The 71,687-nt window shown below is 42.5% G+C and overlaps 5 protein-coding genes across 9 annotated transcripts in view; all 5 read left to right on the plus strand.

Moving 5' to 3' along the window:
- Positions 1-672: 672 nt before the first annotated feature.
- Positions 673-5,069, plus strand: LOC145862391 (uncharacterized). Of its 2 annotated transcripts, none has more exons than XM_082966234.1 (5): positions 673-784; positions 3,218-3,374; positions 3,500-3,593; positions 3,722-3,820; positions 4,194-5,069. In XM_082966234.1, the coding sequence occupies exons 1-4, from the start codon at positions 740-742 to the stop codon at positions 3,804-3,806; spliced, it is 381 nt and encodes a 126-aa protein (XP_082822360.1). In that variant the 5' UTR covers positions 673-739; the 3' UTR covers positions 3,807-3,820; positions 4,194-5,069. The 2 variants fall into 2 exon arrangements, 1 of the variants encoding a protein (XP_082822360.1); XR_014381811.1 differs by having other exon boundaries at positions 695-928.
- Positions 5,070-5,611: 542 nt separating this feature from the next.
- Positions 5,612-29,968, plus strand: shoc1 (shortage in chiasmata 1). Of its 3 annotated transcripts, none has more exons than XM_045703006.2 (29): positions 5,612-5,756; positions 12,217-12,292; positions 13,819-13,948; positions 14,171-14,261; positions 14,595-14,797; positions 15,055-15,217; positions 15,429-15,534; positions 16,415-16,556; positions 16,729-16,845; positions 17,400-17,529; positions 18,008-18,102; positions 18,312-18,575; positions 18,702-18,731; positions 18,893-19,435; positions 19,590-19,745; positions 20,245-20,421; positions 20,701-20,793; positions 20,922-21,103; positions 21,293-21,365; positions 21,564-21,633; positions 21,730-21,908; positions 22,181-22,286; positions 22,392-22,503; positions 22,801-22,916; positions 22,999-23,086; positions 23,195-23,326; positions 26,615-26,764; positions 27,023-27,851; positions 28,056-29,968. In XM_045703006.2, exons 3-29 carry the CDS (start codon positions 13,843-13,845, stop codon positions 28,139-28,141), a joined length of 4,539 nt encoding a protein of 1,512 aa, XP_045558962.2. In that variant the 5' UTR covers positions 5,612-5,756; positions 12,217-12,292; positions 13,819-13,842; the 3' UTR covers positions 28,142-29,968. The 3 variants fall into 3 exon arrangements, with proteins under 3 accessions (XP_045558962.2, XP_045558961.2, XP_045558965.2); XM_045703005.2 differs by having other exon boundaries at positions 5,735-5,828; XM_045703009.2 differs by lacking the exons at positions 14,171-14,261; positions 14,595-14,797 and having other exon boundaries at positions 5,735-5,828.
- Positions 29,969-32,782: 2,814 nt separating this feature from the next.
- On the plus strand, positions 32,783-35,057 carry tal2 (T-cell acute lymphocytic leukemia 2). The gene is made up of 3 exons (XM_014160610.3): positions 32,783-32,936; positions 33,137-33,485; positions 34,219-35,057. The coding sequence occupies exon 3, from the start codon at positions 34,231-34,233 to the stop codon at positions 34,567-34,569; it is 339 nt and encodes a 112-aa protein (XP_014016085.1). The 5' UTR covers positions 32,783-32,936; positions 33,137-33,485; positions 34,219-34,230; the 3' UTR covers positions 34,570-35,057.
- An 8,827-nt stretch (positions 35,058-43,884) lies between these two features.
- Positions 43,885-46,441, plus strand: LOC123729329 (UDP-glucuronosyltransferase 2A3). Its single transcript, XM_045704219.1, is given in 4 exon segments — positions 43,885-43,957; positions 44,104-44,183; positions 45,847-45,938; positions 45,940-46,441. Coding segments are annotated over 4 exon segments (747 nt in total).
- Positions 46,442-70,322: 23,881 nt separating this feature from the next.
- Positions 70,323-71,687, plus strand: part of rb27b (Ras-related protein Rab-27B) — a 3,817-nt gene continuing 2,452 nt past the window's right edge. The window contains exons 1-2 of one of the 2 annotated variants that reach the window (XM_014160053.3): positions 70,323-70,403; positions 71,476-71,677. In XM_014160053.3, the coding sequence (XP_014015528.1) occupies positions 71,522-71,677 (156 nt within the window). In that variant the 5' untranslated portion in view covers positions 70,323-70,403; positions 71,476-71,521. 2 annotated transcript variants of the gene reach the window in all.

Here is a 71,687-nt window from a genome sequence, read left to right on the forward strand (position 1 = left end):
TGTGCTTTCGCCGAAAAGCTATTTAAAATGTCTGACACCGCGATTGCATAAAGGAGTTCTGTATCTATAATTCTTTAAATAATTGTTATGTATTTTGTGAACGTTAATCATGAGTAATTTAGTAAATTCACCGGAAGTTTGCGGTGGGTATGCTAGTTCTGAACATCACATGCTAATTTAAAAAGCTGGTTTTTGATATAAATATGAACTTGATTGAACAAAACATGCATGTATTGTATAACATAATGTCCTAGGAGTGTCGTCTGATGAAGATCATCAAAGGTTAGTGCTGCATTTAGCTGTGGTTTTGGTTTTTGTGACATATATGCTTGCTTTAAAATGGCTGTGTGATTATTTTTGGCAGGGTACTCTCCTGACATAATCTAATGTTTTGTTTTCGCTGTAAAGCCTTTTTAAAATCGGACAATGTGGTTAGATTAACGAGAGTCTTGTCTTTAAAATGGTGTAAAATAGTCATATGTTTGAGAAATTGAAGTTATAGCATTTTTGAGGTATTTGTATTTTGCGGCACGCGTCCCACCTCGCCCAGACAGGTTTTAATCAGGCCTCTCCAGCAGGTGCAGTGTGACATGGGCTCACTGGGGGAGTGATAGAAGGAGACCCCCTCTGAGTCCTGGTGGGCTGGGTGATGATAGCAGCATGGAGGACTTATCTCCCCCTTCCACACTACTGTATACTAGACTAACTCGCTCCCCAAAAACCAACTGGAAACAGCTCAATGGTGAATGGGTGTTCTTACTGTGTTGACCCTATTGGTGCAATGGTGAGCCAGTTTTACTCCATTTCACACCATGTTTTTTTAGCATCAGGGGACAGGGTTTTCCTTCTATACATGTGACAGAGCACCTAGTGTGTGTTGAAGTTATGAGTCTCACAAACACTGTGGATAAAGTGGATTCAGGAAAAGGTAGGCTGTATAAACAAGTAGGCCTGCCTACACTTTGAAGATTCATTTACTGTAATTAATTGTATATCACCAATTGTTCATGTCACTCCCATATCTATGTTTATCATTTATATATTGGACTGTTTATTTACCTAGTTTTAAACTTCTTTAATTCATAATGTTGTATTGAAGATGAAGCCCAAGCGGGTTTGCTATGCCATATGTAGTAGCTCTTATTGGGGTACACAGCATAACTGTGGAATTTGCTAATGTGTTTTATGTCTCCCAAAGTGTGGAGTACTTAATCATACATATGAAGTAAAACTGAATATGTAAAAAATGCTGATGACGACAGACATTTCCCCAAACCACCATTGCCAACATCACCATTGAGCTGAGACAGAGCGGTAGTTGGATTTCATTGTGACCTCAGCTAACTTTGATACCCGTCTCTCATGTCTGGTTATCAAATCCGCTCAGCACCGCAGGGTCTGCAAAACGGAAATAAAGATGCAGGTAAAAGGATGTGTAGAGGAGTTTCATAAACGGGTCAGAGTCAGGCAGGTACAGAACAGCAGGCAGGCTCGGGGTCAGGGCAGACTGAATGGTCAGAACCGGGGAAACAGAACTTGAGAAAGCAGAGAGACGGGAAAACACGCTGGTAAGACCAGACGAACCGGCATCAGACAAACAGAAAACACATGTATAAATGCACTGGGGATAATGAGGAAGATGGACGACACCTGAAGGGGGGTGGAGACAAGCACAAAGACAGGTGAAACAGATCAGGGTGTGACAAGACAGACAAGATTAATATGAGATGAAATGTTGAGTTCCTAACAAGTTCAGGAAGCAAAAAGCTAGAGCTCTGTGAGACATTCACAGCGATGGGGGCAGACGGTTTGATCAAGAGAGACCTTTAGAAAATAAACATACAAATATGTATTTTAGAGTTATAAGGAATCTTATAGTTAGTCATTTTCTAATTTGAATATACTATATTTAGAAAGCATACAAGTCATTTCAAGCCGTATTCATACAGTTTTGTTGAATAGGAAATACATCTTATAACATATTTCATATTTTCACATTTGTATCATCTTTGTACTATGTACTTGAGCTTGTGTCCTCAAAAGTGACTGCACCTCAGCAATTTATAACTATTTTTACCAGAAATGTGAGAGTTTAACCTTTATTGGAGTATGCAACATTACTAGTTATTGTTTATGGCCCTTTCATGATAAAGTATTACTTTTGGGGATTACGTAGATTACATTTTCAATTACTGTTAGCTTAATTTAACTGGTTAAATTCTAGAGATTGACTGTGGGGAGCCAGTGTTTATGTCCCATGCTAAGATGCTATGGAACTGGACATCGTTGATTGGTAGTGGGGTTTATTACCAATGTGTTGAAGGAAATTACACCACGAGTTGGAGACAATATACTGAGTGTGGAAAGAATGCACTTTGGGAGGATATAGAACTTCATGAATGAATGTATGTACATAAAGACATGTATTTAAATGTACACTATATTCAAATGCAAAATTGCTTTATTATTGTACTGTATGAGTCAGGAAATGCAAACTTGTAGTGCATTTGAATTTTAAAAAGGCTTCTAAAATTGGTCATTTCCACTTTGAAATTTCAACTCCTATAGAAGGTCTATTAATTACAATCCACATAATAATTCACATTTCCTTTTGCTGCCACCCATAAGGTCACTAGAGGGCGAATTGGTCATTTGACTGTAGGAAAGGGCTACCAAAAACAAATTGATTTCAATGAGCAGAGGTAAACTGTGGGGCTCCACTAACCCTTCCCCATACTAACGTGTTGTGGGTTAAGACAACTGGCCTGGGGAGAGTTATTGAGTATGTATGTAATGATGGATTATACCAGGAGGGTGGAAATAGTCTCTCAACTTGTACACCATCAGGGTAGTGGGAATTGTTTCAATAATGTGCAATGTTATATCATCAATATAACCGTGAACCAGTATATTGTGTTAAAGTGCTCACATTCAAATTGATGCTGTGTTGTTTGCACCTACCAATGGAAGAGAGACGTTCAGCACCTAGTACTCTGTACCAGAAGGGGGTAATGTTGTATTGGGTAATTGGTTGTATTGAGAGTGTGCGTCAGTGTTGTAAATTCATGTTTAATCATGATCCTGATTATGTTACAACAAAATAATCGAAACTAGTATTTGTATATGCTGTGTATTGTGATCTAATATTTTATGGTAATCGTCACAGGATGTCCTTTGTATAATTCAATTGATCTGACTTCTACCATGTTTTTTACAGCTAAATGCAGGCCAGCTCCTGCTCTGGCCAACTCATAGGAGATGTGGCTGTCTGGAGGGATTCCACAGTCTGGAGGGATTCCACAGCTGGAGAGGAAGGAACACCTCTGTGTGTGACATCACCGGGAAGTGGCAGGCTTCTGCACTGCAATACCAAGGTATGCCATTCATGAATCTGTAAACCATAGTTCACTTGAAAAACCTTTCAGTATATGGAAGGAATTTGCAAATCAGTAAACTTTTTTTATTTACTTTTTAATGTTTTTTCTCTTGTTAATACCAGAAATCAAGCCTGCCACCAGCGACTTGGTTGTTTTCATGAAAAATGTTTGCGTTGGAATGCAGACAAGTATGAAGAAGACACAGAACATTACAGAGTAAGTTTATCTGAACAAGGACCATAAACTATACAAAATTGTTGATTAGAAAAAGTGCTCTCTGAACTGCATACACCTATGCATACACCTTGACATAGTTATTTGATCTGTCTACCTGTCTATTACAGGTATCTGCCTGAACCTGCTGCCTGTTACCAGCTATACCATCAGCTTCACTGCACTGTGCAGGTTCACTTCTACGGTCACAGCTAACACCAGCCTACAAGGTACACTAGAAAACAACCTCAACTAACAATAACAGTTTTATGATTAAATGTTTTAAGGTATTATGAGAAATATGAAGCACAATATTGCTTTTAATTTTGACTTTGACATGATATTTAAATTTGTCAATAACTTCTTCTCTTATTGTGCCTCAAACCAAATACAATTTTATAGAGAAGTTGAGGCTCCATTGCCACTGTGGCTACACAGATCAGCTAACACTGTGGACCCAATTAGATAATTAATCATTTTACCTCTATCCCTCTACCTCACTAAATGCTGATTTAGTATCTTGAAATGGACCCAATGACGGCTGCCACTCTTGACTGGCTATTATGACTCAAACACTTTTCTCTTTTGTTCCTGGGTTTACAGTTTCTTCCAGGTGCCACTGGAGGGGACCCGTGTGTTTGACTACAGCTCTCCTAAGAATCCAGTCTCCTCCAGTCAGAGGAGGTCCCATGGACAGTGCGTCACTGCCCAGGTCCATCTGAGGGATAAGGGGAAAGAGATTACCCTAACTGTGGCCGACGGACCCTACTATGATTTCTTCTACAACGCTCCACTACAGAATGGCAGAGACTATTACATCATATTACAAGCTATCAGTAAAGACCAACTGCTATGCATTGGAAATGCATAGCATTTATTCATTAAAAAGGAATGACAGTTTTGAAGGTCTTTAACAAAGTTATATTGATTGTTGATCTTATTGAACTCCTGTGCTATTAGTCATACTGTGCCACGGTGACGTTTTAACTATTGTCTAGGATTTCAAGCACACTTGTGTTATTTGGGCAAAAGTGAGAGGTAAGGCTCCCTTTCCTCATCTTTATCCCTTTGGCTTTGTTGTGTTTTAATCAGATTGTTGTAAGATGTTTTCTCTCGTTTGGTAGGTACATCCTACATAATGAAGGTTTCATCACTTTTTGCTGGAGGATCAATTGGAGTCTTTGCTTTGGTCATTTTTCTGTGTATGCCTATATATGATGACATGCTCTATATGTGCAATTCTTTTTCAGTATATTGAACAAATCTGACTTAATACATCGACTACTAAACCTTTTGTATCCCTTTGTCAGGTTTTGTAAGAAGACATGACAGTCATCGTGATAACTGACTTTTTCAGATGGGTCACACTTGGTAATATCAGCATAATGTTCAACGACATCTATCTGTAAAATTGTAACTGTGTAAAAAAAAAATGGTATTATTATTTGTGATAAAATACAAGTGAACATGTTTTTCGTTTTTAATTGTTCATATAGTTTTATTATCAGCAATATCATAAATAATATGTTCTTAAAATAGCCTACATGCAATATAATACACACTTTTTACTCTGTAGGTAGCAAAACCTTTTATAATTACATACATTAATAACAAGTTCAGAATGAAATAGATGCAATACCAGTACTATGTTATAATAGATTATAAAAACTGAAGGTGAACATTTATATTATACACAAAATTACAATATTTCATGAAGGAAAGATCAATACAATTTTCCTCATGAATGTCAACACTGTGTTCAATGTCGAATTATCAGATCATTGAGCTCAAGGAAGCATACAAATATAATTCTGCGTGAAGGATGGGAGCAGAGATCCTTGGTCGTCACTAGTTAACACAGCCACAAAGTCATCATTATGGCTAAACCCCCGGCCATTTCAACAATGTATCTATCTTCTTACAAACAATCTAACCCTAACCGTAACCCTAATCGTAACCACACTGCTAACCAACCCTACGCCTAACTATAACCTTAAATTAAGACCAAAAAGCTAATTTATGTAGACAATTTATGTAGACTTTGTGGCTGTGAATCTGACTTTGTGGCTGTATTGTCTAGTGGAAACCGAGATCCTGGGAGAAAGGCCGACTCGTGACGTCATGATTATCTGTCAAGTGAAGGTCACGAGGGCATCGAAAGTTGAGGTGAGACTGAAGTAAAGAAGAGGTTGTTATTTCATTTGTTTTTTGATGAAGGTATATCATTGGCGCCGCCATGTAAGTGTCATATAATAACGTAGCTAGCTAGCTATAAGTATTGAACAAAAATGTATGGTTGGTTATATACAACTAACTGTCTTCCTGTTATTTTTTTGTTGTTGAGAGCTTGAGTCCATGTCCAGAGCTTGATAGCTAGCTCCGCTAACCCACATTTGATTTGTTTTGGCAGTGAAGATAGCGAACGTTAGCTAGCTAGGTTAGTTAGCCTCTGTGGCCTGGTTGGCTTTAGCTATCCAACATCATACTAGAGAACGAATGTCAATTTAAAAAGAGTTATCTAACAGAATCCTTGTAATATCCTGCTTAATGTACTTCATGAGAATAGTAGATAACTAAATTTGGCATAATTTCTATTACAACGAAGACATTGGTTTTGTATAACACTATACTCATTATAATATAGTTAATAACGTTATCTCTTTAGCAACAAAAACACATGTCTAAAGATCATACAGTAAGCTTATTTAGGCCCTGGGTAATGCATTGTACAAAATACAGTACAGTATCGGCCAAGTGCTCCCTACTAAGGCCTATATCAGAGGAGTTTTATCTTCAATAGGGTGTACTAACTAAAATGAATCACAAGGTGTAACTAATTTACAGCTACAATAAACTATTAGTTAACAGAACAACATATAGCCTAGACCAGGGGTTCTCAATTTTTGGGGGGCCAGGGATCCCATTTTGTGATAGCAAATTCATCAGGGACCCCCTCATAATCATAACACAACTGGAGTGCGATAAAAATAGTCTACAAGGAGTTTTACTATGACATCTGCAGTGCATGGCTGGATGAACCAAGTCTCGGCCTGGAGAGGAAATTTTGCAGTTTTCAAGCAAACTTTCTACAATTCTACATATTTTTCCATGGGGCAGAGATTTTGGGTTGTTGCCGCTTTACCGCTAATATGCTGCAACACATTTAGCCATGAGGCAGAGAGAAAACTTTAAAGTTTTAAACCTGCATTGATGTGAAAATAAATACATGTTTTGAGTTAAGAAATGTATAAGTGGTGGAGTACTGTGCCTAACAATATCCCTGTGAGCCTCCCAGGCCCATGTTGCCCAGGGTTAAGAACATAATATTACATTGTATTACACACTTTAAACTTATTTCACAGATCCTTTGGCCAAAAGTTGTTTCATCTGTTAGTAATATTCATTATTCATGTATTTTCATTTTGAGGTCTGGCTGCGGACCCCCTGCAGGCCCCACTTTGAAAACTCTTGGCTTAGCCTAATATCAGGATTTTAAAGCTACAGTCTGGGAATATGTTTAGTTGTTTAATTCTCAAAGAATATAGGCTAACATAGCTACATTTGAGCTATAGTGTCCACCTCAATGTACATCTTTTGGAACCCTAAAACTGCATTGTTGGTTAAGGGCTTGTAAGTAAGCATTTCACTGTAAGGTCTACACCTGTTGTATTCGGCGCATGTGACAAATAAAATGTTATTTGATTTAATACAGGGCAGTTTCCCAGCCCTGTGGAGGTAGAGAAGGGGCTGCACTAACCCACAGAATACAGCCACTGTGATGCAAACACCGGGAACAATTCCGCTATATTTGATTGATCAAACAGGATGAAAACAACAAGTAACGGCTGTCACGGCTGTCAAAAGGAGCAGACCAAAGTGCAGCGTGGTTGTAGTTCCACATTTTATTAAATCCGTGAAACTTTGCAATACACAAATAACTGAAAATGACAAAACAACAAACCGTGACGCAGAGAGAAACAAACACTACTCAAAATATAATCACCCACAAAACCCAGGAAGAAAAACCCCTACTTAAATATGATCTCCAATTAGAGACAACGAGGACCAGCTGCCTCCAATTGGAGATCATCCCAAACAAGCCAACATAGAAATACAAAAACTAGAACCTAAGAACATAGAAATAGAAAACATAGAAAAACACAAAACACCCCCTGTCACGCCCTGACCTACTCTACCATAGAAAATAACATCTTCCTATGCTCAGGACGTGACCGTACCCCCCCCCCCAAGTTGCAGACTCCGAATGCAACTTAAACAAACAAAAACAAAAAGGAGGGTAGGGTGGGCAACTCCTGTTTATGGCGGCTCAAATGCAGTCCACATAACCTTAACCTCCAGCAGAGGAGGCGGCTCTGGTTGAGCGTAATCTCCGCTCCACCCGCTGATCCTTCTGCTTTATTACCACCGGACCGTGGATCGTCGTCGAAAGAACCGGGCTGCAGGCCGCCGCTGGAGGTTCTAGGTTGCAGGTCGCCGCTGGAGGCTTTGGGCTGCAGGCCACCGCTGGAGGCTCTGGGCTGCAGGCCGTCTCAGGAGGTTCCGGGGCTGGGGGAGCGTCGCTGGAGGAGCGTCGCTGGAGGAGCGTCGCTGGAGGCTCCGGACTGGGGAGCATCGCTGGAGGCTCCGGACTGGGGAGCGTCGCCGGAGGCTCTGGACTGGGGAGCGTCGCCGGAGGCTCCGGACTAGGGGCCGTTGCTGCAAGCTTCATGCCATGGATCATCAATACAGGTTCCGCTCCATGGATCATCACTGGAGGCTTCGTGCCATGGATCATCTCTACAGGCTCCCGGCCATTGATCATTCCTACAGGCTTCTTGCCATGGATTATCCCTACAGGCTCCGGACCATGGATAATCCCTACAGGCTTCTTAACATGGATTATCCCTACAGGCTCCGGGCCATGGATCATCACTGGAGGCTTTGTGCCATGGATCATCTCTACAGGCTTCGGACCATAGATTATCACTGGAGGCTTTTCTCGTGGAGCTGGAACAGGTCTCACCGGACTGGAGAGACGCACTGAGGACCAGGTGCTCAGAGCAAGCACCGGCCGTACTGGGCTATGGAGGCGCACTGGAGGGAGAGTGCGAGGAGCAGGCACAGGACGTACTGGGCTATGGAGGCGCACTGGAGGGGGAGTGCGAGAAGCAGGCACAGGACGTACTGGGCTATGGAGGCGCACTGGTGGTCTGGAGCTTATGGCTGGCACAACCCGTCCTGGCTGGATAACCTCCGTAGCCCGACAAGCGCGAGGCGTTGTGACAGGTCGCACAGGTTTGTGTTGGCGAACTGGGGTTACCGTGCGTAGAGCTGGCGCAGGATAACCTGGACCGAGAAGACGCACCGGAGACCAGGAACGCTGAGCAGGCATACTCCTTCCTGGCTCAAATACCAACTCTAGCACGGCAGCTGTGAGGAGCTTGCACCGAGCGCACCGGGCTGCTTGCTGCCTCCAATTGGAGATCATCCCAAACAAGCCAACATAGAAATACAAAAACTAGAACCTAAGAACATAGAAATAGAAAAACACAAAACACCCCCTGTCACGCCCTGACCTAAGCTACCATAGAAAATAACATCTTACTATGGTCAGGACGTGACAATGGGACATAGTTTACCGCCACATATGGTAGTCATGAGAGTCAAAATGATCCTAAAGACCTTCATGTTATTTCCCGCCTTCCTCTCTCCTTCCCCGGGCTGTTTAAGAGCCCTGATAACTGAGAGGCAGAAAAACAACATCACCAAAAGGAATCAGGAACGAGACCAAGATCCCATAGTATGGTACATGAGGATTGAAGATTCCAAAGACCACATAATTAACCACAACTACAAACTAAACCACTACACTACACCCTGTATCTAAGGGGTCTGAACTTTAAGAAAACCACAAAAACACAGCACTGGAACAGGGGACAACCAATCCAGAGAAAATCCCACATGAAGGCTGCCACTTTTCCAAGAGGGATGTTAACCCCCATTACGGTTGTATACGTTACCTATGCAGTGGAGGATCTCAGTCTTGCTCAACTTGAGGATGAAGATTTCTGCAGCCAACCCAGAGTCAGTAAAAATCAGCCACATCACCCAGCCGTTAACAGGAAGGCCAACTACAAAGTAGGAGACTTGGCAAACAGTATACAGTGCATTCGGAAAGTATTCAGACCCTTTGACTTTTTCCTCATTTTGTTACGTTACAGCCTTATTCTAAAATGGATTACATTTGTGTTTTTCCCTCATCAATCTAAACACAATTCCCCATAATGACAAAGTAAAAATAGGTTTGTAGAAATGTTTGCAAATTCTTTAAAAAAAATGTAAACATATTAAAAATATCACATTTACATAAGTATTCAGACCCTTTACTCAGTACTTTGTTGAAACACCTTTGGCAGCGAGTACAGCCTCAAGTCCTATTGGGTATGAAGCTACAAGCTTGGCACACCTGTATTTGGGGAGTTTCTCCTATTATTTTCTGCAGATCCTCTCAAGCTGTGTCAGGTTGAATGGGGAGCATCGCTGAAAAGCTATTTTCAGGTCTCTCCAGAGATGTTTGATTGGGTTCATGTCCGGGCTCAGAGACATTCAGAGACTTGTCCCGAAGCCACACCAGCGTTGTCTTGGCTGTGTGCTTAGGGTCGTTGTCCTGTTGGAAGGTGAACCTAAGCCCCAGTCTGAGGTCCTGAGTGCTCTGGAGCAGGTTTTCATCAAGGATCTCTCTGTACTTTGCTCCGTTCATCTTTCCCTCGATCCTGACTAGTCTCCCAGTCCCTGCCGCTGAAGAACATCCCCCCCAGCATGATGCTGCCAGCACCATGCTTCACCGTAGGGATGGTGCCAGGTTTCTTCCAGACGTGACTTGGCATTCAGGCCAAAGAGTTCAATCTTGGTTTCATCAGACCAGAGAATCTTGTTTCGAATGGTCTGAGAGTCTTTAGGTACCTTTTGGCAAACTCCAAGTGTGCTGTCATGTGCCTTTTACTGAGGAGTGGCTTCCGTCTGGCCACTCTACCATAAAGGCCTGATTGGGGGAGTGCTGCAGAGATGGTTGTCCTTCTGGAAGATTTTCTCATCTCCGCAGAGGATCTCTGGAGCTCTGTCAGAGTGACCATCAGGTTCTTGGTCACCTCCCTGACCAAGGCCCTTCTACCCCGATTGCTCAGTTTGGCCGGGCGGCCAGCTCTAGGAAGAGTCTTGGTGGTGCCACTGTGTTCTTGAAGACCTTCATTGCTGCAGACATTTGTTGGTACCCTGCCCCAGATTTGTGCCTTGACACAATCCTGTCTCGGAGCTCTACGGACAATTCCTTCGACCTCACGGCTTGGTTTTTGCTCTGATATGCACTGTCAACTGTGGGACCTTATATAGACAGGTGTGTGCCTTTGCAAATCATGTCCAATCAATTGAATTGACCACAGGTGGACTCCAATCAAGTTGTAGTAACATCTCAAGGATGATTATTGGAAACAGGATGCGCCTGAGCTCAATTTCGAGTCTCATAGCAAAGGATCTGAATACTTATATAAATAAGATATTTCTGTTTTTGATTTTTTATAAATTTGCCTACATAAAAAAAAATGTTTTTGCTTTGTCATTATGGTGTATTGTGTGTAGATTGATGAGGGAAACAGTTTAATCAATTTTAGAATAAGGCTGTAACGTAACAAATGTTTAAAAAGTCAAGGTGTCTGAATACCCTCCGAATGCACTGTAATAGTAATTGAAGAGTAGTCCGGTTATGTTGCTGTAGGAGAGGTTAGAGACTGCAGGGTGTTAATTATCAGTGGTGTTCATCTCCTCTTTGGTTGTAGCCTGGCTCGTCTGAAAAATACACCTGGGAGTATCTGTGGGCATGAAATCAAAATAGTGGTCAGGAATTTCCAGTCTCTGAAATGTGATTTAAATCACATTATACTGTAGGTGTAAAACTCATTACAGCCGGCACACCACCCACGTTGCTTCCTACTGTGTCCCTAACTGAGTTCTCAAGGATTGCCATCAGACATTTTCATTGGATATTGACGACATGAAGCCAAGTACATTCTTAAAATATACGGATGTACTCATTGTGTACCTTCTTTTTAAATAAAATATCTGTCAAAAGTACATTAATCTTAATCTCTGAGTTGGAGTGCATTTCACAAGTCAAACAAATGCAAATGTTTTAAGACAAAATACGGTGAGGAGCCATGATACAAAATACTCTATTTTGCTCGAATGAATCATTTATTATTTGAAAATATTTGAAACTCAATCAAACCTGGGCTGATGGAATGCTCTTCTCTTTAGTAGTGATACATTGTTGTTTTTTTTCTTTCTTTTTTTTGGTTTACAATCTGTTGCATCTGACACAGTCCAAATACCTGTGTTAATTTGTGTGTTTATCTTCATGCAGCCACTGGCTCACATGTCACCACATTACACAATACTATAGGCTAATAAGTCATGGAAATACAGTATGTTAGCGTTACAGGACCAATATCCATAATTTAAGTCCGTTTCTCTAATATGATCAATCTATTAGAGTTATAAAGATTCTGCACAACAAGTGCTACTCAGATCTTGACTCTCCATTCTTGCTCTACTTTTGTTTGTCCCCATCCAGGTCTGAAGATGGGTGCTCTTTCTCAAGTCATATTTTCTCAGCAGTCAAATATAGAGCTCTTGACTATTCTTCTGAGGTGAGTTGACTACTTAGGCCTTTCCCCTCTATCTGAAGCCTGTGTGTTAGCCAATGATTTATCCGAGTTGGGCATCTCCGGCGCGGCCCACGCTTGGATTGCGTCCTACCTGACAGGTCGCTCCTACCAGGTGGCGTGGCGAGAATCTGTCTCCGCACCACGTGCTCTCACCACTGGTGTCCCCCAGGGCTCTGTTCTAGGCCCTCTCCTATTCTCGCTATACACCAAGTCACTTGGCTCTGTCATATCCTCACATGGTCTCTCCTATCATTGCTATGCAGACGACACACAATTAATCTTCTCCTTTCCCCCTTCTGATAACCAGGTGGCGAATCGCATCTCTGCATGTCTGGCAGACATATCAGTGTGGATGACGGATCACCACCTCAAGCTGAACCTCGGCAAGACGGAGCTGCTCTTCCTCCCGGGGAAGGACTGCCCGTTCCATGATCTCGCCATCACGGTTGACAACTCCCTTGTGTCCTCCTCCCAGAGTGCTAAGAACCTTGGCGTGACCCTGGACAACACCCTGTCGTTCTCCACTAACATCAAGGCGGTGACCCGATCCTGTAGGTTCATGCTCTACAACATTCGCAGAGTACGACCCTGCCTCACACAGGAAGCGGCGCAGGTCCTAATCCAGGCACTTGTCATCTCCCGTCTGGATTACTGCAACTCGCTGTTGGCTGGGCTCCCTGCCTGTGCCATTAAACCCCTACAACTCATCCAGAACGCCGCAGCCCGTCTGGTGTTCAACCTTCCCAAGTTCTCTCACGTCACCCCGCTCCTCCGCTCTCTCCACTGGCTTCCAGTTGAAGCTCGCATCCGCTACAAGACCATGGTGCTTGCCTACGGAGCTGTGAGGGGAACGGCACCTCCGTACCTTCAGGCTCTGATCAGGCCCTACACCCAAACAAGGGCACTGCGTTCATCCACCTCTGGCCTGCTCGCCTCCCTACCTCTGAGGAAGCACAGTTCCCACTCAGCCCAGTCAAAACTGTTCGCTGCTCTGGCACCCCAATGGTGGAACAAGCTCCCTCACGACGCCAGGACAGCGGAGTCAATCACCACCTTCCGGAGACACCTGAAACCCTACCTCTTTAAGGAATACCTAGGATAGGATAAAGTAATCCTTCTAACCCCCCCCCCTTAAAATATTTAGATGCACTATTGTAAAGTGGTTGTTCCACTGGATATCATAAGGTGAATGCACCAATTTGTAAGTCGCTCTGGATAAGAGCGTCTGCTAAATGACTTAAATGTAAATGTACATTTCTAGTAAACATAAATTAGTGTTGTATATTGTTACCAATGTTTTTTTTTATTGCTTCCATTGCAACAGGCAAACTCAATCGAGTACAGCTAAAGTATTTGAAATGATTTATTCAAGGTATTATTTTCGGCTTTGCCTCATACATATAACTGCAGCCATGCTGAAAAAAGTACTTTACTATGCTGTCTCGTATAAAATTGCTTTATTTGAACCTTGGTCTGATGTTAGATTGCATCGTTGTCTCAATCTATAGGCTTCTACTAGTCTCAAATTGACCATGAACTGGCTGGCCCTTCCGATGCCCTACCATCTGGGTAGCAGTGACCTCTACCCCCACACTGGTAACCCCCCTGAGGTCACCTACAGGAAACCATGGAGCAGAGGTATGTTGAGTTACTCTTTTTAATTACTTATCTACCCGACTACACAGCAGTTGGCCCTATTCCAAGGTTTTTCAATGTAAATGCTTCAATTATGTATGGGCCAACACAGATTTGTATGATTATGATTATCTATAGGAAGGAGTCTAAACATTTACATTATTGCATCAGCAGTGGTTAGATAAGGACTCATAGACACGTTTTTCCTATTCCTTGTTTTGACAGGGAATGTGATTTCCAACTGCAAACTGTTTGTCAGTGGATCTGTACTAGATGACTTGAGCATTAAAGGACAACCAACATCCTCTCTTGAGAAGTAAACACTTCATTTGAAAACATGTATATAGGCTACTGTACACCATTTTTATGTTTAAAGACAATCCAAATGCTTAAAGTTCACTTTACACCTGAGAAGTTACTGAAGGATTGTATGCGCTACATTTGTTCCCTGTAGCTCAGTTGGTAGAGCATGGTGTTTGCAACGCCAGGGTTGTGGGTTCGATTCCCACGGGGGGCCAGCACAGAAAAAAAAATGTATGAAATGTATGCATTCACTACTGTAAGTCGCTCTGGATAAGAGCGTCTGCTAAATGACTAAAATGTAAATGTAAATTTGACAGGGTTTTCTCATCATGATGTAATTTTTCAGGCTGAGTGTTAGTCTGACCCAGGTGAGAGTGGATCTTCTGGAGGTGATATCGAGCTCCAACCCTAACTCGCAGCTTGATTTAGATAGAGATGAAGCAGCGTGGCTCCTGAGAGAGGCTAGGAAGGACAAGGGACACTTTGTCTGTAATGAATCCTTTAGCAAGAGCACAGGAGAGAAAATGAGGCCAAGTCATCAGCATGATGGTCAGTTCATAATGTAATGCTTCAATGTAAATATTCCTACACTGTGTATCAGACAATGTTATTTTCCTGTTATTGGATGAATAACGATGAAGAGGAAAATCCCTTGAATTATTTTGAATTACATATCCAGAGATATCCTTTCCTAGGTATGTGCTATAAGCAGTGTCTATGTCAGTGGAGGTAAGTTAAAAGAAACAAGTCGCAAAATAACTATGTGAACATGTACTGATATAACCAAACCTGTATTGTCCTCTCAGATCTTGTCATGCCAGAGGAGGTTCTGTTTGCTGATCACTTGCCACAGTTCAGGAAACATCTGCCCTCCATGAAAGCCAAGTTATCCAGACTGAGGAACCTGCCTGTGTCAGATCCTCTTCTCAGCTCCACTGGAGGCACCCTGTCAGAGGAAGCTATATTCAGGTAGGCAACAGTATTGGGGTCATTTCAGTGAACTCAGTAAGGGAATTGGAATTAAATTAATGAATCATCCTCATAGAAAACCATGGACAATTTTCAATTCATTAAGGATATTTTCATTCATGGTGGTAATATACAGTTGTCTTTGTTGTGTAGTATTACTTAATGATCTGTTTTTGTTTTGTAAACTATTTAATGTCAATTGGGCTTTCAGGCACTGTGCGGCCTATGAGGTACCCCTTGATGCAGAGACGGAAAGCTCCGAAACCTGTTCAAACACTGACGAGGACTTTAGCAAAGAGTTGTTGTTGAATGAAGAGGTCATTTATTTGTATTATTATTATTTCAATGTTTTATTAACAACAAATGTAACAAAATATAGTCATACTTTGTATCACAGTATACAAAACAAAGACAATCTTTATACACAGGGTATACACATTTAAAGCTACAATATGTAACTTTTCTGGCGACCCAACTAAATTCACACAGAAATATGAGTTATAGGTCTAAAGAAGCGGTAGATCTGTTGTGTGTGCTATTTTTATGCTTCCCGTTCTTAAGTTTCATTTTTGCGTCTTTTCCATAACCAAAAATATTGTAGTTTCAGCTGTTTGAAGCTGGTGTGCAAAGCTGAAAGTAAAATATGTTTCACAGTGGTTTAGATGGTATAATGATACTCTACACTATGACTGCTCGTTTTGTCACATAAACTGAAATTAAGCGAACTATTAGAATTTTAGCAACCAGGAAATGGTGGAGCGATTTCTGCGTAGTGCATCTTTAAACAAAAATACATAAGGCTTCACAGGCATTTAGGGTTCGCTTTGCGTTACCATTTTTTAAATTTATTCATGCAGCATTTTAAAGTAATTTTCTTGGCTTTTCTTTAGCACTTGCATTTATGTATAAAACATTTACCATACATAAAAGAGATTCATTATGTATACTTTGTTCTGATCCAAATCCTGATGATGAAATCAAAGTAATGCATCCTTACCGTCAAGCTGAACCCCAGCACCAGTTGATCTAATAAAGAAAGGCTCAAGGTTTGTCCCAAAAAAATCTTAGTACAAATACAATCATAGAGAATGAAGAGATGATCATACAGGACACTGAGGAGGAAGATTATATAACAAATCTGTTTAGCAAATAGTTACCAGATTGTATAAATGATTCAATGTTATTCCTTTCTTATAGTCTCTGATGTTACCTGTTGAAATGGACACCTGCACACCCAAGAGGGAAGATTGCCTCCCTTTTTCAAATATTCCTAAACTATTGAATGTTGTGCCCGAATTGATGGAGGAGCGAACTTCTTGCCTGGATATGCTCACTAAAGGTGGGGGGTAACTATATCTAGGAACAGCATTTACCGTGTAGAATGACTGTGATTGAGGCTAATTGCAAAGTCCTGTGTCATCTGTTTATTTAACCTTGAGCCAGTTAAGTCATTGAGAAGAAATATTCCTTACCAATAACAACCTGTTTTATATGTTCTTTCTTTCTTTCAGCAACTCCCTCAGATGCACTTGAGTCAGTGGACATATCCCAGTTTGAAGTGCCAAGGCTGCCAGTCAATGACTCTCACTGTGAGATTAATGAAATCCTGCTGGATCTCAAGTCATCAGGTACAAAACTATCGCTTTACTGTAGATCTTACTTTACTGTAGATCTCACTTTACTGTAGATCTTATTTTACTGTAGATCTCACTTTACTGTAGATCTTACTTTACTGTAGATCTCACTTTACTGTAGATCTTATTTTACTGTAGATCTCACTTTACTGTAGATCTTACTTTACTGTAGATCTCACTTTACTGTAGATCTCACTTTACTGTAGATCTCACTTTACTGTAGATCTTATTTTACTGTAGATCTCACTTTACTGTAGATCTTACTTTACTGTAGATCTCACTTTACTGTAGATCTTACTTTACTGTAGATCTCACTTTACTGTAGATCTCACTTTACTGTAGATCTTATTTTACTGTAGATCTCACTTTACTGTAGATCTTACTTTACTGTAGATCTCACTTTACTGTAGATCTCACTTTACTGTATATTCTCATTATGTGTCAAGAGTCAATAAATCAACAGAATGGCTACATACAATGTATTATCGACATATGGTATAACCAAATCAATGTGTGAATTATTAGAATTTCCACCCCCCTCCTATCAGATCACTTGGTGTTGCCTACTCAGATGGAGATGGACCTACCCCTCACCCCCTCTCCCAAGCCCAACCTGACCCAGCTCTGTCTGGCCTCCTCCCAACTCCCAGCTGAGCAGATCTCTCCACTCTACAGATAGTAAGTCACCTCTTGACCTATCACCAGTGTGAGGGTAAGACTAGAGAGATAATACCATGTATTTTTCATAGCTGGGGTACATTCCTTGGCGTGTTCTACCACTGCAGATGTGGCTGCTTATATCAGGATACAGGATATAGCAACCTGCAATGTTGTTCTGAGATTCCATTACTAAGTGTGCTGCACCATATACACAGTACATCATGTCTCTATATATGGCTCTGTAAGCGTGCCACTAAGTGATGCAGCGTGCCACTAAGTGATGCAGCGTGCCACTAAGGGATGCAGCGTGCCACTAAGTGATGCAGCGTGCCACTAAGTGATGCAGCGTGCCACTAAGTGATGCAGTGTGCCACTAAGTGATGCAGCGTGCCACTAAGTGATGCAGCGTGCCACTAAGTGATGCAGCGTGCCACTAAGTGATGCAGCGTGCCACTAAGTGATGCAGGGTCTCATGGGGCCGGTGATTGTCTTGTAGTTATTTTGTGTCTGAGAAAGATCAGGAGGAGATGGAACAGGCACTTTGGAGGGCAGAGAAGCACCTTGACTTGGTAGTGGGCTTTCTTTTGGCAGGTAAGAGCATAGTACTGTAGTTAGATGAGGTGTGTGACATAACAAGACGTATCACAAATTACAATATCCACTGTTACCAGTTCACCGTTACCTAAGTTCCCTCTGTCACACTTCCTTTGCCTGCATTCATGCTGCATTTTGCACATTGCGTTGTTAGCAGCATTGCATTACTAAAAATACATATTCTTCTCTTTGCTAAATGCTAACAGAGCCTCAGAAGTCAGAATCCGTTGTGCAGCTCCAGCCTTTGACCGAAGTCTTATTAGGGATTGGTCGGGACAACTCTGTGAGACTCGATGAAGGAATGGAACTATCACTCCTGGGAACAAACTCACCAGGACTGACAGGGATGTATGGGAATGGTTCCTCTGACTTCACTGAGAGTATGATGATCTCAGACCAACCCCACCTTATGGAGACATTGAGCAGTATGATAGAGGACTTCACACTACTATCACCCTGTCAGATGGACAGTAAGTTTGACTGATCTATAAAACTATTGTCCCACTGCAGTATTGCTAGCTACCTGTCTAGGTAACTTAGTAAATTCTTTCAAAGCGTGAAACTTATTGAGGATATTGTGTTATCTTGTTTTACAGATATATTGAGTGAATCTGTAGATCACTCTGGTAAGTTTAATATCAGGCCGATATATGAATCAGTTTATTACCATATAATATAATAAGCACTTTGCTGCCGCTATCTTCCGCAGTGCCTCAAAAAAACATTGAAAGTGTGTATAATATGGCTGCAGCAAAGTTCTGGATCTCGCTCCTCTATCTGTCCCTAGAGTTGTCAGGCCCACCAAGTGAGATCAAAGGCAGGTCTATCCTGAAGAATGCAACGCCCATGGTTGTGCTATATCATCAGGAGAGAGAGAGAGCTGGGAACACAGTCGTTTCAGCACCAGCTGTTTCCACTTCCCAGGAGAGAGAGAGAACCGGGAATGTGGCCCTCACAGCCCAAGCATCTACTTCTTCCCAAGAGAAAGAGAGATCTGGGACTGTGGTCTTTTCAACGCAGGCTGTTTCAACTTCTCGTGAGATAGAGAGAGCTGGGAGTATGGCCATCTCAGCAGCACAGGCTACCACCACTACTTACCTGGAGAAGTTAAACCATGCCGTTAGACCTCAGAAGAAGGAGGGTTTACCTGACCAGACAGCTAATGTATCCAAGCTCCCAACCCCCAGACCCAGTGTGAGAGACCGTCACATGAGTCTCCCAGTGGCTAAACCTCAGAAGGACTTAGACCCTCTGTCCACTTTCATGATGTTAAGGGCCCAACAGAGAACCTACGTCTCGGTGTCGCCTCAGAACTATACAAGCACCCCAGGTAGAGTATGAAGTAGATACGATATGATATTTTACTGTCCATGTTCATGGCAATTCACCATGACAAGCAGTATTCACAGCAACATGGGTTTGTGAGATTATTTTAGGCCCTCTAAGCATTTAACTTATTTAATAAGTAAGTGAGTGATTTTCAGTGGCACAGGTGGAACAGCAGACACCACAGCCACCTACGACAGAAATGAGGCCTGCCTATGCAGTCACAGGAAATGACATCAGAGCCCCTGAGGCAATCATTCAGCCTGTCCCTGAGGACAGACATAACAGCAAAGTCATACACATCCAAGCCACAGGTACAGTGCAGTACTGTGGTACACATTGAACTAAATAATAATACTATGTTCACCTATATTAATAGTTAAATACTGTTACTAAACATGTATATAGCTACAGTATATTGATAATCAAATGCAGACGATGCTGTGAAAACTGATTCCATCGTCCCCTAACCATGAGCAGGTTGGCATTCATTGTGATGACTCATGTACTGGAGGCAGCTCTGCAGGGTAGTCACTAGCTGGCACAGCCACAATGTCCTAAAATATATTTTTAAACCTAACCTTAACCACACTGTTAACCTTATCCCTAACACTAACCTTAAATTAAGACCATTTCATGAATTATTATGATATATAGTCAATTTGGACTTTGCAGCTGGCCAATTTAGAGGATATTACTCAGCTCTGCCTCCAGGACAAGATTCATCCCAATAAACATCAAGCTGCTAACCATGACACACGTCCAATTCTGAGCACAGTTACAGCTGCCTCCCCTCCCTCTGTGCTCCTGCAGAGAGTCAGTTCTGGGCGTACAGAGAGCTGCAGGCGTTTGCTCTGCCCTGCCTGTCCAGAGCCAGGGAGCTGGGGCTGACTAACACAGCCTGTGGAGACTTCAGCATCCTGTACCCGGACCACACACGCTTCCTACTGAAACAGCAGGAGAAGGAGCTCAGCATTCGACAAGGCCAGGGTGAGACACACACACATTTACCAAACACAACCAGTCAGGCACCCATCATGCTTGGACACTGGTGTATATATATATGTGTTGGCTTATTCTGGCGTGTTCTTCCTTGACTTTCCATTTGTTTAGTAGATTTCTGATCTGATAAACCGTGTTTAAACCACGATTGAAAGGATTAAAGTAATACAAATTAAGGTAATAATATACTGCACCCTAGTAATTGAATCTGAACGTCTCATTTTATGGCCTGACATATAGAAGAAGTTGTTTGATGTTGTGTTGCAGACCCAGAGGCTTTGTTTAACTATGTGGCACTGATACATGTCCTTGTGACAGTGAAGGACCTGCTCTTCAAGTGTGACCTCAGCACTGCAGTGGGTCAGTATACAGGAGTTGAAAATGTCAACTTCAGCACACTGCTATTCAACAATGCTTTTAATTGATCGCAAACCACGGTTTTGTCCTCTATATATCTGGAACTTCCCTCTTTTTGGTCCTGTAACAAGAGTACCTATCCAAGGCCACAGAGGCCTGCGCGGGGCAGAGTCTGGACAAGCTAGTGAGAAAGCTGGAGATTGTTCTGTATCTCAGTCAGAAAAAACAAGAGCCCAATCCTAAGATACTGGAACTGCAGGAACAGCTGACCACATGGGTGCAGAGCAAGACCAATGGGGTCCAAAACTCCAAAGTGAGTTTTCTTTCCTATCAAAATGCATATGGATATGAAAAGTAAACGTTGCAATTCATTCAACATGACAGCTAAAAGGCACAATAGGATCTACAGTATGTGAACTTCACCACAAACCAGACTACGTTGTGAAAGTCATCACAATTGATGACTGTAGTAATTCAGAGGTAAATACATTTTATATTGTAGGTTCTGGTGATAATAACAATGGACTTGGACTGTGCCAGAGCAATGCTTATTAAAGCCCTAAGCCAAGTCACAGGTAAGGAAACTTTCTCGCTTCTCTCAGACTTGATCTAATATTGTCAGGTTTGTATTACTCAGTGATGCCAATTCAAGCAGACATGGCCTGTTGCGGTGCATTTATCTTACACTTGCTCACGGTTTTTATTTAATAGTCTTATGCAAGATTACTTTAGTAATCAGCCCTACCCTATCTGAGTGTGTGTGTCTGTCCCAGGTGAGGCTGTAGCTGCAGTGTGTCCTGAGGAGAGTCGAAGTAAGCTGGAGGGTTCGAAAGTGCTAGATAGGTGAGTATCTGCCAAAACTTTATTTACACATACTTCTTTTGTTTATTGGAACTCCTATTGAGAAATTATACTGTCATGCCTTCTCCCTTCTCCCAGCCTGCAGCATAGTTGCTGTGTGGTGGTGTGTAGTCAGCACATGGAAGCCGACTTCCCCTGGGACTGTTTCTCCCTGGTGGTGGAGTACAGCAACACGGAACACTCGCCCTGGGCTGCTGTCTGCACAGAGAGGAACATCACACACATCACCTTCCAGACCAGGATACCTAATTCCTCTGGTTTGTATTGAACTCGGCAGGAAGATGATTCTTTTAAATGGTGTTAATTGCTTCTTGGCCATTTCTCATGAAATTCTGAAATGATCGATCAATTGTGATAATCAAATGTATTTATAGAGCCCTTTTTACAACAGAAGTGCTTATACAGAAACCGAGCTTTAAACCCAAGAGAGTAAGCAATGCAGATGTACAGGTACTATAATAATCAATTCTCCTTTCACCAATTTCCATGTGTGTGTGCTTGTGTGTCTGTGTTTGTATTAATCCACCAGTGAGTGACCCTGAGTCTTGGTCCCTGGAGCAGAGTGTCCCCTTCGTGTTGTTTGTGACCGAGGGTCTGCTCAGCTGTCCTCTGTTGCTTCAGATACTGGAGTCAACGTGGGTCTTCTTTCGACTGAATTATTTCAAGTCACTTCTGAAATCTGTTGACTTTATTGTCCTTATTATTTGGAGTAGGTTTGAGGATGTGTCTCTTTGTTGCAGGTGTAATATGACTGTATTGGAGAGGAGCCACTCTCAGTCCTTACAGATGCTTGGAGGGACTCATCACTATGCTGTGATTACAGTCGACGAAAGCACTGCAGTCATCATTCAAGTAGGTCCTCCTCACCAGTCCCAGTGAAGAGAGGGCCTTTCTCTGTCTTTCTTTAGAAGGATCTTATCCATTGTTTAGTTCCCAATAAATGTTCTTCAGAAGAATGTCTCTCCACCAAAATGTACTGTATGCCCACTCCCCTCCCTATCCTATTATTACATTGTTGAATACCACATTTCCCCAGTTGTTAACACTTTTCTATTCTGTTTCTGTCTCATATCTAGAAGAACTGTAGGTTAAGACATTATTCTCAAACTGTGCATATGTGTTCTTTGCTCTGGTCTCCCCCATCACCAGGAGCAGGAGGAGCTGTGTCAGGAGCGGGCCTGTGAGAGTCTAGTGATTCGACTGACTGCTCTGTCTCTGCAGTACAGCTGCTGCTGGCTCATCCTTCACTGCCAGCAGGACTCTGGGTTAGTACTCACCACCAACGCGCACACATTTCCCACAGATTACATTTTTGAATTGTCTTTGTGGTCGTCTCTGTGGGTGTAGGTTGACCAGCGAGGGCTTCAACAACCTGGTGTTGGTCTACTCCTCTCTGGTGCTGTTTGGCCTTAAGACTGAGGACCTGGATGTCAAGGTAAAATACATTTCAGCTCTCATCAAAATCAACCATGCATGCCTGATACAACATTTCTATGAATGCTTTTAAAAAAACTTTTTGCTGACTTATTTCTCTCAATACCAGGTGCTGATTGTATCAGAAGTGGTGGACATTGCCAAATGGATCTGCCAGATAGCCTTCCATACACTGCTGTCCAGTGACAGAGATCCTCTCAGCTACCTGGACAGAGAATGGCTTTCTGTGATTTCCTCAGAGGTGACTAGTAACTACTGTAGTCTTACCAAACTGCCTTTTTATCTCTCAGTAGCATGTGGTATTTTCATCCTTTCCACTGCTATTATCATCATTTGGTTCAGGTTATTAATCAACCTACCGGGGTGTTTCCAAACACTACAGGAACAAGATCATCCACATGTGTTGAATCTGTTTTTACTGATACTGTAGAACTTTGTTCTAAAGCTGTATCCGTACCCATTGGATGCAGTGATCACAAAATAGTGTCTATATCAGGGAAGTCGAAGTTCCGAAAGCTGGGCCTAAAATAGTGTATAAGAGATCATACAAAAGATTTAGCTGTGTCTCTTATGTGGATGATGTTAACAAATAGTTAACTATCTAGAGCATCCAAACACTGCACTTGATGAGTTTATGAAATTGCTTCTTTCAATTATTGATAAACATGCACCTGTTAAGAAACTGACTGTTAGAACTGTGAGTGCTCCATGGATTGATGAGGATATGGGAAAAACGGTATGGTTGAAAGAGATGGGGCAAAAGGAGTGGCTAATACGTCTGGCTGCACATCTGACTTACTGCAAATTGAGAAATTGTGTGACTAAACTCAACAAAAGAAGAAGAAACTGTATTATGAAGCCAAGATGAATTGTATAAAAAACTTGAAATTAAATTATGGGCAGAAAGACAAATTCAACTCCATCTTTCATCGAATCAGATGGCTTATTCATCACAAAACCATTTGATGTTGCCAATTATTTTAATGATTACTTCATTGGCAAAGTGGGCAAACTTAGGCAGGAAATGCCAACAACGAACAGTAAGCCATCATACTCATGCATAAAAATACAAATAATGAAAGAAAAGCATTGCAAGTTAGAATTTTGGTGGATTCTTTTTTATCATCAATCAATGATGACAAACCTCCTGGCATTGACAACTTTGATGGAAAGCTACTGAGGATGGTAGCTGACTCTATAGCCACTCCTATCTGTCATATCTTTAATCTGAGCCTAGAGGAAAGTCTTTGTCCTCAGGCCTGGAGGGAAGCCAAAGTCATTCCGCTACCCAAGAGTGGTAAAGCGGCCTTTACTAGTTCTAACAGTAGACCTATCAGCTTGCTGCCAGCTCTTAGCAAACTGTTGGAAAAATTTGTGTTTGACCAAATACAATGCTATTTCTCTGTAAACAAATTATCAGACTGTCAGCATGCTTATAGAGAAGGGCACTCAACATGTACTGCACTGACACAAATGTCTGATGATTGGTTGAAAGAAATTGATAATAAGAAGATTGTGGGAGCTGTATTGTTAGATTTCATTACAGCCTTTGATATTATTGACCATTAACTGTTGTTGAGAAAACGTATGTGCTATGGCTTTTCAACCTCAGCTCTGTATCCACGATATGGCAATCTATCTAATAGAACTCAGAGGGTTTTCTTTAATGGAAGCTTCTATAATGTCAAACATGTAAAGTGTGGTGTGTCGCAGGGCAGCTCTCTAGGCCCTCTACTTGTTTATATTTTTACCAATGACCTGCCACTGGCATTAAACAAAGCATGTGTGTCCATCTCTGCTGATGATTCAACCATATACACATCAGCAACCACAGCTAATGAAGACACTGAAACCCTTAACAGAGTTGCAGTCTGTTTTGGAATGGGTGGCCAGTAATAAACTGGTCCTGAACATCTCTAAAAATAAGAGCATTGTATTTGGTACAAATCATTCCCTAAGTTCTAGTCCTCAGCTGAATCTGATAATGAAGGGTGCGACCCAGAAAAAGTTGAGGAGACTAAATTACTTTGTGTTACCTTAGATTGTAAACTGTCATGGTCAAAACATATAGATTCAATGGTTGTGAAGATGGGGAGAGGTCTGTCCGTAATAAAGAGAAACTCTGCTTTTATAACACCGCACTTCAAAAAGCAAGTCTTGCAGGCTCTAGTTTTGTCTTATCTTGAATGTTGGCCTGTCGTGTGATTGAGTGCTGCAAGGAAGACCTAGTTAAGCTGCAGCTGGCCCAGAACAGAGCGGCACGTCTTGCTCTTCATTTTAATCAGAGGGCTAGTATAAATACTATTCATGCCAGTCTCTCTTGGCTAAGAGTTGAGTAGAGACTGACTGCATCACTTCTTCTTTTTTATGAGAGACATTAAATTCCAAATTGTTTGCATAGTCAACTTAAACTCATCTCTGACACACACTTACTCCACCAGACATGCCACCAGGGGTCTTTTCACAGTCCCCAAATCCAGAACAAATGCAAGAAAGCATACAGTATTATATAGAGCCATTATTGCATAGAACTCCCTTCCATCTCATATTGCTCAAATGAACAGCAAACCTGTTTTAAAAAAACAGATAAAGCAACACCACACAACACCTCTCCACTATTTGACCTAGATAGTTTGTGTGTATGTATTGATATGTAGGCTACGTGTGCCATTTTAAAATTGATGTAGTTCTGTCCTTGAGCTGTTCTTGTCTATTAATGTTCTGTATTATGTCATGTTTTGTGTGGACCCCAGGAAGAGTAGATGTTGCTTTCGCAACAGCTAATGGGGGATCTTAATGAAATACCAAATGAATGTAGTTAATTTCAGAGTGCTGAATAATAGTGCCGATGTCATCATTTAGTTAATTAATGACGGAAGCATACAGTTTAAACAGAGAGAATTAGTTGTCCCAGTGGACGGTCTGTGTGTGCGTGCGTGTGTGTGTGCGAATGTGTTTGTATGTGTATTTGCTCTTGTGTATTTGGATGTACAGTACCAGTCAAACGTTTGGACACACCTACTCATTCAAGGGTTTTTCTTTATTTTTACTATTTTCTACATTGTAGAATAATAGTGAAGACATCAACACTATGAAATAACACATATGGAATCATGTAGTAACCAAAACAGTGTTAAACAAATCAAAATATATTTTATATTTGAAATTCTTCAAATAGCCACCCTTTGCCTTGATGACAGCTTTGCATACTCCTGGCATTCTCTCAACCAGCTCCATGAGGTAGTCACCTGGAATGCATTTAAATTAACAGGTGTGCCTTTGTGGAATTTCTTTCCTTCTTAATGCATTTGAGCCAATCAGTTGTGTTGTGACAAGGTAGAAAATAGTAAAAATAAAGAAAAACCCTTGAATGAGTAGGTGTGTCCACTTTTGACTGGTACTGTGTGTGTGTGTGTGTGTGTGTGTGTGTGTGTGTGTGTGTGTGTGTGTGTGTGTGTGTGTGTGTGTGTGCGTGCATGTTTGTTTATTTGGTCTCACCGGCTGCTCTTCCCTTATGTCTTCCCCCCAGGAGGAGAGGTGCCTCTTAGGTTTCCCCTGTGTGAACCCTTTGGTGGCCCAGCTGATGTTGAGTAGGGGCCCCTCTCTCCACTGGCTCCTGGGGGCCTCCCTCTCCCAGCTGCAGGAGCTGCTCCCTGAGGTCCCTCACAAAGTCGTCAAGGTGACCTGGCCAGCCATGTCCTCTCACGAGTTTCCTAGTCTTGTCATACACCTTGCCTTCATTGGGAAGAAAATATGGGGTTGTATCTTACTTTTTTGTATATTACAATGTAGATGTATGCCTTTTCCATATGCTATGGAACATCTGCATCCTCATCATTACGAACTTTGTCTTCAGTTATGTTTTATCAGCCAAACTTTGTGATGGTGCTATATTGATAATACAAAGTTTAAATAATTACCTTCCTTCTTATTTCAGCTCTTCAGTGACACCACGTCTCTGTACAAGCTGACTGCGGCTGCCTCCTCCACAGAGTCTCACACTGACTTCACTCATCAGAAAGACCACAATAGCCCCACTGAGCCTTGGGCCACAAGCAGAGACAATCAATACACACACACCGACCCTCATACAAGCCGTGACCTACACGCTGACTGCAACCGTCACACACACCGCGACCCAGAACCATTCAACTCCAACTGCTTCCTCGCTAGCTCCCCCAGTGCTGAGAGTGTAGTGGGGAGCTTCTATGAAGAAAGCTCTGTCATGACCAAGGAAGACGGTGCAGACTTCCAGGTGGACTTGAGTCCCTCCTTTGGCTCCCAGCAGGCCCCTTTTCAGCACACCTGGAGCCACAACCCATGGGAGGTTGAGGAGAGCGATGAGCTGAAGTTTGTAGGCTGGAATAGAGGAAGAGGAGGAGAGGAGTGGACGGGCAGCGCACCCCTACACCAGGAGTCCTGTGGCTCCCCCAGAAACTACGCCCCAGAAAATAAATTTCCGACGGGCCTCTCATCCTCATTCAGCTACAGCACCAACACACAGAGACCAGCGTACTCCGACAACCAGATGTACTCGTTCTCTACAGTAGGGTACACTGACCGGCTGCACTACCCTGATGTCAGCCACTACCCCAGCCTGGCCTCGTCTAGAGGAGCTCTGTCATGGGGGGGCAGAAGCAGTGGCAGCCCCTACAGCACTGCCCAGGGGAGGGAAGACATGAGTGTGTCACCTGACTACGGGACCAGTTACAGAACGGGGATGGAGAGGAAGAGGAGAGCAGAAGGCCCAGAGATGGCTGGCACAGGTAAAGACTGAGAGTAACATGTTTAGAGTGCTGAGAAATCAAGTTTGCATTTAAATAGGTTTTTAGAAAACTCCTTTAGTGGTTTGGAAAAGTTCCAATATAGCCTGAAGTGTGAAAAGAACATAATTATTTATGTAAATGTGAGCAATTACGAGATTATTTTGTCCTGTTTTCATGTATTTTACTCTTCTTATTTCCCCCCAGTTTTAACGCCATTGAAGAGGGGAAAGCTCAGTTATGAGAAGGTGCCAGGCCGAAGTGATGGACAGACAAGACTAAGGTTTTTCTAAAACGTCTCATATTTATAAAGGGCAAAATAGTAAGATTGACCTGAAAAATGAACAGAAAACTCTTAAAACTTACAAGGATAGAATCCTGTCAGTCCCTTGCCCTGTCTACAACTGGTGATATTCAGTATGTAAGAAATACAGGTACAGTGCCTTCCAGAAAGTATTCATACCCCTTGACTTATTCCACATTTTGTTGTGTTACAGCCTGAATTCAAAATGGATTACTTTTATTTTGTTTGTCACCCATCTACACACAATACCCCATAATAACAAAATCTTAGTAGAAATCTTGGGAAATGTATTGAAAATGAAATACAGAAATATCTTATTTACATAAGTATTCACACCCCTGAGTCAGTACTTTGTAGAAGCATCTTTGGCAGCGATTACAGCTGAGTCTTTCTGGGTAAGTCTCTAAGGGCTTTCCACACCTGGATTGTGCAACATTTGCCTTTTTTTCCCCCAAAATTCTTCCAGATCTTTCAAATTGGTTGTTGATCATTGCTAGACAACCATTTTCAGGTCTTGCCATAGATTTAAATCAGAAGTGTAACTTGGCCACTCAAGAACATTCACTTTCTTCTTGGTAAGCAACTCCAGTTTATATTTGACCTTATGTTTTAGGTTATTGTGCTGCTGAAAGGTGAATTCATCTCTCAGTGTCTGGTGGAAAGCAGACTGAACCAGGTTTTCCTCTAGGATTTTGCCTGTACTTTGCTCCATTCAGTTTCTTTTTTATTCTGAAAAACTCCCCAGTCCTTAACGATTACAAGCATACCCATAACATGATGCAGCCACCACTATGCTTGAAAATATTGAGAGTGCTACTCAGTAATGTGTTGTATTGGATTTGCCCCAAACATAATACTTTGTATTTAGGACAAAAAGTGAAATGCTTTGCCACATTTTTTTGCAGTATTACTTTAATCACTTGTTGCCAACAGGTTGCATATTTTTGAATATTTGTATTCTGTACAGGCTTCCTTCTTTTCACTCTGTCAATTAGGTTAGTATTGTATAGTAACTACAATGTTGTTGAGCCATCCTCAGTTTTCTCCTATCATAGCCATTAAACTGTAACTGTTTTTGGCCTCATGGTGAAATCCCTGAGCGGTTTCCTTCCTCTCCGGCAGTTGTGTTAGGAAAGACGCCTGTATATGTGTAGTGACTAGGTGGAGTGACTAGGGATATTCAATGTCTTGCTTTATTTTATTTGTTTTACCCATCTAACAATAGGTGCCCTGGTCTTTGTGAATCTGTGATTGAAATTCACTACTCGACTGAAGAACCTTAAAGATAAATTGTATGTGTTGGGTACAGAGATGAGGTAGTCATTCAAAAATCATGTTAAACGCTATTATTGCACACAGAGTGAGTCCATACAACTTATTTAGGCTTGCCACAACAAAGGGGTTGAACACTTCTTGACTCAAGACATTTCAGCTTTTCATTTTAAATGTTTAATTCTACTTTGACATTATGGTGTATTGTGTGTAGGCCAGTGACACAAAATCTCAATTTAATCCATTTAAAATTCCGGCTGTAACATAACAACATTTCTAAAAAGTCAAGGGGTATGACTACTTTCTGAAGGCTCTGTAATATACCATAGGTTCTTGAGTGTTTTATAGGACACTATTAAATGTTCAACTGTTGTTAGGAAAATAATCATACATTTTTGTGTAAGTTGTTTTTTTAATAAAAATGTTGTGAATCTTTTTATAAGAAGGATGCGTGTAGACAGTTTTGTGTAATTTTGACTTTTACAAATTCATATAAAAATATGACGTTAAAGATACTTTTTAAATAAAAGCAATCTGAAATGTTGTCCTCTATCTTTCTTTGCTTTTGCCAGAACATGTTAAGCATTGTATCAGGACCATGAACAAGACTGGATTAATATTTATGAACTCAAATGAATGTATGTCAGTAATTTCCATCAATTCAAATGTTCACTTAGTGCATATCTAAACATCTTCTGTCTAGTCTAATGCTTTCGTCCTGTGACCTTTCCGTAGCAGTCCACTGTCTCCGTGGTTGGTGTTTTTAGCTGTGCCGCAGTGAGAAACAGCAGGTGGACTGGACATCAGGACTGCAATAAAAGCTCCGTTCACAAGCATAGCCACTGTATTTACCGACAATAAGGGACTAAGACTATACTGGTCCCAAATACCTCAGTTACAACTTGTAAAAATGCTTTATGTAGTCAGACACTGCATTTCCACTGCAATGTGAATAGTTGCTGAGAGAAACATTTTGCAGGGTTCGAGAGAATTCCAAAAGGAATACTATGTATATTCTGTTTGGGAGATGTGTGTGAAATAACCATTGGTTAAATAAAACGTGCTTTGTATTTGTTTTTGCTGGGGATTCAGGTTTATATGGATTGTCCCTGCACTGAAAATAAGGATACTTTTTACTCTATAATTGACCTGCAATTTAGTCCTTGCCATTCCGACTTGATACATGAATAATTTTGCACTCTAAAATTAGTCAGTTTACGTTAGATTAAATACCCAGATACATTATTATTACGAATACTACTTTTACATAGAATAATATTTCATAATCAGAACATTTTATGAAGGTTCTATTTTTCCAGCTAAAACTGATAGTCTCCCCCCCCACTTAATTTCAGAGCTCAAAAGGTAGTTTTTCATTTAGCACAGAAATCCTCTTATCACTGTCTCTCAGAGTGTGGAGAGAGTGCTTATCTCCACCAGCCAGCAGACTGAAGCCTGCTCCCGCAGGAATGAGCCTCAGACAAAGAGCCCCCGAGGGCATTGATTCCTGCCAGCAGCAAACCTCTGTCCATAAGCTCACACACACACACACACACACAGACACATACACACCATAAATAACCACCAAGCTAGCCTTTCGTTTCGGTTATATGTCTCTGGCCACATTGCCTTAACAACAAGCCTAACAAAAAGACCAAAAGGGGGTGTTTTTAACGGCAAGCAAAACAAAAGCTGAGGGAGAAAATGATTAAAGAAGTCCAACACGTGGAGGCTAAATCAACATCAGTGTAATGGTCCAGTAATTGGTCCTGCCTGCCACACTTTGGCCATGGATTGAATAGGTGACATATTGTGAGAATTAACAGGCTGTTCAAATCTAACCTTCAAAGCAGAATTCTTTCCTAACCACCTCAAAGGTCAGGCTACTACTGTGATTGTTTTATAACACTATGTTCTTCTAGAGAAAGTACTTTGATTGGACAGGCTCTCGATGTGGACATCAGTTGAAAGGAGACGTTAACATTTACTTTTGTAATTGTAGTCTCTGCATAGTTGTTTCTTTAGCTACACTGATGTTTATTATTTATTCTGATGACACCACTACAGCATGGCTACCTTACTGCATTTGATGTTTATACAGTTCAGTAAGATCTACAATTGAACAAAACTTACTATTGTATTTTTTTCTCACTTCTCCATAGGAGCTTTATGTTGTTTTCTTCAGGGTCGTCAAGCCGATTGGTTCTTTACCCCCACACGCTACCCTCCGTGACAGGAAAACCAAAGCTAAAGCCGAGCTACAGTCCACAGCTCTTCAGATAAAAGTCCTTTGCTGAGCTAAATCTTATGATCATGGTCATGGTGGGGTAAATGCTCTGGGAGAGTGCTGGGCAGCGTTCAGCAGGAAAATGTTGTGGAACATTGCAGATAGAAATGTCATGAATAAATCTGACAATGTGATTCCTTATTCTACATGTCAGAGAGGCATGTTTATTCTACATAATACATTTCTATCTGAACATTCCACAAAGTTGTGCCCTGGCCCTGCTGAATGCGGCCCTGGGGTGTATTCATTAAGTCTTGCAACGTAAACCGTTTATCGTTTAAGAACCAAATGGAAGCAAACAGAGCAAACGGAACGAAACTGGGAGGGATCGACCGGAATTTGTCCAATAGAAACTGAAGTTTTTGTTGCAAAACAGTTTCCGTTTGGAGTTAACGGTTTCGTTGCTAAATGTTTTGCAACAGAATCGGCGTAATGAATACACCCCTGGTGTGAGGATGGGGACGTAGGGACTGGCTGGCTGGCTGAAGGGGCCTACTGCCTGCTGTGAGTGCGTCTGCAGACCTGAGGCCGAGTAGAGTGGAGAGAGCAGGGGAGAGGGGGACCCACCACTGCAGGTGCAGCCCCTTGGAAGTGCAGCAAGGCCCATGAATGGCTGCAATTCAGGGCCGGCCCCATTGGGCCTGTTCTCCAGGCCCCAGCGCTAATCCCAGGGCCTAATCGGATTATGTAAATTCCTACTCCACACAGAGAGACTTTTATGGAAGGCTGCGTCTTTGAAACAACACTTGAAGGGTGTAAAAAAGAACATTAACAATTGGTTAAACTAGACGTCGTTTTTAAAAATCTGAAACGGAGGTTGAAAGTGGGAGGCAGAGAGAGAGGGTGTAGGAGAGGTGGGCTGAGGAGGAGGGGTTGTAGAGAGATGGCTTGACTTGCGCTCATGCTTGTGGCTCAGGGAAGGACCAGCCCGCTCGCTCCCCATGCTCCCCCTGTAATTTATGTGTGGCCCCTGGAATGGCTCAACAAGATTACCATAGTCATAACAAAACGCACATTGTTAAACTGTCAATCTGGATATGGTATTTTTACCTTTTGTGGCCCAATCAGGGTGAATTCAGTAGTAGCAGGACTGGTGATATCAATGTTTTACTGAATGGGTTACCCATGGTTGATGTTTGCGCATAGAAGGGAACAAATGTCCGGAATTGTAAGGGAAGGATCAGGAAGGGAAACGTCTCAGTTTCAGCTCAATAGGAATTTATTTGTAAGCGTAATGTTACCTTTTAAAAGTCACATCGTTCCGTATTAAAATTCATGAATCATTTAGTAAAATGACTCAACAAAAAGGAGTGGATGATATGAAAGTAAAAGTTTTCCAATATTCTCTGAAATTGTTAAACGTATGATATTACATCAGTATTCATATGTTTACCGCTAACCTATTGGTAATTTCTTTGTTTACAGACAGAATAGAACACCCAACGGGAAACACTGTGGTCTGCGGCTGGAAACATCACTCTTGAGTTGAACACCACAATGCAGCAGACTGGAGGAGAGGCTCAACGACCGCACACGTCACACAATAGGGGCTCACCCAGCTATAAAAATGTGAGATGTATGCGCCAGCCTTCCCTCTCTCCATCCCTCCCTCTCACACACAGTCATCAGAGTATGAGAAGGCTGTGACTGACTGGACCTACTATACACAGGACTGGACTACTACATCGGGCTACTGCAGCAGCCAACATTGATGACCTGAGGTACACACTTCTGCTACCTGATACCTCTGTCTGCACGCTACAGCACTTAACAGGTGAGATCAGGGACAATAAGTGGATTTTTGTTTTTTCCTCTGAGGTTTTCCTTTATTGAACTGTAGAATTGTTGGAGTAAAAAATTGTTGGAATGAAAATGTTAAGGAATCTCATGAAAGATGGAACACATTTTCCGTTTGTATTTTTTAGTGTACCATTCAGAAATAAATAGTTCAATACAACAGAAGTGTATTTATTTGTATGTACGCTAATCGTGCGAACACACTAGCATCCTCTGTATGCATTGACTGAAGGTCAGACCTTTTCCATAAACATGTATTTTCATGATGGTATTTCTCATCTTATGAACATGAAACTGAATTCCAATATCAAATACATTAGTCATACTTAAACTATATTTTACATCTATTTCTTACCATTACGGTGTTAATGCACCCTATTTCAGTCATCGTGGAGATTTAGGTGCCATTAAAATGTTATGTGACACCACCATACAGCATTTCTGCCTGGGGTCTGCGCCAGAAATGGCACCCTATTCCCTATACAGTGCACTACTTCTGATTAGACAAAAGTAGTGCACTATAGTGCCGTTTCAGACTAAACTCCAGAGAAAGACATGTCACATAACATTCAAAGAACATTTACTTTTGCCATGGGCTAAGTGGTGCACTATATAGGGAATAGGGTGTAATTCCAGTAGAGCAACACTGTGGTAGTTTTAATTCTGTGTAGATTTCGCTCAAAAACGCTCCCCTCTCCTCCTCCCTCCAGGAGAGCAGCACGATGACCAAGAAGGTGTTCACCAACACACGGGAGCGCTGGCGGCAGCACAACGTCAACACTGCCTTCACTGAGCTCCGCAAGCTCATCCCCACCCACCCGCCAGAGAAGAAGCTGAGCAAGAACGAGATCCTGCGGCTGGCCATGCGCTACATCAACTTCCTGGTGCAGCTGCTGGAGAGCCAGAGTGGTCAACCGGCCTCGCACTCCCCCACCGCCCTGCTCACCTTCCTCAGGGGCAATGTGGAACGTCTCCACTCCTCCTCCAGGACCTGGGGCCTGGCCAGCGACACTGACGCCCCCTCCCCTGGATCAAGCTGTGACAGTACCGAGGCCTGGTAGTGTGCCTGCTGCAGTTTCTTATGATGGGTGATCATCATCTACCACTCCCTGGGGTAAAACTGTCTGTCACCATACCCCCATCCATAGACTCCATTTTAGCTCTGCAACACTTGAGGGGGACAGTGTTGGTGGTGATGGCAAGCAGAGGATGTTTGTGTGGTGTTTATGGGTGCTGCCGTCCCTGCTGAATTAAAGAGATGGCGATGGATTTATTTAGCTACACTTTTATGTTGAAATTATGACAGGGGATGATGGGAGCCTTGTGAAATGTAATCTGTTATCTGCATGGATGTACCGGTAGCTTGGATGTATTCCCATCTTCATGTCTGACATGTATGTTCATCCTGTCGGTGGTGAAAGATGTCTGCATAAAAATAAAAAAATAGTTTTGAAATGAGAAATGAGGATGCATTAAGGCCATGAAGGACAATTTAAAGGATTAAGAAATAGAAAATGTCAAGGATTTTTTTTTGGGGGGGGGGGGGGGGGGGGGGATCATTTCAGGAAAGATAAAGTCTTGTCCAATTCACCAAGGACTGCAATCCAATTACAAAAGTCTATGGAGATTTGTTTTTTTGTGTGCTGAATCTGATTCCGACCTTGCTTATTTGCAAAGCACTATTTATTATCAAATCCTGCAATATGATATGACCACATTCATTGAGTGACACATTGATCATATATGTATTGATTACGTACAGTATTGATTGATTATTTATTTGGACGACAGGGAATGAGCTGTAGGATAACACAACTGACAATCCTCTTTGAAATATGTTTCAATTGTAGGACTGTATTGTATGAACAGATAACAGGAATAGTTTTTGTTGTCTGTCCATTCAAGTATTTATTCATCTTGCTCTTTTTGTACAATAGGCATGTCATGTAGCCAAAGATTTTTATTTTACCATCTTTTGTCAAGGCTATTGTGATTAATATGCTTTTTGTAAAATGTTGGTTAATATTGTTAATGTTATTTATTGGAACTATTTATTTAATAAATTATTTGTAAATTTAAAAAAAGAATACTTTGTTTGAATTTATCAAAAGTAATTAAGTACCATCCTCTTATCATTAAAAGAGGATTCCATTGACACCATGCAACCATTTTTACTAATGTAACAGAAAGTCCCGATCCAGTAAGTCAAGAGTACAGCTGCTCCCTGTGTGTTTGTACTGGTCCATCCTGGATCCCCTAGTCTAGTAAAGCCCTTGTTCCCTCTCAATGGGCCAGTAATGGCCATCCCTCTGATTGTCCACTACAAACACCCTGACCACTGTGTGGACAAAGAGACCACCACTGACCTCTGAACCCTTATCTAGTGTCCGAGGGCAGCGAGAGGGGAAGAGTAAAAGAACAGCTTAACTTGTGCCCTGCAGTCACACAGGTCACCATGCAGTCAAACCCTGACCACTGACCCAACAAGCAGATGTAGTACTGCTCGTCCTGAGGGTCTCCCATGGCCTCTTGGTGTGTTTTTCAAATCACAAATCTTTGTAAACAAAGTGAAACGCTTACTTACGGCCCTTCCCAACAATGCAGAGAGAAAAAAAGATAAATAGAAAAATAACACGAGGAATAAATACACAATGAGTACCGAGTCGATATGCCGGGGTACGAGGTTATTGAGGGAGATGCACTACATGACCAAAAGTATGTGGACACCTGCTTTCGAACATCACATTCCAAAAGCATGGGAATTAATATGGAGTTGGTCTCCCCTTTGCTCCTATAACAGCCTCCACTCTTCTGGGAAGGCTTTCCGCTAGATGTAGGAATATTGCTGCGAGGACAAGAGCATTATTTGGTTGGGCACTGATGTTGGGCGATTAGGCTTGGCTCGCAGTCGGCGTTCCAATTCATCCCAAAGGTGTTTGATGGGTTTGGAGGTCAGGGCTCTGCAGGCCAGTCAAGTTCTTCCACACCGATCTTGACAAACCATTTCTGTATGGACCTCGCTTTGTGGACAGGGACATAGCCTCCCTGTGGCTCAGTTGGTAGAGCATGGTGTTTGCAATGGTGTTTGCAATGCCAGGGTTGTGGGTTCAATTCCCACGGGGGGCCAGTATGAAAAAAAAAAATATATATAAAAAATAATAAGAATGTATGAAGTGAATTGAAATGTATGCATTCACTACTGTAAGTCACTCTGGATAAGAGTGTCTGCTAAATGACGTAAATGTAAAATGATTGTCATGCTGAAACAGGAAAGGGCCTTCCCCAAAGTTGGAAGTACAGAATTGTCTAGAATGTCATTTTATGCTGTAGTATTTAGATTTCCCTTCACTGGAGCTAAAGGACCTAGCCTGAACTATGAAAACAGCCCAAGACTATTATTCCTCCTCCAAACTTTACAGTTGGCACTATGCATTTGGGCAGGTTGCGGTCTCCTGGCATCTGTCAAACCCAGATTCGCATGGTGATCTTAGGCTTGTGTGCTGCTGCTCGGCCATGGAAACCCATTTCATGAATCTCCCGAAGAACAGTTTTTGTGCTGACGTTGCTTCCAGAGCCAGTTTGAAACTCGGGGAGTGAGTGTAGTAACAGGACAGACAATTTTTACACGCTATGCACTTCAGAACTCAGCGATCCCGTTCTGTGAGCTTGTGTAGCCTACCACTTCAGTAAGGCCATTCTACTGCCAATGTTTGTCTATGCCGATAGCATGGCTGTGTGCTCGATTTTATACACCTGTCAGCAACGGGTATCAGTGAAATAGCCAAATCCACTAATTTTAGATGGTGTCCACATACACTATATATACAAAATTATGTACAGTGCCTTCAGAAAGTATTCACACCTCTTGACTTATTCCACATTCTGTTACAGCCGGAATTCAAAATGGATTACATACCTTTTTTTCCCCACACCCATCTACACATATCATGACACTAGGTGAGACCCAAATGCAGACACAAGAGGCAGATGGTTGGAGTTTAAGATGTTTAATAAATCCAAAGGGAGTAGGCAAGAGAATGGTCGTGGACAGGCAAAAGGTCATAACCAGATCAGAGTCCAGGAGGTACAGAGTGGCAGGCAGGCTCAAGGTCAGGGCAGGCAGAATGGTCACGCAGGCGGGTACAGAGTCCAGAACAGGCAAGGGTCAAAACCTAGAAAAAGGAGAAAAGGCACAGTAGGAAACCGGGAAAACCACTGGTAGGCTTGGACATACAAGACAAACTGGCACAGTGAGACAGGAAACACAGGGATAAATACACTGGGGAAAATAAGCGACACCTGGAGGGGGTGGAGACAATAATGAGGACAGGTGAAACAGATCAGGGTGTGACAACACACAATACCCCATAATGACAAAGTGAAAACATGTTTTTAGTAATGTTTGCAAATGTATTGAAATCGCAATAGAGAAATATCTCATTTACATAAGTATTCACACCCCTGCGTTAATACTTTATAGAAGCACGTTTGGCAGCGAATATAGCTGTGAGTCTTTCCACACCTGGATTTTGCAACATTTGCCCAATATTCCTTTCAAAATGTTCAAGCTCAGTCAAACTGGTTGTTGATCATTGCTAGACAACCATTTTTAGGTCTTGCCATAGATTTTCAAGTAGATTTAACATGGTGCAGCCAGCACTATGGTTGAAAATATGGAGAGAGGTACTAAGTAATGTGTTTTATTGGATTTGCCCCAAACATAAGACTTTGTATTCAGGACAAAATGTGAATTGCTTTGCCACATTTTTTGCAGTATTCCTTTAGTGCTTTGTTGCAAACAGGATGCATGTTTTGGAATATTTTTATTCTGTACAGGCTTCCTTCGTTTCACTCTGTAAAATAGGTTAGTATTGTGTTGTAACTGCAATGTTGTTGATTCATCCTCAGTTTTATCCCATCACAGCCATTAAACTCTGTAACTGTTTTAAAGTCATCATTGGCCTCATGGTGAAATCCCTGAATGGTTTCCTTCCTCTCCGGCAACTGAGTTAGTAAGGACCAGTGGTGTGTATTCATAGATGACAAGGGAAGCCAGGCTTACTCAAATTCTTAACTAATAAAAACAAAATCAAATGATAAAATAATGTATCTTTTGTCTCTCTCTGTTTTCATAATTTTCCATCAAATTTGCAAGTGGATGAATCTCACAATAGCCCATGTATCTGATGCTGTCTGGACCTAAAGAGTATAACATTTTGCTGCCGTAGCATTTAATTCATTGATGCCAGCAAGCATTTGGCCTCCCTTGATAAAAAAAACGTATAAAATAATGAGGTTCAGCAAAACACCCCCCAAGGGAAGCCAGCTTGGATTTGGCTTCCCACTAATCAAATCACTTCCTAAGCATAACATAATTTTCGGGGGGAAAAAAATGTTTCTGTTCTGTTTGTGCTGATGTCCTGCAGTAGCTATATGAACAAAAATATAAACGCAACATGCAACAATTTTAAAGAATTACAGTTACAGTTCATATAAGAAAATAAATCAATTGAAATAAATTCATTTCGCGGTAATCTATGGATTTCACATGACTTGGCAGGGATGCAGCCATGGGTGGGCCTTGGAGGGCATAGGCCCAACCACTGGGAAGCCAGGCCCAGCCAATCATTATGAGTTTTCCCCACAAAGGGGCTTTATTACAGACAGAAATACTCCTCAGAACCCCCCCACCCCACCCCCACCAGACGATCCCGCAGGTGAAGAAGCCGAATGTGGAGGTCTTGGGCTGGTGGGATTACTCGTGGTCTGACAACATTCAATTCTCTGGCAACAGCTCTGGTGGACATTCCTGCAGTGAGCATGCCAATTACACGCTCCCTCAAAACTTGAGACATCAGTGGCATTGTGCTAGGTGACAAAACTGCTCATTTTAAAGTAGCCTTTTATTGTCCCCAGCACAAGGTGCACTTGTGTAATTATCATGCTGTTTAATCAGCTTCTTGATATGCCACACATGTCAGGTGGATGGATTATCTTGGCAAAGGAGAAATTCTCAATAACAAGGATGTAAACAAATTTGTGCACAAAATTGGAGAGAAATATGCTTTTTGTGTATATGGAAAATTTCGGGGATTTGTTTTTAGCTCATGAAACATGGGACCAACACTTTAAATGTTGCGTTTAGATTTTTGTTCAGTGTAGCTTGCTAATTCTCTGTACGGACAGACCAATGACAATGACAGCAATTCAGCTCTAACCATAAATTCATATTTTGTTGCACTGGCCTGAGACGACTGAAGTCCAATATGTAGCCTAGATGTAGCCTAGTAGGCTCACGTTAACTAGCTAACTAACTTAGTTTGTTCATTGTTGCCCATGCGAGGAAGTTAGGCTAGCAAGCATTTTAGCTAGGTAGCCTATGACAACAAAAACTAAAAGTGTATATAAAAGTATATATATACATACATACATACATTTCATTCATTCATTCATTCATTTATCTCCGTACTGGTCCCCCATGGGAATCGAACCCACAACCCTGGTGTTGCAAACACCACGCTCTACCAACTGAGCCACACGGCACCACATACAATATGTGGTCCTGTGTGTGTGTGTGTGTGTATATATATACATATATACACACACACACGGGACCACATATCGTATGTGGTCCCGTGTAGCTCAGTTGGTAGAGCGTGGTGTTTGCAACACCAGGGTTGTGGGTTCGATTCCCATGGGGGACCAGTACGGAGATAAATGAATGAAATGTATGCATTCACTACTGTAAGTTGCTCTGGATAAGAGCGTCTGCTAAATGACTAAAATGTAAATGTATGACAGAGCCATAGACTGTTTAGCCAACATGAAAGAGAGGAGGATGACATTGGCATTCAACTAGTCTACATGTAGGTCACTTTTTTTTATTTTACTTGCACACACACACACACACACACACACACACACACACACACACACACACACACACACACACACACACACACACACACACACACACACACACACACACACACACACACACACAAATCAGTACCATGGACAGCAACATGATATTTAGCAACACTGATTGAACAAAATCGTTTTTTGATATCTAAGTTTGTTTTCGGTGTATTAAACTAACATATATAGCCTTGTTGATGTGTAAATTTTTAATTTGAAAGGGTGCTGGAAAGCGGGGGCAGTGCTCCTGCTGTCTTTGTGCTGACTTGTGTTAACTACTTGGTTCTAAATCAGTAGTTAAGTAAATTGTCAAAAATATTACATTAGGTCAATGCGGGTATCTATTTAACTAACTATTTATCAGTCTTATGACTTGGGGGTAAGAGCTGCTCAGAGTCCTGCTGGTTCCAGACTTGGTGCATCGGTACCACTTGCCGTGCGGCAGCAGAGAGAACAGTCTATGACTTGGGTGGCTGGAGTCTTTCACAATTTTTAGGGCCTTCCTCTGACACTGCCTGGCATAGAGGTCCTGGATAGCAGGGAGCTTGGCCCCAGTGATGTAAGCACAACCCTCTGTAGCGCCTTGCAGTCAGATGCCAAGCAGTTGCAGTACTAATCAGTGATGCAGCCAGTCAAGATGATCTCAATGGTGCAGCTGTTGAACTTTTTGAGGATCTGAGGGCCCATGCAACATATTCTGAGGGGGAAGAGGCGTTGTTGTGCCCTCTTAACAATTGTGTTGGTGTGTGGACGATGATAATTCCTTAGTGATGTGGACACCGAGGAACTTGAAGCACTCGACCCTCTCCACTACAGCCCAGTCGATGTGGATGGGGCATGATCGGCCATCTGTTTCCTGTAGTCCACGATCAGCTCCTTTGCCTTGCTGACGTTGAGGGAGAGATTGTTGTCCTGGCAACACACTGCCAGGTCAGTGACCTCCTCCCTATAGGCACTTTCATTGTCATCGGTGATCAGGCCAACCACCTTTGTGTCATCACCAAACGTAATAATGGTGTTGGATTTGTGTGCGGCCACACAGTCGTGGGTGAACAGGGAGTACAGGAGGGGACTAAGCACCCACCCCTGAGGGGCCCGCGTGTTGAGGCCCAGAGTGTTGTTGCCTACCCTCACCACCTGGGGGCAACCCATCAGGAAGTCCAGGATCTAGTTGCAAAGGGAGGTGTTCAGTCCCAGAGTCTTGAGCTTAGTGATGAGCTTGGAGGGAACTATGGTGTTGAACGCTGAGCTATAGTCAATGAATAGCATTCTCACGTAGGTGTTCCTCTTGTCCAGGTGGGAGAGGGCAGTGTGGAGGGAAATAGAGACTGCATTATCTGTGGATCTGTTGGGGTGGTATGCAAATTGGAATGTGTCCAGGGTGTCTGGGATGATGGTGTTGATGTGAGTGAGGACCAGCCTTTCAAAGCACTTCATGGCTACAGGTGTGAGTGCTATGGGGCACTAGTCTATTAGACAGGTTAACTTGGTGTTCTTGGGTACAGAGACAATAGTGGTCTGCTTGAAACATGTAGGTATTGCCAACTTGGTTGTCAGTGAAGACACCTGCCAGCTGGTCAGTGCATGCTCTAAGTACGAATCCTGGTAATCTGTCTGTGAATGTTGACCTGTTTAAAGGTCTTACTCACATTGGCTATGGAGAGAGAGATCACACAGTCATCTGGAACAGCTGGTGATCTCATGCATGGTTCAGTGTTGCTTGCCTTGAAGCGAGCGTAGAAGGAATTTACCTTGTCTGGTAAGCTCGTGTCACTTGGCAGCTTGCGGCTGGGTTTCCTTTGTTGTCCGTGATAGTTTGCAAGCCCTGCCACATCCGACGAGCATCAGAGCTAGCGTAGTAGGATTCGATCTTATTCCTGGTTGGCATTTTGACTATTCGATGACTCGTCGGAGGTCATAGCGGAATTTTCCGCTTACTGAGGCAAAATCCCACTGAAGTCAGATGCCAGTGTAGGTTACACAGGCTTGGCCATTTCTCTGTCCAATGGTTTAATTTTGATATTTTCCCTTGATATAGATACGCACATATTAGATTTAATAGACTTGAATTCCTGAATTTCCCTGTAGGCTCTCCATCATGGATTACTATATAAGAACTGTGAAATTTGATTTAGAAAAATACATAACCTTACAGCACAATAAAAGGAATGTATTGAGAACAAAGGCCTATTTTGTCAAGTAAGTACCAAAAAGTACCCATTGTTACCCCCCCTTCAGGGCTCCCGAGTGGCGCAGCGGTTTGAAGCGCTGCATCTCAGTGCAAGAGTTGTCACTACAGTATCTGGTTCAAATCCAGGCTGAATCACATCCGGCCGTGATTGGGTGTCCCATAGGGTGGTGCACAATTGGCCCAGCTTTGTCTGGGTTTGGCTGTCATTGTAAATAAGAATTTAAAATAAAGGCTAGATTTAAAAAAATAATATTGTTCTATTAAATACAAAGAAAATACCAGTGGAAAAAGTCATGTAAAATAAAGTGCTACTGTGAACAAAAGTAAACAGAAAGAAAAGTTTCCTTGTTCCACCATTGTGTTGGCTGAGATGTCATCAGCTAAGAAGACGATTACACCCCAAGGTCACAAGTCTACAGCTCTAATCACCTAGCCTGGTTAAACCAGCCTGAATGTGGAGCTCACCATTGTTAAACATTTAACCAGGCTACTAATCACCTATTGACACTGTTTAAATCTGCCCCATGTCCTGACTGTGCCAACATGCTGCAACTACTGAGCTGAAGAGTCAACTGTGAGTTGGTGTGAGGCTTTTGGCCTTTTCTCCACCACCATTAAACCTGCTAATGGTGTGTAAACGGAGCAATGTGCAGCTGCTGGACACAGGCATACAGCCTGTGGGAATGGACAGGCAACTGCTCTTAATCCACTGGGGATACACTAGACTAGAATCATACTTTATTAGGATGATAGAACTACAGTACCAACAGGTTCTCTATGCAGTTATATCCCCCTTAATCCATCCTCAGTTACACAGCGGTTGTTTACAATGTATAGGTATATTACAATGTATATACGTCTGTGTCTTTTTGCTGTGCTAGTATTGGTAGAGAAATTGCACACATGATGCCATACATGGTTTTATTGTTGCTCAGCAAACTATAGGACTCTTTTAAGGCCAAACAAATGTGACATTTTCAACACAACACATAGGCCTTCAGTGTAGTCATATTAAATCAAAGTATCATTTACTGTGTCATTTATGCACGTTATTTGCCGAAAACATCCAAACACAGTAGATGTTTCTCTGACATTTTTTTTCTTCAACGCTAACTCACTAGCTACTGAAAATCAAATCTGTATTCTGCTCATCTCATTCAAGTATATTTGCCTGATTGACTATTCTCTCCCAAGTACAGGGGTAATGGTCTATTGACAGCACATTTCCTTATCTGCGTCTAGCACACTGTCTGAATCTGTTATCACAATGGACCAGATCAGTGCAGGCAAGCCCTCTCACTCCCGGCTGAGGCGGCATGAAAAAGAATTTCTGGAGCTGGGTGCCAACCGATAGGCCCTGAGCTCTTTATCCCCTTAAACCAATTCACACTCTGCATGTTTAAATATTTCAGCCCCCCCCCCCTTCCCTATCCCCTCCTTTCCTCCCCCTCTTTTCTTCCTACCCATTGCTCTGGTCTTCCCCCAGCAGCGTCGGCAGGGAGAGGAGGGCAGCCCAATGAAGGATGGATGCAGGTGCAGGCTCATCGAGGGAAGGGGGACCCCATTGTTGGCTGGACAGCACCCTCTCCTCTGGAGCACTTTCTTACAGGGCCTGACACAGACAAACCCACATTCTAATCAGATTATGCAAATGTATACTTCAAAAAGCAACACGCTGTAACCCACACCCAGGCGCTGAGAGGGAGAGAGAGAGAGAGAGAGAGAGGGGGGGGGTGGGTGGGAGGGAGAGAGAGAGAGAGGGGTTGGTGGGAGGGAGAGAGAGACAGAGAGAGAGAGAGGTGGGGTGGGAGGGAGAGAGAGAGAGAGGGGTTGGTGGGAGAGAGAGAGAGAGAGGGGGTGGTGGGAGAGACAGAGAGAGAGAGAGAGAGAGAGAGAAATGGGGTTGGTGGGAGGGAGAGAGAGAGAGAGAGAGAGAGAGAGAGAGAGAGAGAGAGGGGTTGGTGGGAGGGAGAGAGAGAGAGAGAGGTGGGGTGGGAGGGGAGAGAGGAGAGAGAGGGGAGAGAGAGAGGGGGTGGGAGGGGAAGAGAGAGAGAGAGGGGGTGGGAGGGAGAGAGAGAGGGGGGGTGGAAGAGAGAGAGAGAGAGAGAGAGAGAGAGAGAGAGAGGGGGGGGGGGTGGAAGGGAGAGAGAGAGAAGGGTGGGAGGGAGAGAGAGAGAGAGACAGAGAGAGGGGGGCGGTGGGGTGGGAGGGAGAGAGAGAGAGAGGGGGGGGTGGGAGTGAGAGAGAGAGAGAGAGAGAGAGGGGTGGGGTGGGAGAGAGAGAGAGAGAGGAGAGAAAGAGAGAGAGAGAGAGAGAGAGAGAGAGAGAGGGGGGGTGGAAGGGAGAGAGAGAGAAGGGTGGGAGGGAGGGAGGGAGAGAGAGAGAGAGAGAGAAAGAGATTACTAAGGATGGTTAGAAAGAGGAAGGAGAGCAGAGGCAGCCGTTTAGAGAAGAACAACTTATAGTGTATACTGAACGCTCCACGCTAAAAGTTCACTAGACCTTATTAATATAATACCCACGTCCTTCATCATGAAAGTAGCATAGAACCATAAAAGGAAGGCTGACTTTCTTACAGCCAGGCAAATTAACCATTCAAATCCTTATTGTTTTCACAGACACTCCTGGATCCAATGTCAAAAGGAATCTACAATGATAATGAGGGGGGCCAGAGTGTTTGTAGGAGATGACATTATTTCCCAGAGAAAAACAGTCAGTCACAATACCACAGCTTCCTAAAGGACCCTGACCCTGGAAGAACTCTGTGGCCCCACACTCAAACCAGCTGCCTCATTCACCTGATCACTATACCAGTGCTACATTTCACATTAAAAACAGAGATTTGGTCATCTAAAATAAACTATACTATACTTAGTGAGAAAGTTGACTTAGTTTAGAAATGTCTATTCCCAATTATAATAATTGTTTGTTACACACATAATAGTAACACAAACATTTACAATGATGACTTCTGTTCACTTTTATATTTGTTCCATTCTGTTGACTTTCTCTGTTTTTTTAACCCTGTTCAGATTTACAATGTAGGCTTTTACTTTTCACCCCCAAAGACCAGCTGTTGGCTCTTTAATCTGGTGACGTGCGATACATTGAGTGCAACTGTGATTCAGAGTTAAAGTTATTCTGTTAATGTTTGCTTGACTTGAACGACTAGTTTAAAAGGGATTGATTACAGCTGAAAGAGTGCATACCTGTTTGTATAATCATACAGCTATGTATCATAAGGCACATAGACTGTGGAAGCATATTAGTTTGGCCCACTGAAGCCAGTCACTGGATCAACTTCAAGCACGTATTGGACACTGATAGACAGAGGACACAACGTCACCGTGCTGGTGTGCTGTGCTTCTCTATACATGGACCCCACGGAAAGCTACTGTTTCAGCTACGAACGCTTTCACTTCTCGGTCTCTGTGGAAGCCTTGGAGGATTTCCTTGAGGAGTACATACACTTCTCCGTGAACGAGATGGACGACCTCTACCACCAGCAGATCCGCTTGAGACTTCATGAACTTATACAAAAAATACATTCAGTTTAACATGCAGATTTTGAACTTTATGGACTGTTAAGGTAGGAGAGAGCCATGGGGAGACTGAAAGAGGTCAAGTACAACCAACTGTTAGTTGACCCCATTTTGCCCGGCGGTGAGCTGATGGCTGAGATTCTGGCCATTCCTCTCGTGTAGATCCTGCGTTTCTCTATCGCCCACATCTGGGAGAGGCTCTGTGAGCAGCTTCCCACCCCACGGTCCTACGTCCCCGGTGCCATGGTGAAATTAATGGGCAAAATAAGCTTCCTGTTCTGAATGTTCTGTTCTCTGCGTCCCAGGACATGACAATACAGAATGTGGCCATGATATGGATGACTACTACAGTGAGGCTATGGGTGAGCTCATTTACAATATCATTGGATGAGGTCAATTTAATGATTACACCACAAAACAACAGAGTATAGTGTATTTTTTTAAGTTTAAATGGATGTTCTAATGCCAATACTACTCATGTTCTACTGATTTGTAGTAATTTGTAATGTCTAATTTTATTGTAGAAATTACTTTATTACTGACCCAGAGAAGGATGTAACAGTCAGGCAGCTGCACTCAATGTGTGTATGGGGTGCATTCCAATACTCTAGCAACGATACCAATAGGTACTCAAGTGCTACGCCTCCTGGTGGCGTGTATGTGTATTGCGGTTAATACCACATTCCTCCCCTCTTAAATAAGTCCTTTATTAGGATATACAACATAATACATTCCCTATGCTCTTCTATTGCGTTAATGAACTCATTATGAAATAAAGTTCCTTTAACTGAAACGTTCTTTATAACTTGTTATGTACTCTACTGATCCAAACAATAAACATGACATTTCACATGTTCACAATAATTGAATCTTCTTTTCACATGCTTAGGTAACTGTTATGTATTTCATTCTTGAGTCTCATTTACTGTGAGTCTTTTAGTTGTCTTTTAAAAAACAATTTATATCAGTTCTTTTTTTTCTTGTTCAGAGTTCACGTTTTTTTAAGCAGCTTGGAAGCTCTGCATGCCTCTGTGAACGACGGACACTAGGGGTAGTGTTTATTCTCAACGGTGGAAAAGCCACCCGCTGTTTCTGAGCCAGGCTCAGAGTATTTGACTGAAACTGGGTTTTTCTCTTGGTGAACTGTTTTCTCTGTTACGGTCTCTGTCTGTGGCACGTGCACCACAGTAGCACTTGGATAGCTAGAGAACAGCCTGTCCTCTGCCATCACAACTGGTAACTCACTTGTTGTTCCTTCCCATCTGGAAAGAATCGGATCAACATGTCTGCAAACCACTTTACCATCTCCCAACATTTCCTTGTAAGAGACAGGACCAGTAACTGAGTCTGTGAATCTAGGAATCCATTTTGACCCCTGACTGAAATTTGTGGTAAGGACAGGGTCTCCCTCGCCAAAACTTCGGGCCCTTGGTGAATTTGTCATGGTTCTCTTTCTGTCTGTTTTGTTTGCGTTCAACTTTCCTTTTCAGGTCTGGATAGACTAGGTCCAGTGTGGAGCATCGTCTACGACCTTGTAACATCTCAGCAGGAGAACGTCCTGTTGTGGGTTGAGGTGTTAGTTTGCAGCTGAACAGAACACGTGACACTTTTGCTGCTACGCTCCCTTCTGCACTTTTCTTCCTCATTTCTTTGAATGTCTGTACTGCGCATTCCACCAGTCCATTTGAAGATGGATGATATGGAGCAGATGGCACATGCACAATACCGTTGTTTCTGAAGAACTCTTGTGTTTCTGTACTCATGAAACAGGTTGCATTGTCGCTCACCACCCTCTCAGGTATCCCTTGATTACTAAAACTCTGTCGTCGGCCATCTATAGTAGTGGTGGACGAAGCAAAACTAACAGGATACACATCCATCCATTTTGAATGTGCATCGATGATTATCAGAAACAGTTTCCCATGAATGGCCCTGCGTAATCTATATGAAATCTTCTCCAAGGTTTCTCTGGGAAGTCCCAAGGCTGGAGGGAAGCTGTTGCTTTTGCCTGTGTTCCTGACACGTGTTACATGTCTTGACTAGATTCTCTATCTCCTTATCTAGTTTAGGCCACCATAAGTAACTCCTAGCCAACCCCAGGGCGACTCTGATGTAGCTGCTGTAGGATAGCCTGGCATGCTGATAGTGGAATAATCACTCTTGCTCCCCACAAAACGCAACCATCCTGTACGCAAAACTATTTTTTCCTGACTCTGAAATTCAATCCCTTCTGTTTGTTGTGGTCATCCCCTTACCATATATTGTCTAAATCTAGACAGTACTGTATCTTTACCTGTCCAGGTTCTCACTTGCTCTGCAGTCACGAGTGCCGTGTCTGTCCACGAACATCAGCACTCTGTCTTCTTGAGCTGTTATGATGGCATGTACGGCAGTGGAAGATAGCTCAAGGCATCTACATTCCCATGGTACTTTCCTGCCTTGAAAACGATGACATACTCGTACTCAAAGTCACTGCCCACCTCTGAATTCTCGGGAGACACCATCTGTGGAACTGCCTTCATTTCTTTGAAAAGAGACAGTAAAGGTTTATGATCTGTACATATGGTAAACTTCCTGCCATATACAGTGCATTCAGAAAGTATTCAGACCCCTTGACTTTTTTTTGCTTCAAAAATGTATAAAAATGTTCCTCATCACACACAGTACCCCAAAATGACAAAGCAAAAACAGGCTTGAAGACATTTTTGCAAATGTATTAAATATATAAAAATGAAATATCACATTTACATAAGTATTGTATTTGGGGAGTTTCTCCCATTCTTCTCTGCAGATCCTCTCAAGCTCTGTCAGGTTGGATGGGGAGCGTCGCTGCACAGCTATTATCAGGTCTCTCCAGAGATGTTAGATTGGGTTCAAGTCCGGGCTCTGGCTGGGCCACTCAAGGACATTCAGACTTGTCCTGAAGTCACTCCGGAGCTGTCTTGGCTATGTGCTTAGGGTCGTTGTCCTGTTGGAAGGTGAAACTTCGCCCCAGTCTGAGGTCCTGAGCGCTTTGGAGCAGGATTTCATCAAGGATCTCTCTGTACATTGCTCCGTTCATCTTTCCCTCGATCCTAACTAGTCTCCCAGTTCCTGCCGTTGAAGAACATCCCCACAGCATGATGCTGCCACCACCATGCTTCATCGTAGGAATGGTGCCTGGTTTCCTCCAGACATGACGCTTAGGATTTAGGCCAAAGAGTTCGATCTTTGTGTCATCAGACCAGAGAATCTTGTTTCTCAGGTGTCGCTTATTATCCCTGTGTTTCCTGTCTCTCTGTGCCAGTTCATCTGGTTTGCCAAGTCAACCAGCGGTTTTCCTTGCTCCTATTTGTTCCCCAGTCTCTTTTGGTTCTAGTCCTCCTGGTTTCGACCCTTGCCTGTCCTGACTCCGTACCCGCCTGCCTGACCACTCTGCCTGTTCTGTCTTCAAGCCTGCCTATCCCCTTGTACTGTTTGGACTCTGATCTGGTTACTGAACCCCTGCCTGGCCTGACCTCGAGACTGCCCTTCGTCTGGTACTGTTTTGTACTCTGACCCGGTTTATGAACTCTTGCCTGTCCCCGACCTACCTTTTGCCTACCCCTTGGATTAATAAATATTGGAGCTCAACCATCTGCTTCCTGTGTCTGCATTTGGGTCTCGCCTTGTGTCCTTATAGTCTGAATACTTTCCGAATGTACCCCAAACTGTACTGCTAACCCCTCTTCGTCTAGTTGGAAATAGTTATTTTCTGCTGGGTTAAGAAGCCTCCTGCTCTTTCCCCTACTGCCACTTTGTCTCTTTACACAGTAGTGTGTGAAGAGGTGCAGAAACCTGTTATAATAGTTTAGCAGTCCCAGGTAAACTCAGTCACATTTATAGGAGCAGGTGCGTTCTGGATTGCTTGTACCTTGTCATTGAGAGGATGTATACCCGTGGCGTCCAATCTGTGTCCTAGGAACACTGCCTCGTTCCCCATGAAAATACACTTACTCTGCTTGAGACGTAAGGCCGCACTCTCCTCCCTGTCACCAGGACGTCATCTCTCCTCCCCGTCACCAGGAAGTCATCCAAGTAAATGGTGACATGTGGAAACCCTTGACATTCGCCCTTGATGGTCCTCTGAAAAATAGCAGGACTGCTGGAGACACCAGAAGGTAAAAGTTTATACATAAACAACCCCTTGTGTGTGTTTACTGTACAATACTTCTTAGATTCCTCATCCTGTTGCTATGCATGGCTCATATCTAACTTTGTGAACTTCTGTCCACCAGACAGATTTGCAAATAGATCCTCTGCTTTTGGAATAGGATACTGCTCTAATTTGGATACTCTCTTAACAGTCAATTTGTAATTCCCACAGTATTGTCAGGTTTCAAAACAGGTACTATGGGAGCTGCCAATTCCAAGAATTTGACTGGTTCCATAATGTCCTCTCTCAAGAGACGGTCAATCTCTGCTTCCACCTTTGACTTCATGATATAAGGCACAGGTCTTGGTTTGTAAAACCTTGGTGTGTCCTCCTCATCTACATAGATTTTAACTGGGGAACTTTTCAATGTTCCTCTTTGAACACATTCTCATGCTTTGTAAACACCTCTTCCAATGTGCACCGTTGACCCTCATCAATCTGATTTAATGTTCGCCATTCTAACTTCAGTTCTTTTATCCTGCCTCGACCTAGCTGGTTCTGATATGACTCCTACGGTAGCTGAGTCACTGTGTCTCTGTGCTGCACAGTTACATTAGCTGCACCTAATGTGTCTCTCACCTGTGTACGTTTTGAGATGCAGAGAACAAGTCTTTAAGTTTGGAAATGTTGCACTGTCCTACAACTTTGAGTACTCTGATCTGTTCATTATGTTTACACTGCACCCTGTATCCACTTCAAACGTCACATCTGATTCAATGACTTTCAATTTCAATGTGATAGGATCCACTTTTGGAATGTCATCTGGCATGTTGTACATTGTAAACATATCCTCTTCTTCCTCTTTGTTTTTTGTTCAGCTTCCCCACTGATGTAATGTGTCCCATACTTTTGTACAAATGTTTCTTAGTTTTGCTTTCCTCACACTTTTGGATTGGAACTCTCTGCAGGGGATTCAGCCCTGCATGCGCGTTTTATAGATCCTTGTTTACCACAATTATGGCACTTCCTCCTGAAAATGGCATTCACGTGCTCACCTAGCTCGTGCTGGTTCATCTTCCTGAGGCATTCTTAGCTTGTGCACACTTCCCTGGTATATCCCTTGTTTCCAAGTCACATTAGCACTGTCCACACATTTTCCCTGGATTTCTTTTACACCCTTGTTGGCAGTCTGTAGCTGTATACTGTAGCTAAGAATGTAATACTAAGTGTATGTTGTGTAGTAAACTGCTAGTAGTCCTTGTTCCTCACCCTAATAATTTGGTCTATTTTCCTCTCTTAATTTTGCCTACTATTCTGACTTGGTGGTGCACATGTAGCCTATAACCTGTTTTAGAGAAATGTAATCATTGAATATTGTAAGAGCTTTCAATGTCTGCTTATATGCCCCCTTTATTTATCCTATGGTTCTGACTTGGTGTACATGTAGAACACTGTAAGAACAACACATGTTCTGAATTCTGTCGCTGTACATTCAAAAGTTCTGAACAAATAGTTATATTGACTACGTCCGTCCTAGCTCGCTCATTAACGTCTTAATCTAAATTACGGATTGCCTCTTATCCGCTTGTCGTCCCCTTGTGCCATAATTTGTACATCTCATTTGTCAGTAGAAACCACATTTGTTTAAGCAAGTCAGCCATGTCAGGTATGTATTTCTAAAAGCTAGTGAATGAGGCTGAATGAACTGTTTCGCTGCCAGACAAGGCTCCGCTGATATCCAGGTGTAGTAGTGGTAAGGTGTTGGAACTGCTGTTGGGACTCTGCTGTTGGGACAGCTTCATGTAGACCCTAACATTTTGTGGGCACCGTTTGTCACCGTTATAGTGCAATGAATGTATTGTTTAGTGTTATGGCTTTGCTGACATGCATCCCCCAATTTTTGGGGTTTGTTTGCCCCACCAAGTTTACATTCTAAAATCGTCACTGCCAGGGGCTAGGAACAATGCGGTGTGAAAAGGCCTCACGAGGAACAAAAGGGCCAAGCACGTGCTGGTTCTGCTTGTTGCTATCCTGATGCTCCTCTTCATCAAAACAGGCCTGTTCTGCATCAGGAGGTGCTGTTAAGTCTAAAAGGAAGACAGTGACAGGTTCATTACGCAATATTATTTCCATACTCTTGTACTGTTATTTAACTTGACTCTCTTCCTCGTCAGGGAGAAGTGATGGACACCAAACGACATCAGCATTTTTTGTCTCATATCTTACATTTCTGTAAGATTGCTCAGTTTATTTTATTTCATGTTTGCGTTCATTCACTTTTTGAGGAAATAATAGGCTTCACACAATTTGATCCTGTTCTTTCAAAAGAACAGTGTTCATAAATATGGAAATAAATGATTCTCTGACACTGTTTGAGGTTTTATGTGTCCATTTTGATTAGGTAACTTCACATATAACATCTGAAAGTGTTGAGGATTGTAGATACACACACTGGGGAGGAGATTATTTATTGTTCAAGTTTTTAGTTCATTTGATTTTGGATTTATTGACCCTAATCTCATCAGGTGAAAATGTAAACATTCTTCAGGTGTTCTTTCAATCAACACAGCCACCATCAACAATAACAAGGTTATTTATTGTTAATAAAACCCCATAACAGATTTATTTTCTTTTACATTCAATATATTCTTATTTCCCAATGTTCAGAGTGCATCCCCAAATAATTTCACATTGACAAGAGAGACTGTGAGAGGATCATAACATGGTTAAACAAAAATGAATTCCACCAATTGACATAAAAATTATAATTTCAATCCCTCTCCAAGCCTACCCACGCCATTCGAAGAAAAGACCCAACAAATAACACTTCACCTTTATACAAATAAGTGACATTTGAACATGAATATTTGTGATTTCATGAAAAACGTAGGTGGGCGATGCCAGTTTTATTCAGATCACCATCGTTTAGTTTTACCATCTTTGACCTTCCACAACATGAGCTGTCACGTCTACTCCCGCTCCTTCTCTCTGGCACTCGGTGTTGCCAGTTTATTCATTATTACGCACACCTGCCACCATCGTTACGCGTACCTGCGCCTCATGAGACTCACCTGGACTCCATCCCCTTCCTGATTACCTCCCCTATATCTGTCACTCCCTTTGGTTCTTTCCCCAGGCGTTATTGATTCTGTTTCTGTGTTTTATGTCTGTACGGTACTCGTGTTTCTTGTTTTGCTCCATTTATTATTAAATTCCCTCCCTGTACTTGCTTCCCGACTCCTAGCGTACTCGTTACATGAGCTCCATACAGGCAGCAGCATCTTCTGCAGAGTCATGGCCACCCACTGGAAGGGAGTGGAACAATACCATACACACAGTTACTATTAACCTACAGCGCACACACACAAAATTTGAAAACCTTGGATTAGGAATGATTCTCAAATGAGTGGATACATGTTTAGGACTTTTGCCTACTACAAAACACAAAATATGATAAATTCTCAGATTGTCTCGACTGCTTTTACTAGTGTTCTAAGAACACATTTAACTGTAAGCAGTAAATGGACAGAGTTGGGATTGTGAAACACTTCATTAAAAGATTCATGCAACATCTTTCCCTGCTTACACCATGATCAGTTTGACTGTTTAAAAATGTAATGACACACAGGTGATGGGTATTATTCCCATTGCCAGAGACTTGTTTGTTTGACCCTCCACTCTCCTGGATGATCCTCATCGGGTAGTCTGCTGTCAGGTTGTGGAGCGTCGTTTTATTTATGAGGCTGAGATTAGGCCTTGTCCTGGACTAAAAAAAATATGCTCAAAGACAATTCTCATTGGCAGTTGAAATGTTTTGTATTTCAATATTAATCTATACTGTATCGAGAAAAAAAATAAGCAACTGGTATCGACAGACTTTCCATATCGGTGCGCATTCAGTAATAAATAGTTACTATTAATAACTAATGCAGCTGAACTTACCTTAAGTGCACAGAGGTCAATTTCTAAGCGTTGGCCAATCAGTATAGTCTCTGCACTGACAAAGCTCAGAAGAGTCTCCTGAACATCTCGTATGGACGAGCTTGTTCCTTTCACATTAACTTCACTGATGCCTGAAAACCTGAGCAGGAGAGAGCATTAGTGACTGCGATGCCATCTTTGTTTAAAATGCTGGAGAAAATAAAGCAGTCTCTCGAGATTCTATATTCATTCTGGAGTGTTATGTGGCCCTTTCTGGTGTTGTAGTCAATGACTTCATTATCAGCTTTCACAAAAGGTGTCATAGGTTACCTGCAAACTGGAGTTGACAAAGGTCACTCTAGCCAGCTCCAGACCATGAGTGGTATAGCACTGAAGGAAGAAAGACTAAATCTATTAGTCATACAGTAAACAAAATAACTTTTACCAGATCACTAGTATGGCAGTGTGGACATTGATGTTCAAAACACACTGACCTAACTTTAATTGGCATGTCATGCAAAAGGTTGCCTATGATTTCCATAATCAGACTGTTGAATCTCACCATTTCACAGTCGACTGAGAACACCTCCAGGCAGCCCTTATCAGAGGCAGGTCCAGGAAGGGTACTGACAAAGCCATCCAGGCTAACTGTGTCATGGACATGCAGCTGAGGGGGAGACGTATGTGGGGGATACTAAATGCTTCATGACATCTTTGAACGGTCTTATGGAAAATAGATGCTATGCCCTGTTTGTCTTCTTCGTACCTTGAAAACGTGGCATCCAGGGCATCCAATGACACCCTCACAGCAGCTATAGCGTGTTTCCACTCCACCTGGGACTGTACAGTAGTAACAAGTTACTCAAACAGGATTACATTTCTAAATTCAGAAATGTGGAACATACCATAACGCCCTCTCACCCTTCTTCTCAACTCCCTTCCCGTTGTGGTAGTTACACTCCTCCGTGCGAGTGTGCTTTCCCACTCATAGAGTAAGTGGCCCCACACCGACAGAAAACCCTCTTTAAAGCTTCTTTACCCCTGAAACAAAAACACACAAGTTGCCAATTTGGGAGTAAAACAGGACTAGCCCTGAATACAAATACATCATAAAGCGGAAGTATGCCCTATTCTGGCATGATGGGGAATGATGAACAGAGCATGAAGAACAGGCCCATGTTGACTACAATACCCAAAGTCGACCAGTCCAAGGGAAATGAATCATACCACAGCCTATAGGATATATTGTCTATACCAAGCATGTAAAAGGCATGCTTATGACCAAATCTGTCACATTTCAAGAGGTATATTTTTACATTTGGTCGGCCCTCAGCAATATATAACTGAACAATACTTTGCTTCATACTGTACTCATGGTCAGTGAATATCACTGAAGCCATTTCAGTCCACCTCTACATCTTTAAGTTTGCACTCACCTCAGCAGGGATAAAGGCAGTAGGCTGAGGTTCTACAGGAACAGGGGAAATGGGTGAAACTGGTGTGACTGGGTATGGACTGGAGTGACTGGAATAACTGGAGTGACTGGAGAACTAACTGAGGTGATGGACAGAGTATAGCTTCCCTCTGGGAGGATGAAGTGCAGGTTGTTGCCCACCTGGATGGTTGTTCCCACAGGTATGATGTTCACACAGGCTAGCAGGGAAAAAACACAAGCAATGACTTGGTACACACAATATCAACATGTTCCCAACTGTCCAAGTATCCTACCCAATGTGTGAGAGTGCGGGTGTACCAGCCTGGTGCGTTGATCCCTCTTCACCTTGTTGGCTTCCTCCAAGAAGATGTGGTTGCATTCCTCCATTGTATCACTATCAGATAACTCAATACTCAAGCTCCTCAGAACTCAATAACTTGTTCATTCACTTATTCTATGGTAGGTGGTTCAAAAGGAGTAGATTCTAATTCTATTCCATTAGTTGGTCCATATAACAGCTGGCATTTTGTGATACCGCGGTAGTGGCTGCTTGCTCTACAAAGTTTGTTGCCGGAACTGGACTAGGCAAGGCAAAATCAAGCCCTGGAGTTTGGCCTGGTATTTTCTGAAGACATGGCACTGATGATACGCTTTGTACAAGTGACCAGAAGCTCTGTGTTGCTGTCTGCTTATCTCTCTGGGTCTCAATGGGGAGTTTATGGGGGGAGGAGATCGAGGGAGGGACTAAAACCTTGTGAGGTAGTGAAGATACATGTCCATATAAGACTTCATTGGGTTGAAGAGAGTTACTGTTCTCAACACAGTTGGAGGCAAGCTCACTTTCAAGCAATCCAGGCTCTGCCATCAGTAAGTCGACATCCACATAACCAACTGGATCATTATGGTGACATGTCTGTAAAGATGAAGCATCCATTTTGGGACATTCAAGTTCTGTCTCAGTTACTTTCCGCAGCGGCCTCAGCCTCTTGGTAACAAACTATTCTCTCACTTTCACTCCTCAGGTTTTCCAAGCATTTTGACAGGTCATCGAACACACTCTCAGCACTGGGTTTACCTTCAATTTCCTGACTAGCAGAAACACTAGATATGACAACACTTATAACCTCATCTTTCACACTCTCACACACTGCAGGTGGGGATATGACTTTGACTACTTCAGGACAAGGAGTGGACACAGGAAGTGGAATAGCAAGTGGAGGATCAGCCACAGCAGGAACAGAAACAGGAACAGGGTGGACTTCCGCTTTGACTTCCTGTGGAAGGTTTGTGGTGGTCTTACAGGGCTTCTAAGCTCGACTCTTCTTCCTGTCGCTCTCCAGAGGTGGAATATCAATGATGAGGACCCCTTCTTCATCAGTCATCAACTAGCTTGTTTCTACTAGCTTGTGAGGGAGTGAGCTCTTGAGAAGTTTGGTTTGTTTCCCCTTACAAACATTCTCTCTCGTCCTATTCATACTTTGCACACTCATCCCTGTACTTAAAACAATGACTAGATCACAAAGAAGTTGAGAAGTTGGACAAGGGCTATTATTCCAAATCAGTCCTCTATTTGGAGTTGTCAAACACGTACTTCCTCCTAGAAGGAGAATAGACTGTAGTTGACGGCCTGTGTGAAGATTTGGTGCTATTTCCATTCAAATCTTCACCTGCCGTTTCAGATTTGGGAATCGAGACTTTCTTGGACTCTATGCTTTTACTGTTAATCTTCACAGTTTGGTAAAGGGATAATCTCCTCTGCTCCTTCTCTACCTCATTCACATTCTCTATTTCCTTGTTAATCCTCTCCAACTCCAAAAGGCAAAGGTCTTTGTCCTCATTGACCTGTGGGGCTCCATTGATGGAAGTGGAACGTGTTTTCCATACACCTGTTTATGGAGAAAAAGTCTATATAAAACAGGTTTGTCATTAAGAATATTAAACGATGTAATAAAGTCCATTGCTACACGTCACATTACACTTTTTCCAAAGTGAAATAAAATGCAGCCAATTGATATTGCCTTCTATCATTCCTTACAAATGCAGGTTTGATGCATTAATAATGCAATAAGGTTATAGGCCGACTTGAAAACAAGTAATCAGATTGCAAATTTATTAAATAAATGTAGTACTGCCCATTACCATTTGAGAATGGCATGTTGGAATTAACTAATAGGCCTAGGCCTATTTTTAAAAGTATGGCGAACCAAAGGCAAGCTGAAGAAGAGATACTTTGGGAAATTTGCATGTAAATACATTACAATAAAACTAGACTAACCTGCCACTTCTGTTACCGGTGATCCATACAGGGTGTTGTCCAACATTCCTCCCTCGACTTTGACATGCTTGTACAGACAGTAAGGCCTATCACAGAGGTCACGTCTGAAAAATGGATAGTATAATTCAGCGAAGAACCCACTGGAAGGCAATATCGGCAACTTATAATTTATCTGTATTCCCGGTATGTTTGATCAAATTCATTAACGCATGCACGCTTTCCATCAGTGGCCCACTCACAACACCATGCACCTGCAAAGCGAGAGGGATAACTGGGCGCTCAACAAGCGAGGAGTTTTTGAGTAGAGGTCAATGCGAGTGTCGAATTTGGTTAACAAATTTTTTTATGGGATATTTGATCAAAAGTTTCATAATGATTTGGTTACGAATATACTGCTATAAGTAGGACACACAACTTTGAGAAAAAACACTTTATATTGGAGTTGTGCCTGGTCGTCATTAGTTACCACCGCCACAAAGTCAAGGGATTTGCTCCATTGGTTTTGTTGGTAGACCTACATTATGCAGAAATAGCCATAATAGCCTGTTAGCTACTGTTTTAAACTGTAAGGGTACAGCCTTAGTGTTCCCTGTAAACGTGTGCTGGAAGTTGCACAAAAATCTCAGAATGTTTACATTTTTGCACACAAGACCAAAAATTTGCTCAGTGCCCCAAAAATTGTGAGGGAATATTGGCCCCCTCCTGTACTCTCTGTTCACCCATGACTGCGTGGCCACGCACGCCTCCAACTCAATCATCAAGTTTGCAGACAACACAAGTGGTAGGCCTGATTACCAACAATGACAAGACAGCCTACAGGGAGGAGGTGAGGGCTCTGGCGGAGTGGTGCCAGGAAAATAACCTCTCCCTCAACCGCAACAAAACGGAGCTGATTGTGGACTTCAGTAGACACCAGAGGGAGCATGCCCCCATCCACATCGGCCTCAGTGGAGAAGGTGAAAATCTTCAAGTTCCTTGGCGTACACATCACTGACAGTCTGAAATGGTCCACCCACACAGACAGTGTGTTGAAGTAGTTCTTCAACGTCAGGAGGCTAAAGAAATTCAGCTTGGCCCCTAAGACCCTCATAAACCTTTACAGATGCACCATTGAGAGCATCCTGTCGGGCTGTATCACCGCCTGGTACGGCAACTGCAATGTCGACAACCGCAGGGCTTTCCAGAAGGTGGTGCGGTCTGCCCAGTGGATCACCGGGGACACACTGCCTGCCCTCCAGGACATCTACAGCACCCGGTGTCACAGGAAGGCAAAAAAGATCATCAAGGACCTCAGCCACCCTAACCACGGCCTGTTCACCCCGCTATCATGCAGAAAGCGAGGTCTGTGCAGGTGCATCAAAGCTGGGACAGTGAGACTGAAAAACTGCTTCTAACTCAAGGCCATCAGACTGTTAAATAGCCATCACTACCCATTTTCCACACAGTACCCTGCCCTGAAGTTAGTCACTGTCACTTACCGGTTTCTCAACCACTGCCCTATGTATGTAGACATGGAATGCTGGTCACTTTAATAATTGAACACTGGTCACTTTAATAATGTTTACATACTGTTTTACTCATTTCATGTGTATAATACTTTATTCTAGTCAAGGCCACCCTATACAACTATTGCTGTACATACTGTATAATATTACATCCTACGTATTCTACAGATATACTACATATTCTATCCGCATACTGTCCATAATGTCTATACATCCCTTCAGAAAGTATTCAGACCCCTTGACTTTTTACACATTTTGTTACGTTATAGCCTTATTCTAAAATGGGTTCCTCAGCAAACTACACACAATAGCCCAGAATGATCAAGCGAAAATAGGTTTTTAGAATTGTTTGCAAATTTATGAAAAACAATATTTAAAAACATACCTTATTTACATAAGTATTTAGACCCTTTGCAATGAGACTCGAAATTGAGCTCAGGTGTATCCTGTTTCCATTGATCATCCTCGAGATGTTTATGCAACTTGATTGGAGTCCACCTGTGGTAAATTCAATTGATTAGACATGATTTGGAAAGGCACACACCTGTCTTTATAAGTTCCCACAGTTGACAGTGCATGTCAGAGCGGAAGCCACTCCTCAGTAAAAAGCACATGACAGCCCGCTTGGAGTTTGCCAAAAGGCACCTAAAGACTCTCAGACCATTCGAAACAAGATTCTCTGGTCTGATGAAACAAAGATTCAACTCTTTAGCCTGAATGCCAAGCGTCATGTCTGGAGGAAACCTGGCACATTCCCTACGGTAAAGCATGGTGGTGGCAGCATGATGCTGTGGGGATGTTTTTCAGCGGCAGGTACTGGGAGACTAGTCAGGATCGAGGCAAAGATGAACGGAGCAAAGTACAGAGAGATCCTTGATGGAAACCTGCTCCAGAGCACTCAAGACCTCAGACTGGGGTGAAGGTTCACCTTCCAACAGGACAACGACCCTAAGCACACAGCCAAGACAACGCAGGAGTGGCTTCGGGACAGGTCTCTGAATATCCTTGAGTGGCCTAGCCGAGCCTGGACTTGAACCCAATCGAACATCTCTGGAGAGATCTGAAAATAGCTGTGCAGCAACTCTCCCCATCCAAGTTGACAGGGCTTGAGAGGACATGCAGAGAAGAATGGGAGAAACTCCCCAAATACAAGTGTGCCAAGTTTGTAGCGTCCTACCCAAGAAGACTCAAGGCTGTAATCGCTGCCAAAGATGCTTCAACAAAGTACTGAGTAAAGGTTCCGTGTACTAATGTAAATGTAATATTTCAGTTTTTTAGATTGAATAAATGAGCAAAAAAATGGCTTTGTTATTATGGGGTATTGTGTGTAGATTGATGACGGGGGAAAAACGATTTCATATATTTTAGAATAAGGCTGTAACCTAACAAATGTGGAAAAAGTCAAGGGGTCTGAATACTTTCCGAAGGCACTGTATATACACAGAATGCCAAGAGTGTGCAAAGCTGTCATCAAGGCAAAGGGTGGCTGCTTTGAAGAATCTAAAATATAAAAAATATTTTCAGTTGTTTAATTAACACTTTTTTGGTTACTACATGATTCCATATGTGTTATTTCATAGTTTTGATGTATTCACTAGTACTCTACAATGTAAATAATAGTAAAAATAAAGAAAAACCCTTGAATGAGTAGGTGTGTCCAAACTTTTGACTGGTACTGTATATACAGTATATTATTAGGTTTTGAACAAACAGTGTTAAAAACTCACGGACAGCTAGAAAAAGCTCAAACCAGGTTTAGTCACTCACTAGGTCATACAGCTGCAAAGACAAAGACATGTTAACACAAGCACATATATTTCTACTCTCCTGCTAGGTCGGAGTCAATTCCTTGCACATCTAGACAGCCAATACATCTGTTAAGTCTGGAACTTCATTGGTTCCTCTCACTGGTGTAGTCATGGCCCTGCCTCATGCTAGAAGCTTCGTGGGCATGGAAGTATATGTGTGTGGGATAGGACTGTTCCTTCTCACTTCATCTGACCTGACCTCGGGACGAATTCCTCACTCCTCTCTAATCCACGGCTGTCCTACCTTATCAGTGACTGAAACCAAACTGTTGCCCTTTGCCTCCCTCCTTAAGAGCCATAAGATTGCACAATACCATTTTTTGACAGAATGTAAACCTCCTGCTCTCCCCCTTCCTCACTCAATAACTTTCCATACATCTAGCTCTTCTCCACCCTCCATTGACCCCTAACATATACATTCCTTATACATGTACAGTAATCAATAAGTTCTAGTCTGGTAACATGAATTACATTTACATTTACGTCATTTAGCAGACGCTCTTATCCAGAGCGACTTACAAATTGGTGCATTCACCTTATTTCAAGCTAGAATCCAACAATATTACACTCCGGAATCCGACATTGCTCTTCCTAATATTTCTATATTTCTTAATTGCATTATTTTACTTTTAGATGTGTGTGTATTGTTAGATATTACTGCACTGTTGGAGCTAGGAACACAAGAATTGCGCTACATCCGCAATAACATCTGCTAAATATGTGTATGCGACCAATAAAATGTGATTTTACGGAAGAACTCTCACCTGTCTCTGTGTTTTCCCCCATTCAGAGTCGCTGATGTCATTCTGTCCATTTAGTCAAATGTCTGGGATGTGTTAAGAATTTCATGGACGTCACAGAGATGGTTGAGAGGAGGATGGAACTGACTCCAGAGTCTGCTCGTTATTCATCATGACACTGAGTAGCCTGTCTAGCAGCATTCAGACTGGGTACTTACTGATAATATGGTTCTAAAGGTATCCATTTGGCTTAATGAAACCAGGATATGGGTTGTGAAACAACCTGTCAGGATACAAGTTTCCTTCATGTACAGCCTGAAAGGGTTTGGATTCTTATCCTTAGCCTTTAGTTCTTCAGTAAATATTTTCTTAAATCTATTTCTTGAACTGCATTGTTGGTTAAGGGCCTGTAAGTAAGCGTTGTATTCTGAGTAAGTAAGCAAATAGAATTTGATTTGATTTGATTTTAGTTAGAAGAAATGAAATGTCTTCATACTAGCAATCAGTTTACGATGACGTGAAATGCAACCAAGAATTGTGTATGTTATTGTTTTGTTTACTCAGCCTCAGATGCCAAAGTCATGGACCACCCTGGACTGGGTTGTGGTGGGCTCACACATCACAGCTGAACTGAGAACAGCCATCCAAAGCAAGCTGGGCCTCACTGGTGTCAGGCACCTTCAAGCCAAATCAACAAACCACACTTTTGCCAGAGAGTGTCAGAGAAATCATGGGTAGTCTAAGTGGTTTAGATAAAGTACCAGGTTTAGATATACGTTTTATTTCTAACTTGACTCAATTTAATTGATCCAACTCACTACATGAAGTATTTGTATTTATTATGGATCCCCATTAGGGCTCCAGCAAAAGGAAGGCAGTTATACATTTTGAAAAACATTACAGTACATTCACAACAGATTTCACAACATATTAAGTGTGTAGAGTAGAGATTATTGATGCTCAATGTAACCCATAGCAGTTATCACCTCTGTAGCTGTTGTCAAGCCATTCAGGTATTTACCTTTACCCATTATGGCCCATTTCAGGAGGTAGTTTAGTTTAGTTGGATAGGAACAAGTACAAACACATTGAACAGACAATTGTCCTATGCATTGTCCTATAGTGTTTCCTAACTCACGCTCATTTTCAACACCTATCCCTAGTTGGACTTTAATGGAAACAAAAGGAAAGAAATAAGTGCATAATCAATGTTTAAAATAATAATAATCACATAAAATAACACATCTGTACATTATTATAATTATATCAGAAAGCAGATGTCAGTCAACAATTAGACGCACAAAGCAAATCTCATACATCCAGTATATACCCCTAATATTTACAACTTGGATGTTCAGAGCTCTTCTTGGGAGCACTTCATACAGTTCATACATGATTGCAATGTTGGAGCTGTAGCAACCAGTTGTTGGTGTTTCTTTTGAATGTATTGACATGTTCCAGCAGTTTATGTTCTTCTGATAACGTGTTCCTTTATATAGAGGGACATTGCAGTTTCCCTCTGTTGCACCCCCTGGTGGACACTCCAGGCCACTGCAGCTTCCGCATGTGTTTGGTCAGGGAATCAGTGGCAATACCATTGAGACACTTAAACACAAGCTTCACATTTGCAAATCTGATTACGTTTTTAAAAGCTCAGTACATTGTACTTTTTCAGGATGTAACAGTGATGGTACCATACAATGGCTACCCAGACTATTTGCATTGTGTGCCCCCCCAACCCCCCCAACCCACCCAACCCCTCTTTTTACGCTGCTGCTACTCTCTGTTTATCATATATGCATAGTCACTTTAACTATACATTCATGTACATACTACCTCAATTAGCACGACCAACCAGCACATTGGCTAACCGAGCTATCTGCATTGTGTCCCGCCACCCGCCACCCACCACCCGCCAACCCCTCTTTTACACTACTGCTACTCTCTGTTTATCATATATGCATAGTCACTTTAACCATATCTACATGTACATACTACCTCAATCAGCCTGTGTCGTGGACGTCTCAGAATTAGTTGGGTAACATAGATAATTAAGATGTTTTATTAGTATAATATGCTTATTTGAGGTACTTGTCATTAGAAAGTGTCCATTGGACTCTGGTGTCTTTTCAGTTGCACGTCTACCTTAGCTGGGGCTCAGACACTTGGGGCCCAGAGAGGGGAGAGGTCAGATTTGTCTTCATATGTGAATGTCTCTTTACCTATTCTTAAACCATGTGACGGGATGGCGTGATTAATGGGGAACCGATGACTTGTCTCCATAATGTCTGTGAGCAAGTCACTCCCTCCTTTTCTTTATTGTGGGGAGGTTTATGGCAGTAACTGGACCCTTGTATGTCCTCTCTTAGATCTCGCACTTATCCTGTGATAATATATGGCCTAGAGGCTCACTCCCCCCAGTGAGCCTGTCCAGGAGTGGGGTCAAGGGGGGGTTTGCTTGAGATGGGAGTATCTAGAGTTGACAACTGATATATGCCATTGGATGAAATAGTTCTGTTCAATACCGTACCAGGGAGGGACGGTTCTAAGGAGACCAGATACTGGGCTATACCATTAATCCTGTTGACATAGCAGTTACTGTCTGATGTGTTTTATTGATATCTGTCATACAAAACGTAACCTTTGTGAACTGTTACTAAGTATCTGTGGTTTGTCAATGTACGTTGAAGGGGGTGTATCGTTGCTATAAAAGATCCCTGTAGCCATTCTGTAATCAATCACCTTCCTGGTTCATTCGAGAGAGTGCATTATTGAAGGTCAAGAACTTTTGCAAAAGTATCTTAAGTATTAAAGATGTAGTTTAACTCGGACTGGTGTGTTTGTAACTCCTCATTTGGTAATGCGGAAATTAGCCACCACACCTGACTAACCGGTGTCTGGATGTAGCCTCGCTACTTTTATAGCCTCGCTACTGTATATAGTGTGTCTTTTTACTGTTGTTTTATTTCTTTACTTACCTATTGTTCACCTAATACCTTTTTTGCACTATTGGTTAGAGCCTGTCAGTAAGCATTTCAACGCACGTGACAAATAAACTTTGATTTTATTTGAAATAGTCCAGGTGGCCATTTGATTAATTGTTCAGTAGTCTTATGGGTTGCGGGTAGAAGCTGTTAAGGAGTCTTTTGGTCCTAGACTTGGCGCTCTGGTACCGCTTGCCATGCGGTAGCAGAGAGAACAGTCTATGACTTGGGTGATTGGAGTCTTTGACAATTTTTTGGTCTTTCCTCTGCCACTGCCTAGTATATAGGTCCTGGATGGCAGGAAGCTTGGCCCCAGTGATGTGCTGGGCCGTAAGCACTACTCTCTGTAACGCCTTGTGGTCAGATGCCGAGCCATTGCCATACCAGGCGGTGATGCAACCGGTCAGGATGCTCTCATGGTGCAGCAGTAGAACCTTTTGAGTATCTGTGGACCCATACCAAATCTTTTCAGTCTCCTGAGGAGTAAAAATGTTGACATGCCCTCTTCACGATGGTCTTGGTGTGTTTGGATCATGATAGTTCGTTGGTGACATGGCAGTGTGGTGCCAGGACAAGGAACTTGAAACTCTCGACCCGCTCCACTACAGCCCCGTCAATGTTAATGGGGGCCTGTTCGGCCCGCGTTTTCCTGTAATCCACGATCAGCTCCTTTGTCTTGCTCACATTGAAGGAGAGGTTGTTGTCTCTGATCTCCTCCCTATAGGCTGTCTCATCATTGTCGGTAATCAGGCCTACCACTGTTGTGTCGTCAGCAAACTTAATGTTGGTGTTGGAATTGTGTTTGGCCACGCAGTCGTGGATGAACAGGGAGTACAGGAGGGGACTAAGCACGCACCTGAGGGGCCCCAGTATTGAGGATCAGCGTGGCAGATGGGTTGTTGCCTACCCTTACCACCTGGGGGCAGCCCATCAGGAAGTCCAGAATCCAGTTGCAGAGGGAGGTGTTTAGTCCCAGGGTCCTTAGCTTAGTGATGCGCTTTGTGGGCACTATGGTGTTGAACGCTGAGCTGCAGTCAATGAACAGCATTCTCACATAGAGTGGGTCTAGGGTATCCAGGATGATGCTGTTGATGTGAGCCATGACCAGCCTTTCAAAGCACTTCATGGCTACCGACGTGAGTGCTACGGGGTGGTAGTCATTTAGGCATGTTACCTTATCTTCCTTGGGCACAGGGACTATGGTGGTCTGCTTGAAACATGTAGGCATTACAGACTCGGTCAGAGAGAGGTTGAAAATATCAGTGAAGACACCAGTCAGTTGGTCCACGCATGCTTGGAGAACACGTCCTGGTAATCCATCAGGACCCACGGCTTTGTGAATGCTGACCTGTTTAAAGGTCTTGCTCACATCGGCTACCGAGAGCATTATCACACAGTCGTCCGAAACAGCTGGTGCTCTCATGCATGCTCTAGTGTTGCTTGCCTTGAAGCGAGCATAAAAGGCATTTAGCTCGTCTGGTAGGCTCGTGTCACTGGGCAGCTCACGGCTGGGTTTCCCTTTGTAGTCCGTAATAGTTTTCAAGCCCTGCAACATCCATCGAGTGTCAGAGCCGGTGTAGTAGGATTCAATCTTAATCCTTTATTGACGCGTTGCCTGTTTGACAAGGTACAGAAGGGCAGGCAGGCTCAGGGCAGGCAGAATGGTCAAAACCGGAACTAGAAAAAGACAGGAGCAAGGGGAAAACCGCTGGCAGGCTTGACGAACAAAACGAACTGGCAACAGACAAACAGAGAACACAGGTATAAATACACTGGGGATAATGGGGAAGATGGGCGACACCTGGATGGGGGTGGAGACAAGCACAAAGACAGGTGAAACAGATCAGGGTGTGACAGGTGCAGGGTATTGGGCTGGGCAGTCTTGACGGTGTTCATTGCCCTGTCCATAGTAAAATATTTTGACCCAGTGTGGATCGATCTTTGCAGAGCGGGGTATGGGCTTGCTTCAATGTAAACAAAGCAGTCTCCATTGGAACAGTTAATGAATTGGTTCTTGTATAGAATCATGCGTTTCATCACTTTCCCCACAGTTTGCAGCCTGCTTAAGTTAGAAACTAATTCAGGCAGCTCTTTGGTTGTCTTAGGTCTCTTTTTATGTAGTGTTGTGGTGTTTCTCTTGTCGTGATGTGTGTTTTGTACTATATTTTTATTTTATTTTTTATTTTTAATCCCAGCCCACGTCCACGCAGGAGGCCTTTTGCCTTCTGGTAGGCCGTCATTGTAAAGAAGAATTTTGTTAACTGACTTGCCTAGTTAAATAAATAAAGGTAACTTGGACTGAGTTCTGATTGGCCATGCATGAATTCAACCTGAAAGGGTTGTTTTCCTTGAACACTGCATGCTTTCCACAGACAGATATTCCTCTAATTGGAGTTTTGCCCTTGCTTCCTTTTATGTAGATGGATACGCCAGAGTGCTCTAACTCTCTGTACTGACCTAAGGTGGCTTGGGTGGATTTCCTGGATGAGGCTATGGTGGAGCTCTTCTTCTTTCAGAGGGTTGGCTATGGCATCCTCCCTTGTAAGGATTTCTCTCTCCAAAATGAACATAGGAAGAACAGTTTCCTTTGACGTGTTGCGCCCGGCAAATGTACTCCGGCCTCCTTTTCTAAACCATTTTCCTTGATGCTGCTTGATGTGTCAGCCTCCATGTACTCGGCCATGTTGACTGGTTCTTATTTCCCTATATTATGTCAAAAATCACAACAAATGCTTCTATCATCACAAAAATACTTATCCAACATTGTTGGGAGTAACGTAGTGAATATAATTCCCACTGTATAAACATTGGATGGTTGATTTTGTACTATATATTCACTAGGCCACCAGACTGCTTAGGGATTTCAGGCCCTGGGATTGATTAGTGTGCAGGACTTGCAGCTCTTCCCATTGGTTGACCTGGTGAGGGAGTTCGGAGCCTCCAACGCTCTTCGTCTCCAGAATCTAGCCTTGGGCATAGATGACACTCCAGTCACCCCACTGAAAATGAAAACTGATAAATGAAATGACCTTGTGATTTAAACCGTTTTCAGCTAACACTGTTAGCACCAACACAGTGCACATATTGATATGTCTTTCTGTCTTTTGTCTACGTACATATCTTCATAATATCCCAGGCTATTAGTGATGAAGACTCCCTTCATGAAAAATAAGAAGCAAATCATTTTATAACATTTTTGACATGCGTTTTTCTGGATTATTTTGTTGTTATTCTGTCTCTTACTGTTGAAATAAACCTACCATTAAAATTATAGACTGATCATTTCTTTGTCAGTGGGCAAACGTACAAAATCAGCAGGGGATCAAAAACTTTTTTCCCTCACTGTCGGTGCAACAACAGCTGAGCCGTGAAGTGGTAGGCCACACAAGCTCACAAAACGGGACCGCCGAGGGCTGAAGCGTGTAAAAATCATCTGTCCTCGGTTCCAACACTCAGTTCCAAACTGCCTCTGGAAGCAACGTTGGCACAATAACTTTTCATCAGGAGATTGATGGGTTTCCATGTCCGAGCAGCCACTCACAAGCCTAAGATCACCATGCGCAATGCCACGCATCGGCTGGAGTGACGTAAAGCTTGCCGCCATTGGACTCTGGAGCAGTGGAAACGCGTTCTTCCCTTCTCTCTGCCCTCGGACACTAGATAAGGGTTCAGAGGTCAGGGGTGGTCTCTGTGTCCACACAGCGGTCAGGGTGTTTGTAGTGGACAATCAGAGGGATGGCCATTACTGGCCCATTGAGAGGGAACAAGGGCTTTACTAGACTAGGGGATCCAGGATGGACCAGTACAAACACACAGGGAGCAGCTGTACTCTTGACTTACTGGATCGGGACTTTCTGTTACATTAGTAAAAATGGTTGCATGGTGTCAATGGAATCCTCTTTTAATGATAAGAGGATGGTACTTAATTACTTTTGATAAATTCAAACAAAGTATTCTTTTTATGAATTTACAAATAATTTATTAAATAAATAGTTCCTATAAATAACATATTAACAACATAATATTAACCAACATTATACAAAAAGCATATTAATCACAATTTCCTTGAGAAAAGATGGTAAAATAAAAATCTTTGGCTACATGACATGACAATTGTACAAAAAGAGCAAGATGAATAAATACTTGAATGGAAAGACAACAAAAACTATTCCTGTTATCTGTTCATACAATACAGTCCTACAATTGAAACATATTTCAAAGAGGATTGTCAGTTGTGTTATCCTACAGCTCATTCCCTGTCGTCCAAATAAATAATCAATCAATACTGTACGTAATCAATACATATATGATCAATGTGTCACTCAATGAATGTGGTCATATTGCAGGATTTGAAACGCATTCTCTGGAGTGATGAATCACGCTTCACCATCTGGCAGTCGGACGGACAAATCTGTGTTTGGTGGATGGCAGGAGAATGTTACCTGCCCGAATGTATAGTGCCAACTGTAAAGTTTGGTGGAGGAGGAATAAGGGTCTGGGGCTGTTTTTCATGGTTCCGGCTAGGCCACTTAGTTCCAGTGAAGAGAAATCTTAATGCTACAATGACATTCTAGACAATTCTGTACTTCCAAATTTGTGGCAACAGTTTGGGGAAGGCCCTTTCCTGTTTCAGCATGAAAATGACCCTGTGCACAAAGCGAGGTCCATACAGAAATGGTTTGTCGAGATCAGCGTGGAAGAATTTGACTGGCCTGCACAGAGCCCTGACCTCAACCCAATCGAACACCTTTGGGATGAATTGGAACGCCGACTGCGAGCCAGGCCTCATCGCCCAACATCAGTGCCCGACCTCACTAATGCTCTTGTGGCTGAATGGAAGCAAGTCCCCACAGAAATGCTCCAACATCTAGTGGAAATCCGTCCCAGAAGAGTGGAGGCTGTTATTGCAGCACAGAGGGGACCAGCTCCATATTAATGCCCATGATTTTGGAATGAGATGTTCGACGAACAGGTGTCCACTGACTTTTGATATGTAGTCTAGACCTGGTATAAAAATGATGTACAAACAGTGGGTGACACAATACAAGTTACCCCCACATGCCTCCCCACATGTTGACTCAAGATGATGTCCTAATGCATTAGAAAGGGAAACACTCAGTTTAGAGTATTAGCCAACTTGTTGAGATTCCAGAAGAATAAGAGGGAGAAATGACTTTTAGGGGGTTTACAAAGCTCCCAGTTTGCTGAGTTCCACTGAAATTCACATAAGCACACATTATTTGTAGACAGGGCCGCAATCCAGTTATTAAAGAGCTTTTTCCCCCTGAGAAATACCAGAAAACACAAGGTCTGTGAACACCGCACTCTGTGGTTCTTTTTTTAGCTGGAAACTCCTCCCTTATAGCATGTGAGATGGGGAAAGGTTCAGGCAATAGCTATGTGTTTGCCAAGGACTGGTTGAGCTCCCTGAATGGAAGTTGGCAGTACCTCTGGCTAAATCGGTAAGATTGAATTTATTTATCGTTTTTCTCCAATCTTGGTAGAGTGAAGTTCATGCATTTTGTAGCAGCATCATTGAGTGGCATATTGGTTTACTCATCTCCAGGCATTTCATCGGGCATTGTATTGTCTGTCACACTGTATTGTTGGGGGCATTATGGTTGGCCTACATTTTCTGAAAAGGCATTTTGAGACGTTCCTTATGTGCATAATGGCCATTTATCTTCAAGAGAATCTGCATACAGATTAATTTGTTCTATGGATAATTTACACATTCTCTGCATACAAAATAAATATTGTCCAATGTCTTAAATATTTCGGGCATCACAGACACATGCCATTGAAAGAATTTCATCAGGCCTACTTTTTCCTCATCTTTCAATAAAGACAACAGACAACTGAGCAGAAATATCATATTGATAATCCACACTGGAAATGAGTCAGCATTTCGTATTGGCATCTCATTCCTTTTTCAGTGCCTAAGGAATCTGAGTCGTATGACAGGCCATTTCCAAGTACGAAGCAGATTGGATATAAAACATTTTAAATTAACAATAAGGTTGTGCTTTTAGACTGTTCCCAACACAATAATGGATCAATTGATGTCCATGACGGTAATGATGTAAAAATGTCAACATCCCTTTTGATATTTTCTTCCACTTGATCTTCATCCACATACTACAAGATGCTTTGTCATGCTATTACTCAAATAAAGAGTTACCAGTGTAACTGAATAAGTTACAGGACCCCAAGGTCGTTTTGCACTCTTTGTATTCTGTCTCTGTACTATTTGAGAGTGTACTGTATGTAGACAATGAATAGAAGCCACAGTTTCGAGTTTTCCTGCATCTCACACGGGACAGCCACTTGACTGCTCATGTGAAAGCTGGGTTGAGTCATGTGCTAGCTCTGCTCTGATCAGCTTTTAATGACTCAAAGTTGTGACGGCCTACTAAGCCCCTGTGATCATGAACCCACTGACTGGGAATTTCAGCTATGTGTTAGGCCAATGTTTGCCTATTTGTTCAATCCTTTTAGGGCACTTTGTAGTATATTGACTATAATAGCCTACAGTACTTTGGTTTCATATTTTAGGGCAGGTTTGGCACGAGGCTGCACAATGACGACTGATTGGGATTATGACTACCTGATCAAGCTCTTGTCGTTAGGGGACTCTGGAGTGGGCAAGACCACTTTCCTCTACAGGTACACCGACAACAAGTTCAACAGCAAGTTCACCACCACAGTGGGAATAGACTTCAGGGAAAAGAGAGTGGTGAGTCGTG

Source organism: Salmo salar, chromosome 20 (assembly GCF_965601325.2).
Source record: "Salmo salar chromosome 20, fSalSal1, whole genome shotgun sequence".
Taxonomy (NCBI): domain Eukaryota; kingdom Metazoa; phylum Chordata; class Actinopteri; order Salmoniformes; family Salmonidae; genus Salmo; species Salmo salar.

Coding starts and splice junctions, on each gene's coding strand:
- shoc1 (XM_045703005.2), top strand. Junction 18,103..18,311: donor AGTGGGCTTTCTTTTGGCAG/GTAAGAGCATAG, acceptor AAATGCTAACAG/AGCCTCAGAAGTCAGAATCC. Junction 20,794..20,921: donor TGACCTCAGCACTGCAGTGG/GTCAGTATACAG, acceptor TCCTGTAACAAG/AGTACCTATCCAAGGCCACA.
- tal2 (XM_014160610.3), top strand. CDS start 34,231: ATGACCAAGAAGGTGTTCACCAACACACGGGAGCGCTGGCGGCAGCAC.
- LOC145862391 (XM_082966234.1), top strand. CDS start 740: ATGGTGAATGGGTGTTCTTACTGTGTTGACCCTATTGGTGCAATG. Junction 785..3,217: donor TTGACCCTATTGGTGCAATG/GTGAGCCAGTTT, acceptor TGTTTTTTACAG/CTAAATGCAGGCCAGCTCCT. Junction 3,375..3,499: donor TTCTGCACTGCAATACCAAG/GTATGCCATTCA, acceptor TGTTAATACCAG/AAATCAAGCCTGCCACCAGC.